The sequence below is a fragment of the Musa acuminata genome, chromosome BXJ1-1 (assembly GCF_036884655.1).
Source record: "Musa acuminata AAA Group cultivar baxijiao chromosome BXJ1-1, Cavendish_Baxijiao_AAA, whole genome shotgun sequence".
Classification (NCBI taxonomy): Eukaryota; Viridiplantae; Streptophyta; class Magnoliopsida; order Zingiberales; family Musaceae; genus Musa; species Musa acuminata.
The window spans coordinates 16,263,715-16,335,351 of NC_088327.1; the positions used below are offsets into that span (position 1 = coordinate 16,263,715).

General features: G+C 38.9%; 6 protein-coding genes across 8 annotated transcripts; 4 read left to right on the top strand and 2 right to left on the bottom strand.

The window, feature by feature from the left end:
- The first annotated feature begins 11,056 nt into the window (after positions 1-11,056).
- LOC135676395 (WD-40 repeat-containing protein MSI3-like) lies at positions 11,057-17,695 on the top strand. Of its 2 annotated transcripts, XR_010514264.1 has the most exons (6): positions 11,057-11,717; positions 12,269-12,421; positions 13,401-13,525; positions 15,584-15,679; positions 17,120-17,397; positions 17,504-17,695. XR_010514264.1 is itself a non-coding variant. In XM_065187524.1 (5 exons), exons 1-5 carry the CDS (start codon positions 11,091-11,093, stop codon positions 17,337-17,339), a joined length of 1,221 nt encoding a protein of 406 aa, XP_065043596.1. In that variant the 5' UTR covers positions 11,057-11,090; the 3' UTR covers positions 17,340-17,695. The 2 variants fall into 2 exon arrangements, 1 of the variants encoding a protein (XP_065043596.1); XM_065187524.1 differs by having other exon boundaries at positions 17,120-17,695.
- Positions 17,696-21,076: 3,381 nt separating this feature from the next.
- LOC135587330 (bZIP transcription factor 27-like) lies at positions 21,077-22,285 on the bottom strand. Its single transcript, XM_065078606.1, has 3 exons — positions 21,760-22,285; positions 21,610-21,687; positions 21,077-21,479 (listed from the first exon to the last, which is right to left on the bottom strand). The coding sequence occupies exons 1-3, from the start codon at positions 22,261-22,263 to the stop codon at positions 21,399-21,401; spliced, it is 663 nt and encodes a 220-aa protein (XP_064934678.1). The 5' UTR covers positions 22,264-22,285; the 3' UTR covers positions 21,077-21,398.
- Positions 22,286-23,324: 1,039 nt separating this feature from the next.
- Positions 23,325-30,871, bottom strand: LOC103998817 (la-related protein 1C). Of its 2 annotated transcripts, none has more exons than XM_009420411.3 (6): positions 30,241-30,871; positions 29,546-30,134; positions 29,301-29,367; positions 29,130-29,220; positions 25,131-25,202; positions 23,325-24,450 (listed from the first exon to the last, which is right to left on the bottom strand). In XM_009420411.3, the coding sequence occupies exons 1-6, from the start codon at positions 30,583-30,585 to the stop codon at positions 24,274-24,276; spliced, it is 1,341 nt and encodes a 446-aa protein (XP_009418686.2). In that variant the 5' UTR covers positions 30,586-30,871; the 3' UTR covers positions 23,325-24,273. The 2 variants fall into 2 exon arrangements, with proteins under 2 accessions (XP_009418686.2, XP_018677758.2); XM_018822213.2 differs by having other exon boundaries at positions 29,301-29,469.
- A 6,214-nt stretch (positions 30,872-37,085) lies between these two features.
- On the top strand, positions 37,086-38,195 carry LOC103998809 (aquaporin PIP2-7-like). The gene is made up of 4 exons (XM_009420399.2): positions 37,086-37,377; positions 37,483-37,778; positions 37,851-37,991; positions 38,076-38,195. The coding sequence occupies exons 1-4, from the start codon at positions 37,086-37,088 to the stop codon at positions 38,193-38,195; spliced, it is 849 nt and encodes a 282-aa protein (XP_009418674.2).
- A 3,065-nt stretch (positions 38,196-41,260) lies between these two features.
- On the top strand, positions 41,261-43,856 carry LOC135679346 (probable aquaporin PIP2-6). The gene is made up of 4 exons (XM_065192999.1): positions 41,261-41,525; positions 41,629-41,924; positions 42,005-42,145; positions 43,662-43,856. The coding sequence occupies exons 1-4, from the start codon at positions 41,261-41,263 to the stop codon at positions 43,854-43,856; spliced, it is 897 nt and encodes a 298-aa protein (XP_065049071.1).
- A 585-nt stretch (positions 43,857-44,441) lies between these two features.
- Positions 44,442-45,111, top strand: LOC135676410 (uncharacterized). The gene has a single exon (XM_065187550.1). The coding sequence runs from the start codon at positions 44,539-44,541 to the stop codon at positions 44,911-44,913; it is 375 nt and encodes a 124-aa protein (XP_065043622.1). The 5' UTR covers positions 44,442-44,538; the 3' UTR covers positions 44,914-45,111.
- Positions 45,112-71,637: the final 26,526 nt, after the last annotated feature.

A 71,637-nucleotide genomic window follows, 5' to 3' on the forward strand; every position in this document is an offset into this window, starting at 1 on the left:
TCCTAACAATTGGTATCAGAGAACGGTTACTCTCTATTTAGTTTAAAACCCAATAGAGATGGCTTTTGCTAGCTATCAAGAGGGTCATTCAATTATATGTCCTCCCATGTTCAATGGGACGAATTACGTGTATTGAAAGACTAGAATGAGGATCTTTCTAATTTCAATGGGTTTTGAGTTATAGAACCTTGTGAAAAATGGCTTTCAAAAGTTTTCTCTTCTAATGAATGATTGGAATGAGTTGGAGAAGAAGACTTTCACTTTAAATGTCAATGCTATGAATGCCTTGTGTGCTTTAGATAAAAACGAGTTTAATTGAGTGTCTATTTGTGAAACGACTTTTGATATTTGGCACATACTCAAAATCACTCACAAAGGCACTAGTAGAATAAAAGAGTCAAAAATAAATCTTTTAGTTTATACTTATGAATTGTTTCGGATGAAGTTAAGTGAAACTATTGTTGACATGTACACCCGTTTTACTGATGTCGTCAATAGTTTAAAAGCTCTTGGTAAATATTTTTTGAACTTTGAACTTGTTAATAAAATCTTGAGATCCCTTCCAAAGAGTTGGGATCCTAAAGTAATGGTCATTCAAGAGGCCAAGGATTTAAATAACTTTCCTCTCGAAGAATTTATCGGGTCAATAATGACCTATGAGATGACTTGCAATGCTCATGAAGAGCTTGAGAACAATCTTCTAACGAATAAGAAGGATATGGCACTAAGAACTCATGAAGACCACTTAAAAGAAAATTCAAGTGATGAGGACTATGATAATGACTTGACACTCTTGATAAGAAAGTTTAAAAAATTTATAAAAAGAAATAAATTTAAAAATGACACTAAAAATAAAATTGAACTCAAGAAAAAATAAGTTATATGCTACGAATGCAAGAAGCCGGGATTTTAAAAGTGAATATCCCCAAGTAAAGAAAAAGCAACCAAAGAAGAAGAAGGCTTTTAAAGCAACTTGGGATGACTCATGTGCATCCAAAAAAGAGGAGCCAACCAACACCGAGCAAGTTGCTCACTACGTACTAATGGCTATTGGAGATAAGAAATGTTTACCATCATAAGCTAGGAACAAGAGATGGTACCTTAATAGTGGATGCTCAAGGCACATGACCAAAGATCCATTTCAATTCTCTAAGCTCACTAGTCTAGACAAAGGGCATGTCACCTTCAGAGATAATAACAAGGGTAAAATCATTGGCAAAGGAACCATAGGTAACAAATCCAACCTTTTGATTAAAGATGTGTTATTGATTGATGGCTTAAAGCACAATCTTTTGAGTATTAGTCAATTATGTGATAAAGGATATGTCATTATTGAACAACCATTTCAATGCTTGCATTATTGAACAACCACACAAAAACACCTCTATGATTGTCCTAAAACAAAATAATATATCCACTATTGACATTGATGATCTTTATAATAAAATATATTTTTTGGTTTTGAATGACGATGCTTCGCTTTGACATAGGAGATTAGGTCATGCTAGCATGCAACTAATCTCTCAAATCTTATCTAAAGAACTTATAAGAGGTATTCCTAACATTAAGTTTGTTAAGGATAATGTGTGTGATGCATGTCAACTAGGAAAACAAATAAAAGATAGTTTCAAACCAAAGAATCAAATAAGCACCTCTAGACCATTGCAATTGATCCATATGGATTTGTTTGGACCAATTGATATATCAAGCTTAGAAGGTAGCAAATACGCCTTTGTCATTGTTAATGATTATAGTAGATACACTTGAACATACTTCTTGGCATGCAAAAGTGATTTCTTTAGGTATTTTTCTAAGTTTTTAAACTTGTTCAAATTGAAAAAGGCTTTATGATTTCATCGAGTGATCATAGTGGTGAATTTTAAAATCATAATTTTTAAAACTTTTGTGAATCCAATAGATACAACCATAATTTCTCTACTCCAAGAAATCCTTAACAAAATGGAGTAATAGAAAGAAAAAAATAAAAATTTACAAGAAATGATAAGAACTATGTTAAACGAACATAGCCCACTCAAATATTTTTGGGCCGAAGCCGTTAATATGATATGTTATATCATGAATAGGGTTCTAGTAAGACCATTACTTTCCAAAACTCCTTATGAATTGTTGAATAACAAAAAACCCAACGTTTCATATTTTAAAGTTTTCGGTTGTAAATGTTTTATCTTCAATGAAAAAGATGCCTTAGGAAAGTTTGATGCAAAATCCGATGATGGGATTTTTCTTAGCTATTGTACTATTTCTAAAGTCTTTCGTATCTTTAATAAAAGAACTTTGGTTATAGAAGAGTCTATTTATGTTATCTTTAATAAAGTTTTCGAATTTAAGAAAAATGAGTTTGATTAATTTAAATGAACCATCTCTTCCAACTAGTAACTTGGATGCACCTTCTTCTAAAACATCCTTACCTAAGGAATGGAAATATGTAGATGCTTATCCTAAGGAGCTAATCATAGGAGACGCATCAAAAGGGGTTCAAACTCATTATTCTCTTAAAATTTTTTGTACCAACGGTGTTTTTCTTTCTCAAATTGAACCTAAATGCATTGATGAGGTCTTGAAAGATGATTCATGGGCTATCGCAATGCAAGAGAAGTTGAACCAATATAAGAGAAATGAGGTATGAAAGCTTGTTCCGAGGCCAAATGACCAATAGTTGTACTAAATGGGTCTTTAGAAATAAGCAAGATGAATTTGGTATCGTGATTAGAAACAAGGCTGGATTAGTAGCCAAGGGTTTTAACTAAGAAGAAGGTATCGATTATGAAGAAACCTTCACTCTTGTGGCACGATTAGAAGCCACAAGGATGCTCCTTGCCTAGTAGTAATAATTTTAAGTTATTTCAAATGAATGTTAAAAGTATTTTTCTTAATGGCTTTATTTCCGAAGAAGTTTATGTTGAACAACCTCCTGGTTTTGAGAATGATAATTTTTCTAATCATGTGTTTAAATTAACTAAAGTTCTCTATGGATTAAAACAAGCCCCAAGGGCTTGGTATGAGAGACTTAGCTCATTTCTTATCCAAAATAATTTCTCTAAAGGCATAGTCGATGCTATATTATTCATTAAAAATTTTAAAAATAACTTTCTTATTGTTCAAATTTATATTGATGATATTATTTTTGGTTCTACAAATGAATCTTTATGTGAATCATTTGTCAAGATTATGAGCCTAAAGTTTGAAATGAGTTGAATGGGGGAACTAGCATTCTTTTTAGGCTTACAAATCAAACAACTTAGTGATGGTATTTTTCTTAGTCAAACAAAATATGTATTATACTTGCTAAAACAGTTTAATATGGATAGTTCAAAGGCTATCAATACTCCTATGAGTACCTCAACTAAGTTAGACATTAACGAAAGTGGAGAAAGTTTGATTAAAAGCTTATAGGGGTATGATAGGTAGTTTACTATATCTCATCGTAACTAGACCGAATATCATGTTTAGTGTAGGACTTTGTACAAAGTTTCAATCTAATCTTAAGCTATCTCATCTTAAAGTAGTTAAAAGAATTTTTAGATATCTTAAAGGAACCACTAATCTAGGATTATAATATCCAAAACTTTGAATTAATTGCTTATGCTGATGCGTTTTTGCTAGATATAGAATAGATAGAAAAAGCACATCCGGAACATGTCAATTCTTAGGTTATGCACTTATCTCTTAGTCTTCCAAGAAACAAAACTCGGTTGTACTATCTACAACCGAAGCCGAATACATAGTGGCTAGTGCATGTTGTGCACAAGTTATATAGATGAAAAATACATTAGAAGATTATAGAATTTATCTTAAGAATATTCTCATAAAATGTGATAACAAAAGTGCAATATGTTTAACAAAAATTCTATTCAACACTCTAGAACTAAATATATTAACATTAGGCATCACTTTATATAAGATTATGTTAATAATCATGATATAATCTTAGAATTCATTAATACGAAATATCAATTGATCGATTTCTTTATAAAATTTTTAAATGAAGAATAATTTGATTTCATTAGAAGGGAGTTAAGGATGTTAAATTGTCCGAATGTATGATTTGATTTATATCTTTTTTGGATTTTCTTTTTTTTTAAAAGGTTTTCATGAAATCCAGATTATCAATCTACTTGGTATCAAATTTATTTTATACAAACCTAATGATTTTTGATATACTTAGTCCCTTCACTCATAGAGTTCATTGATAAATGTATTTTTCACAGATTTCACACTTGTGAATTTTTAATGAGAAATAGATTTGATTTATGAAGTCTTATTCATGGATTTCTTTTTCATATGATGCTCTCTTCCCATGAATTCTTCCTTACTCTTCTCGTGAAAGAAGAATTTTTATGAATTTTGAGTATGAGATGATCACTTGCAAGAATGGGGATTTGATTTTGTATAAATATCTTGATCCTTTTCATGAATCACTTCTCTTTGTTAAAATTTTTGAAGCGTGATTTAATGAAGCTCACTTATTGTTTTGAATTTGATTTGGTTCAAATCATTTCATAAATTTGGTTCTTAATGGATTCATTCCTTATCCTTCTTCTTTTTCTACTTATTTTTATGACAATGGAAGAAAGAAACTTGCACGTCTAAAGAAGAACCAAAAAGCCCTTTGAGTAAAAATGTTAGCTTATCCAAAATAGATTATCATGTACAGCTTTTGCTTACCTTCCTTTATGGTTCGGATAAATTAGTGTGAAACTTGCTTGAATTTTTATCACACTTGTATTGTTGAATTATTTTCCTTTTTTTGATGACAAAGGGGAAGAAATATGGCAAATTAATAACAAAATGAATGTTTGAGACATATGTATAAAATGTATCTTGATATGACAAATTGATGACTAAATGAATGTTTGAGACAAATTTATAAAATGTATCTTGTCGTAAATGCTTGAATGCTTTGCGAATGCTTGAAATATAATTGGAATCGTCAAATACGTCATAATACATCGCAAATACTTGAAACATTTCAAAATGTATTTCATATGTATTGTAGATACTTAAAATGTTTAATGAAGGCTTGATAAACGTCTTTCATTATGATAAGATATCATGAGCTTAACTTGCTATTTACAATTGATATCTTGCCACGAAATGATAAATTGTTATCTTTTATCAAGAATTGTCATTTTGCTAAATTTTATATTTGAAATTCATATCATATTTAAAAATGATGATTGTCCATCATCATTAGACTTGAAAATGGATATCATGCCTTGACATCATTTTTATTGATAAATACATGGTATCATATTGGTAAATCATGATAAGTATCATGATGTGCATGTTGATAAGTTTAAATGAATGTAACTTATCAGTTGGATGCTTGAATTCAAGAATATCTTTTCTCAAGTATGGCATATAGATAGGGGGAGTTAAAGTTAACTCCGTCATTAATTAATTGTCATCATCAAAAGGGGGAGATTGTTAAATCTTTGATGAATCTCAGATTTTGATAATAAAATCAATTGATAAATTATTTACTCTAATCTATATGTTGAGAAAAGTATACAGGATTAACTACGATAGCGGTAAGACATGAAGCAGATGTTGAGTCGACGTCAAGATCGACACTTCATTGGGAGTTTAGGAGTTCGTCGGAAGTCTGAACATTCATCAGAAGTTCTGCCGGAATTGACCAAGAAGTCTAGGAGTTTGCCAAAGAAGCTTGTCGGAACTTGCCAAGAAAATCATCGTAAAGTCCAGGAGCTTGTTAGGAGTCCGTTGGAACATTACCGAAAGATCGTTGAAAGTTCATCGGAAGCTCGCTAGAAGAGCAATTGATATATCGGACAAAGTTTACTTGTTTAAATGTCTTAAATATCATAGTTAGACCTTAAGTTAAGTTAGAATTTGGAGGTAATCCCACTAACTCAGTTAGAGACCAATTAGGCCCTTAACAGGGTTGAATTGGGCCGGTTGAACAGCCCATTCAGCATTTGAAGTAATGGTCGGTGGTGGCACAACCTACAGACCGAATCTCCCAAGTGGTATGGGTGGTGGTACCATCAGCAGTAAATGTTGTCATGTAGTAGTACCGCTCAGACTGAGTGGTGGTACCACCTAGTGTCAATCTGCAAGCGATAGTACCGCTCAATAATGGCAGTGGTACCGCCAAAGCTCGATCTTCAAGGCTCTATCAAGTGGTAGTCCCGCCCAGACTGAGCAGTGGTACCGCCCAGTGTCAATCTACAGTAGTACCACCCAATAATAGTGGTGGTACCGCCAGTACCTAAAAATTCGGGGATGTGACACTTTTTACTCCAATTCTGAAGTCATTGGGGCCTATAAATACCCTACCTTTTTTTGCATGAAAGGGAATGAAAGTGTGAACAAAATCTTGAATTCTTATAGTGTTAAAAGTGCTGTAAAAGAAAAGTCCTCCTCCTTCCTTTCTAGTATTGTGATCATTCAAGAGAGGTGTGAGGCTTGTAAGGGTTATCTCCTAAACCTGTGAAAAGGAGAAAGTATTGTAAAGAGGTGGTTGGTCTTCGTCTATTGAAGGAAGACCATCAGTGGATGCCGGTGACCTTGATAGAAGAGGAATCATAAGTGGATGTAGGTCATACCGACCGAACCACTATAAATTATGGTTTGTATTTCTATTATTTTTATTTACTTACTTTGCAATAGCTTCACTTCCTCCTTACTTGGATTTCACTACCCTTACGAATAAACACGCTTTTAAGTTATCTTTCAAGATCATTTTTTAACATACAAAGATTTTTAAACCGACGTTTTAATCTGTTGTACTAATTTAACTCCCCCCCCCCCCTCCCCACCTCTTAATGTCGACTCAATCCTAACAATAGGTTCATTCTTGATCTTCCAAATCAATAAAAGACTTTGTGCGATAAGGACTTTTAACAACCAACAACTAAATTGGTGGAGGTCCTCCCACTGTTTTAGCTAACCCCCTGTTAGGGCCCCTTTATTTTCTGAGTTTTTGAATAATGTTTATTGAGTCTGTTTAATTTAGTTAGAGTCGGATAGAGGTTTATTTAATATTTATTATTAAGAGTACAAGTCCTAATAGACTCTGGGTGGAACTCTATAAATAGAGATGTATTTTTTTTTTGTAAAAAATCAAATAATATTTAGTCTTTTGACTAACCCTAGGAGGTCGATCCCCTTGAAGTGATCATCCCATTTCCATTATTTCTTCTACGATAAAAACCTAAGGTCTTATTATTTGGTATTAGAGTAGCAATCCTGGGCGTTCTTGCTGTAGTTATCATCATCCAAAAAAAAAAGGGAAAAAGCTGGCAACCACGCACCCCTACTTCCCCTCTCTAACACCACCGCTGTAGGGCAACTCGTCTTTCCACCATTATCGTTGCTCCTCGGCCAGCAACCTTCCACTCTCCACCACTGCCGTTGCTTCTCGGACAAGGCGACTCATCTCTCCACCACCGCCACTGCTCCTTGGCTAGTAACCCACCCTCCTCACGACCCCACCCTACTCGAGCGAGAAGGGTCATGACCACTATTTCCCGACCAGTGAACCACCCCCCTCGTCGCTTCTACCGACGGTTGACACTCCCCCCCAACTGCGCCACCACTATTACCTCTCGACCCCGACAGCAACCTTCCCTCTTAGCGGTGATCAAAACAGGGCAACCCTGCATCTTCTACTATAGCCGCCGGTCACGGAAGTTTCCCGGCCAGTAACCACCGTCGCCGCTGCTCTCGACCAGTGACCAACCCCCTAATTGTCTGAGCAAGAACACACGGGATATTTCTCTTATGATACTGAGAGAGAATGATCCTCTATCAATACTCAATAGCCATCGTAAGATTGGCTGCCACTCCCAATAATCGGTTGTACTAGATTTGGAACTTCCAAATCTATAAGTCTGATATCAAAGAGAGGAGTACTTATACATGACATCCTTGGTATCTCAAGTCTAATGACCAGATATACCATTAGGACTACGGAATCGCTGTCTGATAATAAAGCATCATCAACCATCCAACATTTCATAAGCGGATTAATCAGTGAACTCATTCTCTAATGAGTACCTATATTGTATCCCTAGTGTCCCCATACGAGTAGCTATGAGACCAACTGCATCCATCATATGGACGAGTATACAACACACCAGTCTGTCTGGTTATCTCGATGTCCTTCTCGAGTAACTTATGATCGGGATTATTTAGGGTATATGTTTAAAGGTGAATTGGTCTCATTATCATGATCTCATCATGATCCGAGAATATCACTATATATATATATATATATATATATATATATATATATATATATATAATTAATATAAAATAATAAATATCAAAATATAATAAGCAAAAAAATTGCGTGTCAAGTCACACGTGTCATCACTCACGTGATTGGCTTGTAGGGCACCTAGTAGTACCTTCGTATGTGATTTTAAAAATATGTCAAATATCATGTACTCACAAGTCAAAATACGATTAAACTCATTTTTATCTAAAACACAAAATAAAGCATTAATAGCTTTTGTATTTAACAAAAATAATTTTTTCAAAATAATTTCATTCATTCGTACGTTTAGAGGGTTGTTGAAAATCATATTCGATAATATTCCATAAATCAAAGTTTAAAGAAAGCAAAAAAACTCTCATTCGTATTTTTTAATACGTATAGATTGTCCATTGAATATAGGAGGACAAATGATAGAGTGACCCTCTTGAAAGTCAATAAAAGTCATTTCTCTTAGGTGTTAAACTAAATAAGAAAATTCTAGGTCTGATACTAATTGTTATGATCAAGTCGGCACTAAGAGAGGGGGGTGAATCAGTGCTTCTAGGAAAACGACATCGATTCAAAAATATCATACGATAAAACCGTATCAGAAAGACGTTTAACTTTAAATATTTGCAAGAGTAGTAATGAGTAGGTAAAGCAATTACAAAATAAGTAAACAAGCAGAGAAAGGGAGGCACACTAATTTGATAGTGGTTCAATCATCATAACCTACGTCTACTCCTGATTCCTCTTCACTCGAGGCCATTGGCTTCCACTACTGATCTTCTTTCCAATGGGCGAAGCTCAACTACTCTTATAACTCTTTTTCCCATTTTCACGGGTTCAAGAGTTAACCTTTACAAGCCACTCATCCCTCTCTTAAACTAAAACCAAAACTTAGAGTTAGAGGAGAATTCTCAAGGATTTACCATAAAGTTTTCATACTACTTTTGTTTTACTTATTGTCTTGACCGAGCAGGGATGAATGAGGTATTTATAGACCATAAATAGATTCAAATTTGGAGCCAAAACTATCTCACCCTGGGTTTTAGGGGTATTAGTGATACCACTGCTAGTACTAGACGGTACCATCACTTGTAGACTGACACTAGACGATACCATCATCTAATCTGGGCAATACCACCGCCTGACAGAGCCTCGAAGATTGAGCTTTAGCGATGCCATCGCTTGATAGGATGGTACCACCACTTGGTAGCATTAATTGCCAATGGTACCACCGCCCGGTTTGGCGATACTACTGTCCAAACCACCTAAGAGGTCGAGCCTCAAGCGGTTCCACTGCCCAGTTTATGTTGTTCCACCACCTAGTTTGTGCTGTGCCACCACCTAACGTGGCTCCAAGTGGCTAAATGGACCATTCAACCGGCCCAATTCAATCATATTTTGGGTCCAGTTGGCCCCTAATTGAATTAATAGGATTTCTCCCAAAACTAACTCAAATTAAAGTTCTAACAACGATATTTAACGCTAAAACAATTATGATATAATAATTTAAGTTGTTCGACACGTCAATTATTCAACCGACACCTCGGTGAACTTCCACGAACTTCCGGTGATCTTCCAGCGAACTTCCAACGAGCTTTCGGTGAACTCCCGATGAACTTCTGGCAAGCTTTCGGTGAACTCCCGATAAACTTCTGGCAAGCTTTCACTACATCGTCTAATCCTTCTGTGTATCCCTTGATTCATCCGACCCAATTCTTGATCATTGACTTTGACCTAACATTCGATTCTTCTTTATTTTTATTTTTTTTACACTGTGATTTTGGACATGAATCCATGGGCTATATATTGACATATGTGTTGAGGCAATACTCTTTTGACTAGCTAGATGGGAGCCATCTAGCTCAACCGACGGTTGCTCTGATGGTAATGAGATCCTCACATCCTCTTTTGAAACAAAGGGGGGCTATCGTAGGATTCTTGCTCAGGCAATCAAAGTTTTTGTGGCTAACACGATCATAATTGAAACAAACAAAGGACAGTTTCTCATAAGAAAGAAGTTAAAAAAAATTTATCTTATAGTTAGCCAACTCAAATGCCATGTTTCAGAGGTCGTGAGAGATCCACCTCCACAATATCCCACACGAAATGTTCTCCCTCAAAGGACAAAGAACGTTCATCTAGTTTAAGAAACAATCTACCAAAGATCACTATCATAGCTTACGTATTTTTGAAAACTCATCACCCTCAAAGACGACAAAATTCTTATAAGAGCTCTTCTTGATGCGTTAAAAAATGTCGGATGAGAGATACGAACAACCTTCGTTAGAAACCCTTACATGTCCACCCGAGATGATTCGGACCTAGTTGCTTAAGACCCTCACTGCTTATATGACTTATCAATAGTATTAACAGCAGGCATGAAGGATAGAGCCGAGGCGAGAATTTAGCCTACTCTATGGTACAAGTTTCTCACCCATCGAAGAGAAGTCCACTCTCTACTAGTATTACTTTTCGCATCTACCTTGGTTGCCTACAACTAAAGATGGCTTGGAAGATTTATTTTCTATTGTTGAGACGTGTCAAATCGTAATCTCCTGGATTGATCAAGTTGGACCATAGGATAAGGATCCTCTCCGATTGATACAATTATCTGATTCTGCAGTGATCACATCTCAACCGTTTATTTATCTTTAAGTCACATCTTCACCGTCCATTTATAAGGGGGATTGTGAAATGGACGTTTGAGATGTGAGGAATGGGTCGACGGGTGGTCGAGATGTAACGAGTCGATTTCCCCTGGAGAAGATCCCAACTCAAGGTTAAATACATGGCCATCTCACCCGCCCGCCATTACCACTGAGTTTTGGCGGGCGGGATGGAGAGAGACATGGAGGAAGTGGAGGGAGGAGAAGAAGGTGCGCCTGTGGCGGCGGAGGAGTACCCGGTGTGGAAGAAGAACACCCCTTTCCTCTACGATCTCGTCATCTCCCATGCCCTTGAGTGGCCCTCCCTCACCGTCCAATGGCTCCCCTCCTCTTCCTCTTGCGATAGCGCCGCCACCCATCGTCTCCTCCTCGGCACCCACACCTCCGACGAGGCCCCCAACTTTCTCATGGCAGCCGACGTCCTCTTCCCGTTCCCGTACCCGCCTCCTCCCGAAGCCCCAATCCCTAAGGTTGAGATCTCGCAGACCATTCCCCACCGGGGAGAGGTCAATCGTGCCCGCTTTATGCCGCAGAGACCCTCGATCGTGGCCACCAAGACGTGTGGCGCGGAAGTACGCGTGTTCGACTGTGGGCAGCGGCCGCCGAGGCCAATCGAGGGTACGGATGCTGGGCCGGATCTCGTGCTGAGGGGTCATGCCACGGAAGGTTATGGGGTGTCCTGGAGTCCCCTCAAGGAGGGCTATCTCTTGAGCGGATCGTACGATTTCAAGATTTGTTTGTGGGACGTGGGAATGTCTCCAGGGGAGAAGCTTCTTGACGCAAAGCATGTGTTTGAGGTAATGGGTTAAAGCAATTCCACCACGTTCATAGACTGTTTCACCCTGCTGAATGGACCAAATTATCCTAAAACAAAGGCATTATGATTTGTATTTTCTTTGATTTACTGATAAGAAGAATCTCAGTATTTGAACACCAATTGCTTGAAAATGCAGAAATTGTAGATTAATATTGAAATTTGATCCCAACTCTTGTATGCGCATCTTGCTGATTTTATTCTGTGGGATAGATCTTGTTCAAGTAAGGAATCAATTCGTAACCTAGAAAGATTTGCTGAGAGGTTCAGAGCTCTCTGATTGTGGCTAGTTTTATCATGTTTTCTTATTTTTTTATAAAGATTTTGGAGATGGCCCAGAGGTAAACTGTGTGGCATGCGAGCTCAATTTTTATGATTGAATTAAGAAGGATCTTCTTTCTTTCCATATCCATTTATATAAGCAAAAATATATCAGCATTACATCATACTACATTTCCTCAATTATGACCATTTAATACATTAATATCTAAGGCATCTCTTATGAAAGATCTAAAATCATTCGCTTTGCTGTAGGCTCATACTTCTGCAGTTGAAGATGTTGCTTGGCACTTGAAGAATGAAAACATATTTGGGTCAGTTGGAGATGACCATCTTTTGATGATATGGGACCTGCGGTCATCATCTTTGAAAAAGCCTCAACACTTGGTTACAGCTCATGAAGACGAGGTGAAGCAGCTTTCATGGGAATGTTATGGGGATTATTGTTGTCTAATATTAGCATCTTGATTTCTTTCGCAATATATATAATGAAATCTATGCACCTGCAAGCGTCAATGTACATTTAACTGAACTTCAACATCCCATTTAATTAATTGCTTTGCAACTTGCAGAGACTTGCTTCTGTTGACCCATGGAGTTAAGGACACAACATGTGCAGGCATTTAGGAACTCTAGAAGATGTATCCATGGCATACCTGTAACTGTACAAACACAAAATTAATTTATTTTGTCTTGTTTCCTTAAACTATGTCACTTGCAACTTTGAGAATACAGAAGACATTTTGGAAACCAGTTGGGAGTTTTAAGATCAATGCTAAGAGCTATTAAACTATCTGACTGGGCTTCATTACTTTGATTGTATGGGATTCTTCAAATTAGCTGCTTCAGAATGTTCTGATCCTCCTTCATAATTATCATGTCAGACAGGCCTACTTAGGTGCCCACTATCAGTACCATACCTGCAATATGGTATGAGGCTTGGATTGAGCATCAACTTTGATTTGCATTTGTTAGCAGTTTTTCTCTTATACTATATTCAACACAAGTACAAGCACCAATTTATCATGGTTGAGGTTGTTGTGTTCTTAGCTTTTCAGATACCATCTCTCTGTTTCCAGCTGTTAGATTTTAAGCCAATAACAGAATCATCAAGAAAACATTTATTTTGGAAATACCTTTCTTAGATTTCTAGAAGCAAGATGTCATGATCTTTTGCTTGCATATGTTGCACTGGAACTGTTTGAAGGAAAAGGCCTCATATTGTTAAATTCGAGTTCTAATACAAATTTTTATAACTAGAAGTTCTGGAGCTTCTCTGCTTTGCTATTAATTACATGAAATCACTTTATATAAGTTCATATGGTCTGAGTTATTTGTCATTTGCATAAACACTTAGAATGTGATTATTTTTGTGTTGTTCCCCCAGGTCAATTCTCTATCATTTAATCCATTTAATGAGTGGGCTCTGGTGACAGCATCTTCAGACTCAACCATCAAACTATTTGATCTAAGAAAACTGACAACAAGCTTGCATACCTTCTCCAGTCACACGTATGTATATGACCTTTACCTTCACCAATATTGAACTCATTAGCCCAATGGTTAGTGCTTAATCTGCCATCTAAATCTCTACTAACATATCTATCTTATCTTTGAAATGTTATTTGTTTTTTTAATTAAAATGAATCTTAATTTTAGAAGCCTACTTACCTGATGTGTAAAATTATCATGTATTCAATACACATGCTCCTGGATTATGTTTGGCTGAGGATTATGTTTCATTCACTATGTTCCTGGATTTAGTACACATTGATTTGCTAAAGTCTCTCATATTCAAGGATTTCCCTTTCGTTGACTGTGCTAGTGTCGTGTTTAGAACCAAAAGATAAAATAAAAAAGACAACATCAGTATTGGCCCTATCAAAGTGGAAGGAAAAAACAGTCTGAACTTGAGAAACATAAAGAGGAAACTTATGATAGATTTTAGATTAGATGAAACTGATATTGCACTCATGTAAAATAGGACTCAACAAAATGTCTTAGAAGGATGCTGAAAAGAGCAAAGGAAAAGTATGCTAAATTCACTATCAAGCAAAGAAGCAACATAGACATTGTAAGTTAATAACCTTGCTGGTTAGCTGTTATATTGGGTGCCTTTGTTTGCCAAAGACCAAAATAATGTCAGTAAAAAGTGTAGCTTATTTCCAGACAATTATAAGCCTTTTGGTTTATTATGTTTTATCCACTACACACCTGGTTTTGATAACATATATGCATGCAGAATTCCCAGGCTCAAGGATTTTCCATTTCACCAATGAAGAATGGACAAACATAACACCATATGGACATTAAAATGTAGGAGATGGCACATGGACACAGAAATAAATAAATGAATATATTTTTGTATATCATTGCATATTGCATATTGCATATTAGGATATTTTAAGTTTAACTTGGGTAATAAATGATCGAATGTAACTTATTATATGCATTACGGTCATTCACAAAATCAACATTCATTCAGCAAAATGCTTCAACCATGTACAGAACTTTTGGAAGAAGTATAGATTTCTAACATTGAAGTAAGTCAGAAGTCTTAAATACATGCATGTTGCGTTTTTCGATATATGTAGAATCCTTATGCATGAAACAAGTCAACTGAAGTGTATGTAATATATGTGCTATAATATGTTCAAAGCATTTGACTTGTGTTGCTGTTTGACACAGTCAAGGCAAGAGTTCATATGTATAAAGTATGAATAAAAAATCAAGAAAAAGGGGAAAACATATTTCTTCCAATATAAAGGACACTCCTCATATACAAGAAAAAGAAATCATATCCATTCATGATTTTTAATAACTTTGGCTGATATATCTGTTCTCCCTTCTGTCGATCGTCGGTAGTGGTTGCCATTTTGGTCCATAGTTATACAACTCATGGTACTTGATAGAAATGAACAAGGGCTGAAGGATGAAAATGAGGCTGTTCATTTCTCTTTTATGTCTCACTACATAATTCAGGTAGCTGGATGCGGACTTGGGATTGGTTTGAGTAGCTACAGGAAGGAAGCCGCTAATGCTTTTTGGAACTTGGGCTATTGTTTATTAAAAGAAATTCTAGAATGATATATATCCTTCTCGATAGACTGACAGGTTTACAGCGTCTGCACTTGTATTATTGTCTGTCTTCAAAAACACTACGAGCAATGAAGTATATTTTGATTTTAAGATTGTGGCCTGAGTTCTAATATACTTGGATTACTAGGATAACTCCAAATCTGTCTGATTTTGCATTTTTCCTGTAACTTAAGATCTTTAGATCTTTTCCAGGAATTATTGTCTACAGCAATTGTGTTCAGGCAGTGGGGCACAGGGGTGCAGCAAATAGGTTTTCCTTGTTCTTGTCACCTCTAGCAGATAGCCAGCCTCCTACCTCTTTAGATTGTTGTAGCATTGTACTTCTGTTAACCGAGCAGTTTGTCATTTGTTTTTGTTGTATATTCTAAATTCATGGTCTAAAATCATATAGGTACATGGAATTGTCCTTGTCTAGTTTCTTACAGGGGTCCCATTTGAGGATCATAGAGCTTACTGGGTATGATTTTACAGGGGAGCAGTGCTTCAAGTAGAATGGAGCCCAAGACATGAAACTGTTTTTGCTTCATCTGCTGCTGACAAAAGGCTGATGATTTGGGACCTTTGCAGGTATATATAACTTTGAACCAAATGCATGCAGCATTTCTACCTTGGATTCCTGGTATTTTTTCTTCTATTCTGTACATATTTAAGTTAATACCTTCTGTTAGGCTAGCCTGTGTCGATGTGATACAGGCATGGGACATGCTGCCTTGTGTGGGCATGTTGATAAACTCTGGCTCATGTTGACCTGTGATAGTTGATATACAACTGATGAGCTTCTTAGTGGCAGAACATGCTTGGCAATGTAGAAACAGAAGAAAGGCAAAAAAAAGGCCATACTGAAGCAAAACTCATATCTAGTATCTAAGCTTGTACTGCCAATAGGGTGGAATTTGTCAATTTGCCAGGCAACATAAGATTATACAGTTAGTAATTGCTTAAGTAGTAGATTAAGTGCATAACTAAAGATGGGAGATTTACAACTACGAAAGCAAGGGGCATCTACAATGACAAAAATATGAAACTGGTGTGGGATGAACTTGCATTTGGCTCTTGTATTAAGCATCATTTGATTTCCTTGAAATTTCGAGAACTGACTGTTTGTGTTAGGTAAATGAACAACTCCAAGATTGAATTCAAGTACATATTAGATGGAGGATGGCTGAACAAACAAAAACAAAGCACATTGGACGCTAACACCGATTTCTGACTTCTACTCTGCATATTTGTATGTTTTGTGTCAAATTTTGCAATTCTTCTCATAATTCTGTAAATCATAGGACTTGGTTGAACAACCAAGAGAAGTGAATACTTGCTCTTCAAACTAAATTAATGATCCAACAACTCCATTAACTGAATGAAGTTTTCTCCAGCAAATTTTTTTATATTTGTACAAATTGTATCAGTGCACTTTCATAATACTTGCTGAATTGAGTCTTTGAAGCAACTCTAAGCCTTCACTGATTCTTGTACACTATATAAGTTATATAAATGCATTTACAAGAGCTTGCATGTTAATAGCTACAGTCAGTAAATAGTGTATATATTGGCAACAATAAAAAGTTTATGAAATCAAAGATATACAATGTGGTGAGAGCACTTCATAGGATCCTGAAGTTTATGGTCATGTATCAGAAATTGCTGGTTGGACTGTATCTGTGAATAAATCAGACGTGATATCTGATGCTTGCATATGCGTAATTTGGTTTGATGAGAGATGATGTAAGTTCCAATCATGGTACGTACATACAATCAGCAAATCCTGTATTACGTAGCTTTTATTATAAACTTCATCATCCTCCCGTCTATTCCATCTGAGTACAATTAGCTCTGTTATTCTTTGGGCTAATGTTTCAGCATATTATTATTATCTTGGTGGATTCATAATCTGGCATCATTTGCATTTAAATGTTCCAGATAATAGACTTTACCTGGGCTTTTTGTGATCCCTAGCTTTGATTTCTCATCCAGCTCAATTGTATTTCACTTCTGTAAATAAATGAACAGGATTGGAGATGAACAAACAGTTGAAGATGCTGATGATGGACCACCCGAGCTTCTTTTTGTCCATGGAGGTCACACCGCAAAGATATCAGAATTCTCATGGAACCCTGAGATGCCATGGGTCATTGCCAGTGCGGCAGAAGATAACATTCTTCAAGTCTGGAAGATGGCCGAGAGCATTTATCGAGATGATTATGATACACAAGATGACAATGATCATTAAGCAATATGCTACCTCAATTGTCTAATAGCTTTCTTCTTTTTCTGAAGTTTTGAGTGGGGTGAAGTGAAACACATAACTTGATCTTTTTCAATCGTGATTTGGACAGTCAGGCTCTGATCCTGCAAGTTAAACTTCTGAGCTAGTTTTATTCAACTTCTTGGTAGGTGGGTGCAAAGACAGAGCAGCAGTGGAATTGGCATTGGCAAAGTTGGTTTCCAAGAATGACCCAAATGGAACTCTTGGTGAGCTTTTGGCAACTGTTTTTAGTCTGTTGAGACAAGCTGTGTACTATTACTTAGTTGCTGGTGTGTTTCCAAATTATATGTGCCTATCAATGCATTTTTATTGTTGCAGTATGTAATCTGTTGACACAAGCTGGTTTATGGTTTTTTTTAATAAAATTAAAACTCATAAAGATATTATTCATAGAATAAAAATAGGATGATTAAAATGATAAGAAGGAATAAGAGTTATGTGATGCTATGTTTATGAGAGAAGTTTGTTGGGTATCTTTGATGCTTTTATATATGAATATATCTCTTAAGAAAGAAAAAAAATTATATATATTTTTAATTCTTAAATAAGTATCACTTGGAAAGAAAATAAAATAAGTAGAAATCATTTAAAATGATTATTACCAATGGTCTGAGAGATAATAAATTTTTTAAAAAAATTATCAATAAAGATTAAAATATTCTTAATTAAAGATATGGCCGATCCTAATAATGGCTAAAAAAATCCCAAAGAGGAAACAAAGCATACGATGGACTAATCATGTCTTTGCGCGACCAACATGTCATGTTGTGTACCTCTGACTTCTTTTTGTGTAGAGTGACAAGACTGTCTCTCTCTCTCTCTTTGACGATTCCAAGAATATACTGACCCCAAGAATCAGATCTCCAACTTCTTTGTCATATTTTATGGCTGTCGACTGCTTGGTGTAAATCAAGTGATGTTTGCTTGACGATTCCATTTCTCGTAGTTTATTTTGCCTCGCTGGTTTCTCGATGACTGTGGAACACTCGTTTAATAGATGTTGCCCATCGTCAACACAGTCGGCTTATGTTTTCCTCACCCAAGCGAGCTCGTGTGCACATCGACCGCAGGTGTTTGAGACAGTAAGTATCTCATGAATTATTCCGAGGATTTTTCAGGCACGTCTGACAAAGTTCACAGAAAAGAATAGAACAAATCAAAAAGGAGTTCCGGCGACAGATGTAGTAGCACTTTAATCCATCAGCTTTTACATGTCCGCTCTCGAGCCTCCGTTTCCTCCGATTATTTCCTTTGGGCAATATCCAAAAACGAAGTCCCAGATTTTTTTTTTTTTTCTGGATATTACACATACATAAAGAATTGAGAGATTTTCTTAGAAAATATTTATATTTTAAATATTTTTTAAAAAATATCTTTTCTTTTTATTGTTTAATAATATTTTAAATTTAAAAATACTTAAAATATTCATCAAAATTTTCATCTATTTTAATTAATTTTTACTCTTAAAATATTTTTATTTAATTCAAATATAATATTTTTCTACAATATCGATTTACTAAAATACTATAGATATTATTAAAAAATATTATAAATGACATCATACCATACATCTTTGATTGTCACTCATAGATCATTATCTTATTTATTTTTTAAATAATATCTTTAAATTTAAAAATACTTAAAATTTTCTCATTAAAAATTTTATCTCTTTTTATCAATTAAAATATTTTTAAATTATTTTATAATATTTTTATAAATATTTATAATATTTTATTAATGTACTAAATATATTATAAGTAGCATCATATCATGTCTCTTTGAGTGTCATTATTTATAGGGAAATTTTAGGCCTGTAATTAACGTTATTAAAGTTAAAAATGTATTTAAATATGTTGCTGCCTTAATACCGTCAACCAGGAGTCGTCACGACTCGATCTTGACATGAAGATGCAAAGTTATCTAAGTGACTCTTGTGATGATCAAGTGAGGCGGTTGCTATGGGGAATGAGGTGGTCAAGGTAGATCCGAGGTAGTCTTCATGCGTTCGATGTAGGTTTTGATCGTCTTAGAGATTCTACACAAAGATCGATGCCGAAAGGGATTTTTCGACGTGACTCCTCCGACAATTAAATTATAGCTCATTCTGAAGTAATGGGGATGAGAGGATTCTGGATGAGGGGAGTCTAATCCCTAAGTAGACGCCGAGGATTAGCTCTTACACTTGGGCAATCGGGGGAACCACCCATGATTTTCTTAGAAAATATATATATTTTTAAATATTTTAAAAATAAATATCTTCTTTTTTATTTTTAATAAATTTTTAATTTAAAAATACTTAAAAATATTCCTTAAAAAATTTATCATATTTTTTTAATTAATTTTTAAGTCTTAAAATGGTTTCATTTAATTCATCTATATAATATTTTTAATAATATTTACAATATTGATGTATCAGAAATAGTATATATTATTAAAAATATTATAAGTGACATAATGTTATACTCATAGACTATTACAATATTTTATTTTTTAAATAATATCTTTTATATTAAAAATACTTAAAAAAATATCAAAATTTTTATCTATATTTATCAATTATTTTTTGTTATTTAACTCGTTTATAATATTTTTAATAATATTTATAAATATTTTATTTATACAAAATATTTATAAGTGACATCATATCATACTTCTTTTAGTATCATTATTTATAGATCATAATAAAATAGTTTAGACTTATAATTAATCTGATTGAAGCTAAAAACTCCTTTCAATTATTTATTATCATTATTTATAGATAGATCATAATAAAATATTTTAGACTTATAATTAATCTGATTGAAGCTAAAAAATATTTAAATTATTTATTATATTTGATTTTAAGTAGACTTTTCTGATGACCAAAGCCCTATAACAGGTCAAAAATATTATAATAAACTAAAATATAAAAAAAATAAAAAATAAATAAAAATACTATTTAAGAAAATAAAATAAAATGAGATACCAATTGAAAAATACCCTGTTTATAAAAAAAATCTCCCATAAAGAAAGAATCACATGTATATAATATCCGAAACGAAGTACTCTTTTGTCCTTCTTATCCACAGATAAGGCACATCGAGTCACGCTTCTAAACACCCTGCATGCTTCCTAGATTGTATTGAAGTGGTATCACATATAGGCCGAAAAAGATCACTTTGATCCCAACAAAATCCCTCTTAGAGAGAGTCGAGATTAGAATCCCAAAGCTGAGCATCCACAATACTCGCACACGCGATTTTGATCGGAGCGTCAAAGAACGATTGAAGGGGTGAAAGCAGCGTTTACTACTATTATTCTCTGGAAAGATAGTTTTGGATCATGTACAATGAGTGTGGAAAGAAGCAAAAGGAAGCAATTAGGGTGGTGGGCTTGCTGACCCCGCCGGAAATCACCATCTGATCTTGTCAACTTGGAAAAGACCGTGGAGTAGTAGACCTCACCATCACAACAATGGTGACGGTAAGATCTTATCGCGTGATCAACTTATCTACAAGCACGACATATTTCACCCTTTCTGTCATGGCAGCTGGATTGCACTCGAAGGCGTAAAGAAGAGGGAAGAAGATAGGACAGGAGGTGAAGGTTGCTGGTCTTACTTGTCGTAAAGATCATCCGAGATGCACTGTTATTGATGAAACGAAAGGAGAAGAAGACGCAGGGAGACAGCTAGGATACTACAAGTAGACACGTTGATCCAATGCAAGAAACTCAACTAGCGTCAAGCGCTACCTGCTGTCAAAAGAACAAACACGAAGCATCCATGTCGCAGAAGACCATATGAGAGAAGATAGGTCCATATGTGTACACCGAGAGGGAGAGAGAGAGAGAGAGAGACTTGTTTATTTTGTAGGATTAGATGCAGCAGCTTAGGACTGTCTTGTTCCTCTGCAAGGAGCTTGCCATGCCTTGCAAAAGCAAAACCTGTGACAAGCTCAACTCACTGTCCTGTAAGAAGAGAGCGAGAGAGGGTTGCATCTGCCGCAGCCGCTGAGGTTGAAGCTCCTAGGCTCCCCTCTTTCCTCAAAACGGAGCAGTTGAGGTTCTTTGGAGCTTCCGCTTCTTGGCGGCAGGTGGCTGAGCCGCCATCGTCTGCTTAAGCAACTGCGCAAGCAAAAGGAGGACATGAGCGGGCGAGAAAGTACAATAGGATCCTGCACATAGGAGACTAAGGTAGCCTTCTCTTGCGGACGCAGACTCATGGAAGGTCCCTGTTGTTGGGTCTATGGATTACCTCCTCGTACATGAGCTTTAGCTTCCTGTTCTCTTCCAAAAGATGCTCTACTGCCGTCTCCAGCTCGCTCGTATAAGCCTGTTTAGGAACTCTTAAGAGACTGCAGAATTCAGAGAAGAGCCAAGAGAGAAAGAGAGACGAGGATCATGCCTGTTTCCTGGCTCTGGACCGAGCAGCCGACTCCCGGTTCTTGATCATTCGCTTCTTCCGCCCGTCGACGACGGTGCCGTCGCCGTTCTCGAAGGCCCCGTTCCTGATCATCGCGAACCCAGCGGAGCAGCTGGAGAAGGAGCCGTCGCTGTTGCTGCAGTTGGAATTTGGGCTGAGGCAGTCGAGGAACTGGCCGGGCCCGAGGCTGAGGGTGGCGGGGCGGCGAACGCAGCATGTGGGAGGGATCGGATCCGCCACCCTGAAGGCTCCGGAGAGGAAGTCCTGCAGGGTGACGCCGGCGACGTAGGTGGAGGTGGACGTGGGATTGGAGTCGTGATGGTAGTGGAGCGAGAGGGGAGGCGTGGAGGGCATGTCTTGGTTGAGGCTGCTGAGGCTGATGTCCTTCCACACCTCCACCTCCTCCATCGCCTTCCCTGGGGTCTGAGACGGCGCCATAGACGAGGAGGAGGAAGAGGTCATCGGAGAGGAGACTACTCCACTCATGGCAACACACACAGAGATTGGCTTTGATATATATATATATATATATATATATATATATATATATATATATATATATATATATATATATATATATATATATATATATATATATAGAGAGAGAGAGAGAGAGAGAGAGAGAGAGAGAGAGAGAGAGGCGTAATAGTAAGCAAGCTTCTGGCTTCTTCTTGTGCTTGTTTGTTGTTCCGTCTTGCACAAAGTGGAGCCCTGCGAGGGCAATTAACGTACCGGGGATCACGTGGAGAAGGCGTCCTGCGGCCTCCAGCCTCATGATTTTGCTACGGCCATCGCCTGCCACGGACAGGGAAGCAGCATTCTAAAAATGAGTATGGCCTGGTTAACTTCTTTTGGGTTGGCCGAGGGGGCAGCCGGAGTACGTGGGGTATGACACGTCCGTAGCTCTGCGTGGGGCCGTGGCATGCTTTATACACAGAGCGGGAAGGAGATGAGGACCGTCAAAGGCAAAGACGGGGAGACAGAGGGAATCTGAGGTCGCCGTAGGGTGGCACTCACTACGGGATGTTTGATATCTGATGCAGCGCCATGTGTGTCAAAGACAAAAAGCTCAAACAAACATATTAATTAAAATGGTATCACGGAAATCTGATACAGTAAAGAGTAGCATGCGTGTCTGACAAAAATGGTAATCCTTTTTTTTTACTGTTTTCTTTAAGATTAAAATATGAGAGATGAAATCTTCTAGCGTTCACCGGATTAGAATTTTGATACAGTACAATAATTGAGGTTCTCATTCCCAAATCGAATACCGGTATGTGCAAGGACGCAAATTACACTCTCCCCTTTGGGTGGTGAGATGACAGTACTAAGGACCACTAAAGGGTCACTGTGGGATTATATTGATAAATCCAGCAATTTACCTCATGCTTATTTACATCTCATGGCCTCAGAAGCCTGACATGTGATAAGATGTGACAAGCTTCACATGACCTAATACAATTTTTTTTGTGCCATTATCACAGATCTGTTAGCTGTTGAGCATGCTTGTAACAAATCATCTACGGAAAGAAATCTGGAAGGGTCTATTTGCAAGAGGAATAACTATTATGCGTTGATTTGGACTCAATTTACTCGCACATTCTATTTAAAGTTGCATTCAAATGGTCTAAACTTGCCCCTGAAAGAGTGGTTACCTGTCTCATGAGTGTGATCTTCCATGCCGGTTTGTCTGCTAGGCTTGCTCAGGTCTCTTCCATCAGCGAAAACAAATCCACACGTTTCCAGCAAATCATCTTTGAAGACAAATATTCTGCAACTCCATGGATGATTACACAAACGGTAATATGCATAAGATATACGACAGATCTCAGCCTGTGTCGTGGATAATCTATCTATTCAATCCATCAAATAATTTGAGGCGATTATTTGCAGCTGCAATTAAAGAATAATAGGTATATGTAATGTAACCATGATAGTATTGGAAACTATAACCATGCCCGCAGATTCAGCTATGGGGAGATGAGAACCGCTATGCGCCGCTGATTAAATCCATTTCTTACCCCCCAACAACGGTGGTATGTGACAGCAAAAGGCTGGGGATTCAGAAAGCCCATCCCAAGGAGCCATGCCAATGAGAAACGCCAATCCGAAACCTCCTTTCCACTATATGGTAGTAGCAGTTCAACCTAGAGATAATTGACTGGAAGTTAAATCTCTCAAATTCTTTCTTCGTTTCTGTCATTTTTTTCCCCCTTCTTTATTGGTTGATGCCCATTTGCAGCCAAGGCGAAGACCTCAACTAATGGCTCTCAACAATCAATCCTTTTACATTCTCCGGTTCTGACTCATGCATTCGAATTTCAACGAGTCTCTCCTGGCTAATCTTTTCACAGTTCTGACTGATTGGGACGACTGACCGGTCTCCATCTTCAGTAAGAGAATCCTGCATCTAGTTGTTGAAACTTCCAGATGCTGATCTACTTCAAAGTACCTCATTATGAATCTGACAAGTACTATTGGGGGGTTCCCACAAGTCTAACTCATACTATGATGGGAAGAACCCTCGTCTAGTCCAAAAGTATGCATGTGAGCAATGACTGAATCATAGCCTGGTGTTAGTGGAGATTGGGAACCAGAAGCAAGATCATACTGATTTGGGGTTGGTGGCATCATCCATTTCATCCAATCACCACGTTTCCTTATTTTCTCACCCTGCATCAGAGTGCATCAACAACTGCAGAAGTTAGCATATGGCCCAAATAAATTTACGTAAGTGTAAAACAAATTACTTATTAGTAAGGTATGCAATTTCAAATAATACCGCTCGATACGGGCGGTACGTACCGGTCCGTCAGTTTATCGGTACACGAACCATCCGTTACCAGACGGAATGATATATATATATATATATATATATATAAGGTGACATCACGTCACTTTTTTCGGCGATGTTGTCGAGGCGACGCGATGTCACCTTTTTCGGTGATGTCGCCTTATATATAAGAATATTTATATATAAATATATATATCTTATATATATAAAAATAAGACGACGTCAACTTTTATAAAAATATTATATATATATATATATATACATATATATATATATACATATATATATATATATATATTGAACGATATACCGCTCGGTATACAGTTTCGTACCGTAACGAGCGAACGTCGAAACTCCGTTACGATACAAAATTTCATACCTTGTTTTTTAGTATCCTTTTATTTTGCAGCTGCATAAGAATAACCACAATGGCAGTAACATATTGGAAATTGGCATTGATCAAGACTTGGCAAAGGCACCTACTTATGACTATCCTATGTACAGGAATATAAAGCATATACAAATAAGAAGAAATAAAATGAAAAGTTGTAAGCTGTACCTGCACTTCTACCACTGTTGAACCTCGTACTGCATCCAATATATGTGGCATGTCCCTTGTCAACTGTTTGACCTGCAGGAAACGAAACACAAACAATTCCATTTGTGATTAAAATATGGACGAAATGGAAGAAGATCCAGCAAATGACTAAAGCATATTAACAAAACTATCCAGATCCTATAAATAATGGTTTTCTCCAGCCATCCACAAAACACAGCTAGCACAGCTAGTCAACATAATATGTTGATCATGCCTAATAAGAATCCTGCCCAATATAAATTCATTTATATAAAGTCAAACCAAAACTTCAGTAGATAGCTATCACAGATGAGGACGGTTAGATACCCAAAAGTCAATTTGCACTATTGTCAAAACTAACAGACTGCTAAAACCAGTTCAAAACTTGGTAATAGTCTCACTAAAATAAGAAAATATTCAATGACAGTAAGACAAAATTATCCTTCCATAACCCAGGAAAGAATAATATGGACATGAACAAGCAGAAAGTTAAAAGAACATAGAAAGCTTCAACATAATCCAGGTATTAAATTTTGTAAAGAGCTGTGCAATCCTTCTTGCAGCTGAACAAGACAGGCGGCACCAGCATCCCTTTTGTCAGTATAGACACCGGCCTCACAGCCAAACTTTTTGACAGATCAAATCCAAAATGTAATGAATATAAAAAAGCTTTGATATAATGTGACCCATGATAGGACCTGCACTGCAATTTTTCCCAAGTGTCATAAAAATCCTCCATCCCATAGTTGTTTGAACCAAACTAGATTAGATGATCGGACCAGAAAAATTGAGAAATGAACCATTGGTCAGTCTCATCCACTTATCGATAAAAACTCAAAATAAGCCAGCTATCTGACCAGTTTTTAATTTTTTAATATAGCTAAAATTACTTACAAACCCTTCCCTTAAACCTTCTTACCATTTATTTTAGAGGGAAGTTATGTTAATTTTAAATTAGGATTAAAGTGAGAAAGAAAATACCCTTGCTTATCTGATCATTCCTCTCCTACCTCCTCTTCCTTCGATCCCCTCCACCTCCTTGCTTCATTTGACCACCCTTCTCTCTCCACCCTCTCTATCTCGTTTGTCTCGTCTCCCTTTGGCCATCCATCTCCTTACATCTTCCCTCATACATTGTCTATTTCTCTTTACTCAGCAACTCCTTTACTACCAGCCACTCCTCTTTCTTCAACAAGGTCTTTCTACCAACCACTCCTCTTTCTTCAATAATGTCATTCTTCAGCCGCTCACATTTCCATAGCCATCTACTTTGTTGCTATAGCTTCTTGTTGTATTTCACCATATTAGAGGTTTTAAAAACTTGAATATGATATGGAATGGACTTCTGTGGGGTAGAACTACATGACAGTTTGATAACTAGAAACTATAATTTTGATCTTTAAGTTCATATGTATTTGATATTTGAGTCATGATAATTATGCTGCATGTATTTATTTCATATTGCTAAACAATTTATTTTTGTTTGGACTACTGTAATTATTTTTTAAAAAACTTATCATGTTTTTTTTTTGTGAAGATTTATGCTTATAATATTAGTTGATGTTATTTTTTATTATTCGCATTTATGTTTAAGATTGTTCTATTTTTTTATTAAAATAGATACTTTTAGGTTTTTAAAATAATTTCTAATACTATAAATAATTTTATATATTTTTAAATATTTTTTTAAATAGACATATAGTTTGACCCGTCGACCTACTGATGCAACTAGTGACCCAAGGCTTGACCAGAACACTTTGTAGTTTGGTTACGATAACTATGTTCCATATTGTAATCAAAGCTAGCTGATAGACAAGAGAGAGAAAGTGCGAATAGGCTTACCACCTATACAACTCAGTATTGACAGCAATACCAGGTGACACAGGTGATATGATAATTATGCTGCATGTATTTATTTCATATTGCTGAACAATTTATTTTCGTTTGGACTACTGTAATTATTTAAAAAAAAAAACTATCACGCTTTTTTTTGTTAAAATTTATGTTTATAATATTAGTTGATGTTATTTTTTATTATTTGCATTTATGTTTAATATTGTTCTATTTATTTAATAAAATAGATACTTTTAGGTTTTTAAAATAATTTCTAATACTATAAATAATTTTATATATTTTTAAATAATTTTTTAAATAGACATATAGTTTGACCCGTTGGCGTACTGATGCAACTAGTGACCCAAGGCTTGACTATAATATTTTGTAGTTTGGTTACGATAACTATGTTACATATTGTAATCAAAGCTAGCTGATAAACAAGAGAGAGAGTGCGAATAGGCTTACCACTGATACAACTCAGTGTTGACAACAATACCAGGTGACACACAGTGTGGAACTAGACCAAGCAAAACTATTCAGTGTGGTCAAACAAGCATACAACAGTCAATACAGACCAATCTAACTAAAATTATAATCCTTGGTCGTAGGAATGTCTAGGTTCAATATATTTGTAGTCAATGCTTATATATCTATGTTTTTCAATTAGACATGAATTTTGATAAATGAAACAATGCTTCATTGGGTTAGATGTTACTTAGTAATATTTCTAATCTCTATCATGAATAATTTTCCACCACCTAGTCTATTATTTCTTCATTTCATAGTTTCTACCTCTCACCTTATCATTACCCTTATCCTATTTGTACCTATTTTTCTTACATTAACAGCAATCTCCTTTGCCGCTCTTGCATCACTCTATTTAATAAGCATGTTTTACATCCAAAACCAAACCACAAAACCTTAAACCCTTGCATCTAATATTATTACAAAACTTTGAATTCAAATTGCCACCTAAAAAGGACCTGATGACAATCTCAAAACTCTCTCAAACAAGCAATGGAGGGTAAGAGAGAAGTTTAAGTAGGAGTTGGCTGCACGACAAGAAAAAACACTAGCCCCATGCGTTGTCTTGGTTTTGAGTCGCAACTTAGATAGTTTAGTAGCTAGGAATAAAGAAAATTTTGGTTCCTTAGGATAGGTTAAATAATCTTTAGTACAAGGTAAGCAATACCAAATAATACCGCCCGGTACGGGCGGTACGTATCGGTCCGACGGTATACCAGTACGCGGATCGCCCGTTACCGGACGGAACAAATAATAATATTAAAATTATATATATATATATATATATATATATATATAATTTAAATAAACAAGGTGACGTTGCCGAGGCGATGCGACGTCGGCTTTTAAATAAATAATATATATATATATATATATATATATATATTTATATTTATATATTATTTAATTAAACGAGGCGACGTCACCGAGGCGATGCGACGTTGGCTTTTAAATAAATAAATAAATATATATATAAAATCTTTTATATATATATATATATATAATATACCGAACGGTATATCGAGCGGTATACCGTTCCGTATCATACCGAGCGATCGTCGAAACTCCGGTACAATACGAAATTTCAGACCTTGCTTTAGTAAGAGAAAACTAAATTAGGGACTACTGTGTAAAATAAAGCAAAAATAGAAGGGATATGGTATTAGACTATGTGACTTTGGGCAATGAGCAGCAAGTGTTTCCTATAGTTGCATCAGATGATTTTACTTGGACAATATTGTAAATTATCATATGTTTCTAAAATTATGCAAGAGAAAACTTAGCATACAATTTTTTTGTTATAATTATATGAATACTTACAATATAACAATATGCTTAGCATGAATTACCACACCGGCACTCTGAGCATGGTATCCCACTTTGTCAGCAAAGGACTGCGCTCTTCTTTAGCATTAAATGTGTTACTTAAAGTTATACCAGAACAAAGAATAGAAAATTGAGTCAAAGCATCTGTTCTTTATTTTCTATATAATGCAAAACAGAAATGACGAAAAAGAATGTTTTAGTCTTTCAAATTACTTATCAGCAATAGGGACAAGTGAAAAGTGGTAAGCAAAAACAAACAAGAAAAAGATATCGAAGTAGTTTAAAACAACTCACCCGATTAAAGCTAGCAATTAAGGAGATAGGAACCCAACCTTGATCATCCATATTCCTTCGCAGGAAAAGGTCCTTGCAAAGATTATCAGGACTATAAACGCAAACAAGTTAATACATAGATATTGAATTGCACTAGAAAATCTTAGTTAGCCATAGAGACTCTTGTAACACCTGAAATAGTATTCTATCTGTTTGACCAACATGAAGCGCTGATGATCTGCTGGAGGAAGAAACATTGCTGGGGGATTCATATGGGGCAGTTGATGGGCAATGAAAGGCATGCTTCTAAGTGTGTCAGTAGGTGGAGGTGGCGGCAGATAATAAAGAGCAGAATGAAATTCTGGTATCATGAAGATTATCAAAACTACAAAACCCACATGACAAAGTAAAGAACCTATATCAGAGGCACTGCATACCAGGGTAGCCCACGGGGCTCACGAAAGGCCGAAAATATGGTGGCATGCCAACAAAAGGTGCCGTGGTGGGCGGTGGAGGTGCTCGAATGAATGGTTGTGACTGTCCCCGCTGTTGAGGCAGTGGCATCAACATGTGTGAATCTCTACCACTAAAACCTCGAGGACCACTCCAGTCATAGCCACCCTGCTCCTGATCGCGCCGGCTACCGTGGCGCCTATGGTGGGCATTTCCCCTTTTGTTGCCACCATAACCGCTTCTCTGGTTATTGCTGCCGCTTTGCAGCTGCGGCAAGAACTCATCTCTCCTATGCCGACCCAAATTGCTATTACCGTGGTCGGCAATACCCTGCGGAGAAGATCCCTGAAATGTGTCTACACTGACTGGAGGCATCTCCGAAATAAAATGAGGTTCTTGAGATGCTCCAGGACCATGATTAGCTGCTGAACTGCTGCCAGTGCCACCACGTCTCTTCATTAAATTAGGGCTCGAATTAGGCCCCTGGCGACCAAGAGCATCATGATCCTGGGAAGAAATTGGGTTTGTGCTCTTAGCATTTAGCTTCATCTGGGAAGAAGCGATCATAGATCCCTAATAACACGCGCAAAAGGGTCACTCTACATTAATATTTAATACACAAAAAGAACTTCTCATCTAAGAAATAACAACGATTTGTTCAAAGAGCACGGGATCACACCAGGGCAGCAGCGGCCGATGGTCCATCCGAGAGAGCCATCAACGAGTCCAAAGACGAGGATCTGATAGACACCCTCGACGCGGACTCTGGGAGCGAGGGCCAACAGTCCGCCCCCATCACCGGACCCGCCTCGCTAGCTCCATTGGCCGGCACGCTCCAAGCCGGCGTCCACCCGCGGTCTCCGGCCGCATTGCCGCCGTTCCTGTGCTCCTCGCTCTCCGCCGTCCGCCAGCCGACGGCGGCATCGCATGTCTCCCCGGGCGGCGAGGACCGCTCGGGGGGTTCCGGGGGAGGGTTCCACGCCGCGTCGGAAGAGAACGGGGAGGGATCAGATGCCTGCGACATGATCGGGGACGCCTAGGTTGCACCGGGCGACGCGAGGTGAGGAACGGCGAAGAGAGAGAGAGAGAGAGATGAGGGTTTAAAGGAGGACGGAGGAAACTTCGGAGGGCTTTACTGCGAAAGCCACCGGCAATGCTCGTGCCCTCTCTTTTCTCAAAGATTCTAAGGAGAGAGAGAGAGAGAGAGAGAGAGAGAGAGAGACGAACGGAAGAAGAATCTCGCCGCGCTTCTCTCTCCTCGATTCCTTCGTTTCGTTTGGGCTAAAGGGGAGGGGTTGTTACGCAAGGTACAGCGGTGGCAGGAAAGGCACGGGGAAACGCCTCCTGGGGCGTTTCACTTATTTACCTTCTGCCCCCGTTCTTTTTCGCAAATGGATTGGTTTGGACGGGTTCGGTCGGACTGGGTCGAGCCGATTCGGTGAACATCAGGTTCGACAAGTCCAATTAGTGGATTCAAATTTGGGTCCGAGTGTGGGATCAAATTCGTCAAAATTCATGGTTTTACTGCATCCTATAATTCTACCAAAAGTATTTGAGATCGCTCGGATAGCAAAAATAAGATTATTCAACAATGTGTGATATGGATCATTCAACAAACTCAACTCAATCCACTTGTGCTCAAGTTTGAATTTTAATTAGGTTTGTCCGATTGGGCTATCAAGTTTCCTCTATTTCAAACTGGTCAATCATAGTTATCATCCACTGAAACAAAAAATTTATCCAATGTATACCATATAGTTGTACTCAGACAAGGCTGCTCCAATGTTAAAAAGTGCGTCAGAGAACATATTTAAAACATGCATTTCATATATAAATTAGTGATTGATAATTTTTTTAAATTATATTTGGTTTACATGTTGCATTATCAATACTCAAATGTTAATGTTATCTTATGATCATCTTAATATTTTAACATTTATGTGATGTTAATATATATTAATATTCTTAGAATATCCTATGATATTTAAAATAATGAGATTGTCCAACATGATTTATATTTTCTATAAGTTTACATTTTATTTATTTATTTTTTTTAAAAAATATTTTTATATTTATATTTTATAAGTCTAGGCAATATGAAAGTTTTTATAAGATTATTTATTTATTTATTTACTAATTAATTTAAATAAAAAAATATATATTTATTTTCGAATAAATATTATAAGGGTAAATTTATCACATAATATTTAAGGGACTCTTGAAATATAATCTTACCAAATAATACTTATGTCAATATATTTAAAATATAGTTTTCATTTATTGTTTACCAAATATCATTTCATAGCTGTACATTCACTCACTCAAGCTCCTTCAGGAATGCATATTAAAAATAAAAATATGTTTATCTAATATAATATTTTAGTTTCATTAAATTTCACATTATATATAAGGTAAGGAGGCTGACAATATGTAATTATTGGAAAGTTTTTCAAATACTGAATCACTTTGTGAATGATTCGATCATTAAACATTCAATAATGTGTGAATTCAAGTGGTATGCTTATGAGGTATAGCTCATGCCAAATATAATTTGAATGTTTGATTAAAATTTGCTAACCATCAAGCAAATCATATACTCTTAATGATGTTACATTTGTTCCCGTTATCTCTAACAAGAAATTGAGGTCAGCAATTTTTTATCATTTATGGAAAATGAGCAAAAAAATTGCTAAAACTATATTAAAACATCAAGCAAAAAAGGAAAAATTCAAATTAGCAAGTGTTGTATGCATTGTATTGCTCAAAAATACATTTGAAGAAAAAGGTGAAAGGTAAGATTGGACATAACATTGTAGAAATTTATCTTTTAATTATGCGAGATTAAGTTAAATTAGTCATGACATGGCATCATATTAGACACCATGTAATCTATTCAGATATTTAATGCTTATCCAATGACCTTAGTCATCGATCATTTTGTTATAATTTAAATTCCTTTTTTTTTTTAGTGTTAAGACAATAAAAAATTTGTTCGGGTTGAATCTTAGATTTTGATGATGAAATCAATTATAATTTATTTGATCTAATCTATATGTTAAGAAAAGTGTGTATGATTAACTACGATAGCAGTAAGACATAAAGCAGCTGTTGTGCCGGAGTCAAGATCGACATCACGTTGGGAGTTCGAGAGTTCGTTGGAAGTCCGGACGTTCGTCGGAAGTTCTGCCGGAACCAACCAAGAAGTCTAGGAGCTTACCAAAGAAGCTCATCGGAACTTACTAAGAAGATCATCATAAAGTCCAGGAGCTTACTGGGAGTCCGCCGGAGCATTGCCAAGAGTTCATCGGATGTTCGCCAAAAGTACGTCGGAAGCTAACTAGAAGAGCAATTGACACACTAAAAAAAGAAGTGCTGTGATCATGTCTTAATTATCGTAGTTAGAGCTTAAATTAAGTTAAGATTGAGAGGTAATCCTATTAACTTAATAAGGGGCCAACTGGGCCCTTAACAGGAATGATTTGGGCTGGATTGAACAGCCCAATCAGCCCCTGAAAATATAGCCGGCAGTGGCACTACCTAGAAGACCCAATCTCCTAGGTGGTCTGGGTGGTGGTGTTGAATCTCGTATTTTGATGATGAAATCAATTGATAAGTGTTTATGATCTGATCTGCGTTTTGAGTGACGCATGATGCTTCGATCAGGATGAGACAATTAAAGCAGGAAGAATCATGTTGGGCTGGAGGAAAACATGTCAAAGGATTGGACGTCGGGCCGAAGGATTGGTCGACATATCGACAAAAGGCTTCAGGCCAAGAAGAGGGGATATTGAGCCAAGAATATCGGAGTTGCGCAGTCAACTAGCTAGTTGGGCAATAGGCCGCAAGTGAGGACGATGCGCCGAAGAATCGAACGAAGCGTCGATGGACCAATGACATGCCGGACAACATGATTCATGCTTACTATTAATTGTCTAGATTGAAGTATATTTTTACATGTACAAGATTAACTACGATAGCAAGGCATAAAGCAAAATAAAGTTCCGAAGTCAAGAACACGATTTTGTTGGGAGTTCAAGAGTTCGTCGGAAGTTCGAACGTTCGTCGAAAGTTCTGTAGGAACCAGCCGAGAAGTCTCGGAGCTTGCTAGAGAAGCTCATCGGAACTCACCAAGAAGATCGTCGTAAAGTCCAGGAGCTTGTTGGGAGTCCGCTGGAACATTGCTGAGAGATCATCGGAAGTTCACCAGAAGATCATCATAAGCTCGCTAGAAGAAACTAGACTTACGAACTTGTTTAGCTTAAGTATACCTTAGATTTCAATCGAAAGTATATCTTCTTTGTGAGAGCCTAGTGCATCACGCTAAGACTCTAGTGTATCTCTTAATACAATAACCCCTAGTCAACCTTAGAAGGTCTTTTTTAAGCTCGAGTTAGTAAGTTGTGTACTTACAAATGAAGCCCTCCTATTTTATCAGGTAGATATTGAAAGGGGAATGCAAATATTACTTCCTAGAGTGGTTTCTAGGGAGCCTAGTTCCCCTCTACCCCTCCATCTCCAAAACTAAATGTTCCATTGATCCTTTTTTGTTAGTTCCTATTGAAGGGAGGTGGTCAATTGTCTATGTGCTTCCTAGGGCCAGTGCATGCCTTTATTCCTTCGATAGTACAATTTTGAGGACATGATGAGACCCTTGGTTGCTCTCATGATCAAGAGGATCTAGGGGACTTTCCTTTTCTCCTTCATGTTAGTTGTTTTGAGAAAGTTATCGAGAAGTTTGTCTACAAAAGCAAGATGGTAAATTGAAAATAGAAACTAGAAAATGATTGAGTTATAAAAATGAGGAGCCATAAATGCTTACCCTTGGGCAGTGGACTTAGCTTGGTTTCGACAAGTCACTATTTACTTATCTAGAAAATGGATTTAGACTCGAACAATACATAAAAATTTTAAAGAATCACCCATTCTCGAATCTGACCAACCTTAAAAGAGTTTAATAAACTTTCAAGTGCTCTATGAAAGATTGAAAAACCACCCCTTTTGAAAATAAATAAAGAAAAAATATTCCTCCTAATCCTTTTTGGAACTTGATGCTTTTAAATCTTACATTTACTTTGGGTTGAAATGAAGAATGCTAAACTCTTAAAAGCAAATGTTATAGCATGGGTGCAACAAGGTCAACATCAACAAATGCTGCAAGGTACAACACTAAGAGTTCAACATCGATGCTACCTAAGTAGATGAGATCTCCTAATGTAAGAAAGATTATGACGAAGAAAGCATGGAGGGTGAACTGAAGCCCCTCCTATAATGCATTAGTGTAGTTGTAGTAGTCAGGGTTTGATATATAGGATTACTCAATAGGACAAGCAACTAGGAGCTCGAATGAATTCGGGTGGAATGAAGAAGTGAGAACGACAATGGTTAAGATCTTCAAGACCAAAACAAAAGTTAAAAGGAGCTTGTCTAGACTTTAGTGTCCATTATCGGAGGGGATAATTCTCAAAGGGGAATCCTTCGTTGTAACGACACTTTTGACCTCTTTGGAGCTAAAGGGACTTATAGGAGCTGAGCGAGGTGAAGAAAATAGTGACTAATTCAATTCCAAAGAAGATGAAGGAGAAGTGGAGGAAGATATTTTGGACCTCCAAAAAGAGGGTTTGGCATATCAATGAGTGCTAAAGATTAATGGTTTGGGCTTAAGCAACTTGTAGATTATATAGCTAAGTCCTTTATTTGTCCAATAGTTCAACTACGTGGTGGTGTGCCCATATTCGATTGGTTACGATATATTGATCAATAAGATTACAATCTTCTCAAATCTTTGATGGTTCAATTATAGCACTAACTTGGACCTCCTTGATTAGCGATGAAGAAACTAATCATCATTATCTCAAACTATCAAGAATCAAATCATAAATATTAGGCAATATACTCAAGATAAAGGTGGTTACAAATCCTAGTACATAAAATGATAATGAAAAATCACATATATAGATCAATACTTCAACTTTGATTATTAAGCATCTTCCATTCATAGTCGAGTCTAGCCACAAAGCTTCTAGTATAGTCAAACCTTGAAGCATATGATATTTTTAATGTGATTGAATCTAGTCATGAAGCGTTTGTTATCTCTCAATCCCTAGAATTCTACTACGTGACGTCAAATATCTCTTACATGACTAAATTCAACTTTAAAACATCTAATAATTTTTACATGATTGAATCTGGCCATGTAAAATTTGATACATCTAATGTGATTGAATTTGGTCATAAAATATTTAACTTAATCAATCAAGTTTCTAAGGTATGGTGAATTTTAAAATCGATTAAATTCGCTATGTACTAATTCATCTCTCTCTCCCTTCTCAGTGCCATTAAGAACGTAACAAATTCTCCGTCAAAGACCTAGTAATCTTAAGTTATTTTGGAAGTTAAAATAATATTCATATTTTTTTAAATTTTTTCTATCTCAAAAGAAGTATATTCGAGATTTATTATTATAGATAAGCATATAGAATGTCTAAGAAGTTATCGTCTCACTCTTTTTCACTAAGTCACTCAAATTATATGACAGTAACTCTACTATGGATCATACATAGTACCTATAAGTACTTTGTTCTTTATAGTATTTATCTCTTACATATCCAAACATTTCATTTACAATCAATAAATTATCACAATTTATATATTGACCCTCCACTATATATTAGCCCACTCTAAAATGTATCATATAATATCTTTAAAAAGCTCTCAATCATGAATTTCTTCTTTGGAAACATTCATTATTTTATCTCCATGCCTTTGTCAATGTTGATTAGATAGGCAATACTTATGATAAAACATATATATTTGTGTACACTATTTTGCTTGGAGCTAATATGATTAGTTGGAGTTTCAAAAAATAAAAATATTATAAAATCTACCATCGAAGCTTAATATTGAGCCATCACCACCACTATTGCAAAAATTAACTTGGTTACTAATTCGGTATACAAACTTGACATCACCTTCCAATCCACTCATATATTGTGATAATATTGCTACCACCTACTTATGTTTTAACTCGATATTTCACTCTCGTATGAAATATATCATCAGTGATTTTTTATTTTTTTAGAGATTAAGTTATCAGATCTTAACTACGTGTTTCTCACATACATATTTATGATCAACTGACTCTCTCACAAAGTCTCTTACTCCCATGATATTTTAGTTACGATGGTGCAAGATTGACATTTTTGATAAATACTCAATCTTATATGAGCATGATAGAAGATAATGATAAAAACATCATTTATATTCTTTTAATCCTTAATTAGTCTATGATTTAAGAATATATGTATGATTTGAACTTATGATTATGATTAAGGAAGAACTTTTCCTCAAATTTATATAAATTATATTATTTTAATAAACAAAATCATCCCCTTTCGCAGCAGATTATTTAGATACACCCTTGTCTCGTGCATTATATATCTCGACTGTCATACCGTCTCGTGCATTATATATCTCGACTGTCATATCGGTCACTGGGAAGCCATAGAGAGGACGAACTAGAGAGAGATGTCGAAGGAAGTGACGGCAGAGGGGGAGCACCCGCCGGCGAAGGATTACCATGACCCGCCGCCGGCGCCGTTGCTGGGCCTTGGGGAGCTCAAGCTTTGGTCCTTCTACCGGGCTCTCATCTCCGAGTTCGTCGCCACCCTGCTGTTCCTCTACGTCACCGTGGCCACCGTCATCGGCTACAAGGCTCAGTCTCAGTACGACCAGTGCGGCGGCGTTGGTATCCTTGGGATCGCTTGGGCCTTCGGTGGCATGATCTTTGTCCTCGTCTACTGCACCGCCGACATCTCTGGTCCTTCCACCGCACTAATTCTAGCTTCACTTCTCTCCCTCTCTGTTTCTAAACTCGTCAAAGGTCACTCCTTTAACGCTGCCGTTGGCGTTCGATTGTGATCAGGTGGGCACATAAACCCGGCTGTGACGTTGGGTCTATTCGTGGCGCGGAAGGTGTCGCTGCTGCGCGCGGTGCTGTACATGGTGGCGCAGTGCCTGGGCGCCATATGCGGCGTCCGGATCGTGAAGGCCATCATGAAGCATCAATTCAACGCTTTCGGCGGCGGGGTTAATGTGGTGGCCCCAGGCCACTCCAAGGGCACCGCCCTCGGCACCGAGATCGTCGGCACCTTCGTCCTCGTCTACACCGTCTTCTCCGTCACTGACCCCAAACGCAGCGCCCGCGACTCTCACGTTCCGGTGCGTGTGCATATGCACGATCCATTTCTCCAAAAAGATCGCTGGTCCAAAGCTTTTGCCGCTCCCGTGTAGGTGTTGGCTCCTCTGTCGATCGGGTTTGCGGTGTTCATGGTACACTTGGCGACGATTCCGATCACGGGCACCGGCATTAACCCGGCAAGGAGCTTAGGAGCTGCGGTCATTTTCAATCAGCACAAGCCGTGGCATGATCACGTCAGTCTCTTCATATTAACTTGGTTTCGTTTTGATCTCAGGATTTAGAGGAACATGATCTGGTTTTTGCCTTCCTCTCTGCAGTGGATCTTCTGGGTGGGTCCTTTCGGCAGAGCTCTGGCGGCGGCGGTGTATTACCAGTACGTGTTGAGGGCGTCGGCTATTAAGGATTTGGTCTCCTTCAGGAGCAGCCGCAGCAACTAAAATAGCAGCATATCTTTCTTTCTGTGTTCTGTCGTGAATGTGCTAAGGTGGTCTGAAGACTGAAACATCGATTGCTTAATCGCCTCTCTCTCTCTCTCTCTCTCTCTCTCTCTCTCTCTCTCTCGTTTGTTGTGCTGTGAACTCTTTAATATATTGTGATGGGTTACAAGATGTTACTTTGCATGATTCATATCTGTGTAGGAGACTGTTTATAGATTTAGATGAGAACTGTGCCTTTTAGCTTTGGTTGTGCGCAATTATGGGACAGAACATTCCCCCAACGATGACAATCGACTACAATCTTATCCACCCTTGTCTTCATCGTTGTTGCTGGTAGGGACACAACAGTCAAGCACACTGCTATCTTTCGAGATTGTAGAACGGGACGGAGAGAGGAGGAGAAGAAGAAGAAGAAGAAGAAGAAGAAGAAGAAGACGAAGAAGAAGACGACATGGTTGTAGCGGCGAGCTTTAGGCAACGAGATCACAAGCTTCCTCATTGCTGATGTTTAGCAGGTACATGACATGGAGCCTTTAGGGAATGAGATGATGGAAGGAGATAAAGATGGATCGTCCGCCACCAGACCGGAGACTGTGACACGATCGTGATGGTCTGGTGCTGCTGTGCCTCCGCCATGTCTGTCTCAGAAGGAGAACCTCCATCTGATCTGCTCTTTCCAAGTAACAGGACCTGCTTCGCTTCCCTGCGGGCGACAATTGGCCAAGGAAACAAAATGGTGTGTGGTCATCACGGCCATTCGCAAACGTTTCTGCATCCTTAGGGAAAGAAGCCAACCTCCCATCCACTGTCGTCGTCCTCTCCGCCTTCGCTCGGCTCCTTTTCTCCGTCATTATCGTCGATCCCACATGTAGCTTACCTCGCTCTTCCGCTGTTGCCTCTCGTCACTCCCTGCGTTCTGCCACACTCTATGAGTGGTTGAAGTTTGAGGTACAATCGATAAGTATTCTAAATTACGTTAAAAATGGAAGAATGTGATTACATTGGTTCAGAAAATAAACCTGAAAGCGTGTCAAGTTCAATTTAGAAATGCATAGAATCACTATAAATAAATCAAAAAAATTATGGATTCACTGTTGCCCATTTTGGTGAAAGTTTGAGGTTCAATGAATGCCTACTCCGAAGTCATTGCAAATTGTGCCTAATAGGGCTAAAAAAGAATATAAAATCACCAAACACAGAAAATGCATGAATTTATTGTTGACTTACTATTGGAAATTTTTGATTGAGACTAAAAGTCTATTTAGATCATTTATGATATTTCTTTGGTGGCCAAAAATACTATAACAGGCGAAAAAATTATTATCGAGGAATAATCTGAATATTTTTTAAATTAGAAATACTATTCGAAAAGTAAAATAAAATAAAATGGGAGATATTATCCAAGAAATATCCAAAATGTGGGTTATTTTTTAAGGGAGATCGCCCTTGTTATTACCTACCTATCCATGGTGAAAGTTTGAGGTGCAATCCATTACCTATTTCAAAGTGTTGTACCAATACTATACTTAGTCACATGATCAACCTAAAGACATGCCATATTGGACTTAAAAAGTCCCTAAAATCATCAAATATATAGAAAAATCTATTTATTTATTATTGAGACATCTTTGCTTGTTTGTGGTAAAAGTTTGAGGTTCAATGGATGAGTATTTCAAAGTTATCATATTTGACTTAAAAATTTATAAGATTATTAAGAATACAGAAATCTATTAATTCCCTATTGATGTTTGTTGCTCATCTATGGTGAAATTCTAAATTAATTTGTAAACATGCTAATATTAACTAAATAAGTCTCTAAAATTATTGTAAAAGAAAAATCCTATGAACTTGCTATTAAGTTATTGTAAGTCATTTGTGGTGAAAGCCTAAAGTGCAAATGATATTACTCACCTGAAGTCACAGTGATCCATACACAAACACTGTTACACTTATGAAATTATTAGTCCCTAAAATCAAGTAAAAGCTAGAAAAACTAATTTGCTCACTATTTAGATATCATTGTTAATTTGTAGTGAAAGTTTGAGACACTTATTAGAACGCGATTATACTCGTTTATATAATCAACCTAAAAACATACCAAATTAATCTTAAAAAAAAATAGAAGAACCTCTGTCCATTTGTATGGGGAGTCTAAAGTGCAATTTGCACCTATTTCAAACTTACTTTTTTTTTTCTTCTCATTATGGTGAATCATATTTTCTAATCAAAATCCTTTAATTTGTATAATAATAATAATAATAATAATAATAATAATAATAATAATAAATTGAATTATTTTCCTATTCTCTCTTGAACTCTTGTTTTTGAATATTTGATTTATCAATGAGTGTTTCCATGAGAATAATCACTTAGGTTGTTTCACTAAAAAAATATTAGTTTAATTGTTTGTTGTCACTCTAATTGAATCATTTTATGCACCACAATGGTCGGACATAATATTAAAAAAATAATCAACATAATTTTAGGAGTGACAACATCAACTACAGTTGATCATATTTCCTCGTTTAAAAATCTTAGAAACATGGAGGACAATGATTAATTGAATTATTTTCTTGAGTGTCATCAAACAACTCTAACACCATAAAGAGACGAAACAATATTGTTGAGAATGATGATTCGTTCAGGGTTGTGTGTATATTTAGAATGTGAGGGCATAAAATGCAAAACCATCAACCTAACAATATTCGAATTATTTATTTAAGGATTCTTATTTTGAATTATTTTCATGAGAATAATCATTCGAGACATTTCCTTAGAAATCTTCATTTTAATAGTTTCCTCGACATTAGATCAATTATTTATTGCACAACAATGCTAAGAAGGAAAAACAATTAATCAAATTTTTTATAGTGAATCGTATTTTCTAATCAAAAATCCAAAAAAATATATATATGACAATAATGAATTAAATTGGAAATTTCTCGGTTAAATTTACTTGTACGCCATCACCAAAGAAGACACTCTTCTCATGCACTATAAATCTCTATGATCTTCTCGTTCTCTTTCTTCTCACAGAAACCCATTTCTCCTGCGAGATACGAGAGATGACGGACGAAGTAAGGGTAGTGACGGAGCACCCACCAGCGCCACTCTTCGACGTGGGGGAGCTCAAGCTCTGGTCCTTCTATCGTGCTCTCATCGCTGAGTTCGTTGCCACCCTCCTGTTCCTCTATGTCCTCGTGGCCACCGTCATCGGCCACAAAGCCGAGTCTCTAGGCAACCACTGCGGCGGCGTCGGCCTCCTTGGGATCGCTTGGGCTGTCGGCGGCATGATCTTTCTTCTCGTCTACTGCACCGCCGGCATCTCTGGTCGGTCCTCTCGCTGCACTAATCTTAGCTTCATCTCTCTCTCTCTCTCTCTCTCTCTCTCTCTTCGCATTTGACGCGTTGCTATTGGCATGATTCCGATCAGGTGGACACATCAACCCGGCCGTCACATTTGGTCTTCTCCTAGGTCGAAAGGTGTCGGTGTTGCGGGCGGTGTCGTACATGGTGGCGCAGTGTGCGGGCGCCATATGCGGCGTCGGAATCGCGAGGGCTATAATGAAACACCAGTTCGATGCTTTCGGCGGCGGGACTAACGTGGTGGCCTTATGCTACTCCAACGGTGCTGCGCTTGGCGCTGAGATCATCGGCACCTTCGTGCTCGTCTACACCGTCTTCACTGCCACCGACCCCACGCGCAACGCCCGTGACTCCCACGTTCCGGTACGTGTCCTCCGATCCCACGTGCAGGAGCCCCTCCCTTCGCGACCATGCAGAGAGTAATTTCTTGAGCTTCGATGTAGGTGTTGGCGCCTCTATCGATTGGCTTTGCGGTGTTTTTGGTGCACTTGGCGACGATTCCGATCACAGGCACAGGTATCAACCCGGCAAGGAGCCTCGGAGCTGCTGTCATTTACAACAGACGGAAGGCATGGAATGATCAGGTAAGTTCGTCTTGGACAAATTTCATATAGTATAAATGATAACTAAAAGCTCTTCCTCCATATCATAATCTCTCCATCTATCAAATCGGACATCTTTTGGCTCTACCTTATTTCTCCAAGTCAACTCTTTTTTATGAGGCGTCAAACCAAGAGTTTGACTTTATCTATGAAATATCAAACTTCCTAAATATGAAATGTTATAAAATTTTCAAAACTCCAGTGAGTCGGTCTATCTAATTTACCTCAAATTAATTTTGAACCAATCTCCAAAAAATAAAATAAATGATCGAAATAATAATAATAATATAGAATCTTTTTACTTCAAAATTAATGAGACTTTTTTTACTTGGAAATATCCAAGAGTAGTATTATTATTTTTGTCAACATCAGCTATATCTTCCACATCTTTAAATACCGAAAACATGCTATATCTTTTAGATCTTCAAACACCAAGAACTTGTCTCGATTTGCAATGTCTTTTGTATAAGGAGGTAAAAATATTTTATGATACCAACAAAATTAAAATCATCTACTATAAGAAAATTCATGTTGGAAACTACTTAATCTGAATTTTATTTTTGCCTTCAAACTCAACAAGAATATTATTGAAAAATCTATCTCTTTTTTCATTCTCATCTTTTTTTTTTTATTTGTTAAATTTTTTTTTATGTTTTCGCTTGATTATGAATCATGTTCTTCTTTTGGTTTATTTTCTATTAGTGTAGGAGGATATACACTTTTCATATATATGTTCTAAAATTAATCAGACTTCTCTAGAGATCCACGGAAACAATACATTCGCTTGCTTAAGAGATTAATCGTAGTGCTCTCTTCTTCTCTTTTAGATATCAATGAATATTTCTTTCAATCCTTAAGAAAAAGAGTTCACTGTAATTTTTCATCTTAAATAATCGATTCCATCATATCTACATAATAAGATTATACCAAAAGATTAAAAAAAATAATATCTATGCATTCAGTATAATTTTTTTGAATGGGAGTTTGCCTCTCAATGTCTCATCTATCTTTTTCTATCAATTATCACATCATTATGTCCATTATCTATTTGTTACTATAATCCAATATTTCTATTACCTTGTTGATTATGATATCTCCTCCGAGGGTTAAAAAGATTAAATTATCGTTTTCACCATTGATGTTGAAGATCAAGCTAGCCCTGATTCCATGATGGTGAATTTCTAAGGAGATATGATCAAATTTAACACAATATAGAGAAAAAATGATCTAACAATATATTAGAGATAGTGTTGATAAAAAACTCTTATCCATATCAATAATAATTTATAGTCTTTCTTTCTTCTTGGTTTTACCCTATATCTCTCTTGAACACTCCATGCATTTATATTAGTCATTTGATTTTGCCTAAGACTGTGAGTCCTAATTTAATTAAGATACGTAAATAAATTTTAATCTAATCATAAAACCTAATTTATGATTCCAACCGCTACTTGTGTATCTCAAAAGTCTTAAAACTTGCATTGGTTTCAATCTCAAGAGTTCAAAGGTACCACCACCTTATCTGGCTTCTCCATTCCCTTTGCTGCAGTGGATCTTCTGGGTGGGTCCCTTCATCGGAGCTGCGGCCGCCGCGCTGTACCACGAGTACGTGTTGAAGTCAGCGGCTATCAAGGCCTTCCGCAGGAGCACCGCAACACCTGAAGCATCAGCTCCTCGTCCTCCTCCTCCGTGAACACAAACACTAATGATAGCTTAACTTTAAGCATTTTAATTAGTATTGATATGTCTTTTTTCTCTTTATATTCTCATAAAACAAACACCGAAGAAACAGAAATTTGCTATCACCGATGTGCGTCTCTTTTCATATATACCGTACGATATAATGGACTTTACCTGTAGCCATCATCGGATCATTATTCTCTCCTCCCATCTCTGCTTCTCGACCCAATCCAGGGAGAGGATCGAGGGTGCTGTGGCCTCTCATGGACCTCACACAGGCGGACCCCATCAATGGGTCCGATGGATGACTCACCCCTGAGAAGAGATTCATCACCCCGAGCTCTTAAAGACTGGTCCGGTCCGCCCCGGCCGGTTGTTGTTCTCGAACGTTCTCCCGTGCGACGCTCTTGGTCGGATAACTTATCCCCTCGAGCACAACAACAGATGCACACTCGGCGCTCTCCTTGTTGCTCCTACCCAGTATTGCCCTCTGACTTGTCCGGTAGATTACGGCCCCTCGCGAGACAGCGCACCGCGATCCCCGAGTCGGTTCCCTATCACCAACTACAACACCAGGGGGGGCTCATCTCAACCATTGCGCACCGTAGGAAGCGAAACGATATAACCCCGCTTCCCCCAATGGAAGAGCGGCACGCGAAACTCCGTTGGAAGGAAGCACCCGAGAGCGGAGCGACATGGAGGAAACCCTCGATCTCCACCCGACGCGACCGTCCTCCTCCTGCTCCACCACCGCCTGCCGCGGCCTCTTCACCGCCACCGAGCTCGCCGCAGCGGAGCTGCTCGTCCAACTCAGCGGCAGCAGCGCCTCCTTCTCCGCCGCCGCGACAGCGGAGGATCGCGCCTCGTCGTCGTCCCCCCGGTCCGTGAACGCGCGGCCGCCGCCCGAAACAACGATCCTTCCTGAGAACGAGGAAGAAGAGGAGACGGGGCCGTGGAGGAGGAATCGGCGGTACCGCCCGATCGCCGACCTCTACGCGGTCACGCTTCCCGCCGTGAAGAGGTGCGGCGAGCAGCGGCGTGAAAGGAAGAGAAGGATGAAGGAGAATTAAGTCCATGATGATCGCTACTTTCGGTGGTGTGCAATAGAGGAGAGGGCGTCGAAGAGTTGATGCCGTCTCAGCCCCCAGCGAGTTTGGGGTTTAATCGGCTTTGAATTGGGTTGCTATGTGTATCAGAGACGGACTAATATGTAAATACATGTTGTGGAATGAAGGCAAAAACACCAGCCTTTGGTGATCCGTGGAGCACACGCAGTTTGCAGTGGATGTCAACACACACGTCTCTGTGCTTCCGAAAGAAGAAAACTTATTTCGTTCTATTCTCTAACCATAAGGAGGCACAGAGAGAGAGAGAGAGAGAGAAGAAAGTCTTAAGTGGTTATTAAGAACTTACGATCAGGATTAGACGTTGAGTGTTCTTAACCCTAAAAAAGATTGTTTTGGTAAGTCGGGACTTAATTATCTAGATGAGAAGAGAATAATCTCTGTAAAAGAAATATAATCTATTACAAGATAATATCCTCGATCATTTAACTATATTGATATATCATGATATGCCTCGTCAGAGATGAAATGAAGTTAATGGGATGGATTACGGTTGAGCATGACTTTACCTAATTTTTAGATACGACTGTTTGGACGTACCCTTCCTAGTGACCGTCCCCTTTCTCTATGACGTGCCACGCAGCCAGAAACGACACGGTTGACTTTCTCTGTGTGGAATGTCACTTGTAAGTAAACTTCCGTAAATAAAATTAAAAATTAAGACGGACGATAATTCGACGTAAATGAAGTCCAGTTAGGATAAATCTGTGTCGGTTTAGCCGGAGAGTCGGTCACACCAAGTAGATTTCACGGGAGACTAATAGTTATTCGAGTCCTTTGGAAAGGGATGCCTCTCCATTGAGAAAACGGATGAAGAAGAAGACTTCCCTCCGACGGAAACCTCACGGCTGACAACTCTCAGCCCACTTTTCTCCTCGCTTAAGTCCACCCGCGGGACACCACACCGGATCTAAGTCGGTTCGCTATTACCAACGCCGAGCGAATTATTCCCCGACCATAGAAAAAATAATAAAGCATGGAAACCCGTTTGATCCAATAAAACAGACGGCACGCGAAACCCCCCGTCGCAAGGAAGCCGGGAGCCATGGAAGGAACCCTCCACCTGGCCCCGGTGTACCCGCCCTCCTCTGCCACCGAGGTCGCCGCAGCGGAGCTGCTCGTCCAGCTCAGCGGCAGCAGCGCCTCCTTCTCCGCCGCCGCGGCGGAGGACCGTGCCTCGTCCTCCTCTTCCTCGTCTCCCGGGTCCGGGAACGCGAAACGGCAGCCCCCCGAGATAAAGATCTTCCCGGAGAAGGAGGAGGAGACGGGTCCCTGGCGGAGGACGCGGCGGTACCGCCCGATCGCCCTCCTCTACGCGTCCACGCGGCCCCTCCATGGCCGGGATCGCGACAACAAGAGGCGGACGAAGGATAGCTAACTCCATGCCCTAGGATTTCCGCACCATAGGACTACTTTTCGTGGGAGCCGATTACGGCTTGGGGTTTAGACAAAAGTAGTGTGTAAGCTTTTACATGATCCGTAAAGCATTGTCATGTAAACAAACCAACCACAATAACATTACGGTTTGAGCTGCTCGGTCTAACCTTACTCGACAGACTCGAGTGCACCAAGTCGACGAATGGGATGGAATCGGATCGAGCGTGAGTTCACGACTCCTTTCTCCATGACTCGGAAAGCTCACGCGGTTGACCTTCTCCGTTTCCTATATGTCATTTCGAACGAATCTTTGGATAATATTAGTTTGGCTCGAATCCAATCAAATGCTACAACCTTTGGGCTCGCGCACGACAGATCGCGATGGTCTTACCAAACAAAAAGTTCTGTTGTTCTTCAATTCACTTTTAAAATTTTGAGTTCATGGTTTTTCATTTCTTTCATATAAAATTATTTCATATTAGATTTACCAAAGAGAAAGTTCTGTTGTTTCATACATTAGGTTTATTTTATACTAGATTTACCAAAATAGAAAATTGTTTGGCCTGACGGTCACCCGCGGGACACCGGAAACACGACACATCATGAAAGTAATCCTATTCCGAGTCGGAAATAGAAAATGAAAATGGCTTGGCGTTACGCTCACCCGCGGGACACCGGAAACACGACGCATCATGGAAGTAATCCATCCGATTCCGAGTCGGTTTCCGTTTCCCAAGCCCAGTCGGATTTCCAGTAACGCTTTATAAGTACTTCCACGAAAAAGGAGGGGAACGAAACCATTGTCCGACCTCCCACCCCCCTCGAGCGCAGAGAAGAAAGCCGCGTCCGAGCGACATGGTGATGAACGCGCTAGTCGAAGCCAATCTCGCATCTCCTCCTTCTTCCTTCCTCGGCCATCGCTTCACCCCGGCCGAGCTAGCCGCCGCGGAGCAGCTCGTCCAGCTCAGCGGGAACCTGACCTCGTCGCCCTCCTCCTCCTCCTCCCTTGGATCCGTCGGCACTAAGCGGAAGACCCCGTCGGCGGCGGAGATGGAAGACGAGGTGGAGGAGATGGGTAGGCGGCGGAGGACGAAGTGGCGGTACCGCCTCGTCGCCGATCTCTACGCCGCCACGGAACAGATGGATGGCGGCGGAAAGCGGAACAATTGCCTGCAGCGACGGTAAAAGAGGAGGAGATGGACTTGTAATCGTTCCTAGTTAGCTACCTGAGTAGATTTAGATCATGAGACGCGGTGGCGCTCTGATTCGTCCGCCCTTCTCCCTGCGGCATTAGGCCATGCATGCATGCACTTGGCTAGATGTATGATTCTTCCTGTAACTTGTTCTGCACCTTCCCCATGTGTGCTTGTTAATGTCCTTGCTTAATACAAAAGAAAGCTCACTTCATCTCATCCAAGCACGAACGGCAGCGGCCAAGAAGCCGAGGAAGAAGAAAGGGTGGACGAGGACGAACCGTTTCCGGTGGCGTGATACTGACGATCACTGCTTTCAGGAAACAGTTTTAGGTGTCTGAAAACAAAAACTGTTTCAGCCCCAACAACTACCTTTGCTTTTGCTTTTAGAAACAGAATAAACATTCAGGCAAAGGCTTCCGATCTCTGCTGATTCAAAACCCTCCACAACCCCTACCATCTCAGCAGAGCTGTACAGAGACAAATTGATTGGACTTGGCATGGTAGGAAATGATGGCCAGTTCAAGATTTGCCCAGGGCAAATTAATAGCGGCGTACATCCACAATCCTCAAGTTCATGTCTTGACTCCTTATGTCTGTTTCGGAAACTACACGCCAATAGGTTTTCTCAAGTGGAGAACAGCCAAACCGTGGTCGAGTTGTTCGTAATCTGCTTTAATACATAAAACGCCATCACCCACCATTGCAAGCAGGACGGCATGCGATGCTTCTTAACCACCTTAAATAGAAGACGGAGCTGAGTATCCGGATCTATCCGATCAACTTTAATCGGATTGGAACACTATGATTAAGTTCACAAGGGACATAGGCAGAAAATTAGATTCACAGGTTGGGTATGGATTTGTACAAAATTCACGGGCGGGTGCTCTTTATCTATAGCCAATTTGATGAAAAAAAGATTTAAATTCAATATATACATAATTTAGTAAATGAATTGGTCTTATGAGTCCAGTTTGCAATGAAATCCAGGACACATACTTATGGGTGTGTTTGTTTGGGTACATATTTATATTTTTATATATATTTAAAAAACACTTGAGTGAATATATAATTATTAAATACTTTCAGTGTTTGATAAACAATAAATAAAAATTATATTTTCAATATATATTGATGTAAATATTACTTGGTAAAACTATATCAAAAAGTTCATTATGATAAATTTACCCTTCTAAGAATTTTAATATTAATTCTAAAATGAATACATATTGTTCATTTAAATTGATTAATTAATAAATGTATGTAATATTACAAAAAAAATCCGTGTGATCCAAATATATAATGAATAAAAATATAATCATACAAATAAAATAGGAAATAATATTTAAAAAGAAATAAATACAATTTTATTTCTAAAAATATATCATCAAGTGAGAGGAGTGGACGATGTGAAAATTAAGAGAAGGGAAGAAGATATGAGAATTAGAATTTCTATCATGTAGTGATGATCTTATGATTTTAAAGAATGTCATCAGGTACTTTCAGAATACTACTCTAAGGTAATATCATAGTATTTACAATACAATATCAAAATCAAATATAATTTTAAAAATATCAAATATTATTTGATATTTGAAATATTACATGACGCCTTCAGGACACGTTGGGCCCTTAGCAACAGATTGTGCCCAGTGGCTTGTATCTGTTCGTTGCCACGCCATCCGGCCCAACAGCTATCAAACCCGGCTTCGGACGCGCATCTCGGCTGACCGCCCATAGGAAACATTAATACCTATACGACTCTTGTGGGGACAAAGGTGTCGATTGCAACGGCTGTTGCCATCATCACGGCCGTCAACAGGATCCCTGAGACGCCGTAACCCCCACACCACTCCCCGTTGCCTGAGTCGGTTCCTTTCCGGCCTTTGAATCCCACGACTTATATAACACACGCTACCGCAACACCACCACCACAAGGAATCCAACGGAGAGCGGAGAGGAACGCGATGGAAACCCTTACCCGATCCAGTCGCCTCCTGTTGCCGCCGCTGCCCGATCTCTTCTTCACCACCACCGAGTTGGCGGCCGCGGAGCAGCTCGTGCAACTCAGCGGGAGCAGCGCCGAAACCTCCTCCTCCTCCCCTCGATCCGTCAATAAACGGCCACCGCACGGGGGGTTCTTATTGGAGGCCGAGGAAGAGGAAGGGACGGGCCCCTGGCGGCGGACGCAGCGGTACCGTCCGATCGCTGATCTCTACGCTGCGACGGAACCCATCAGCAGCCGCGGCGGAGGAAAGCAGGGCTAGAGAAGAGATGGAGGAAGAAGGAGATGACTTAATTGTTGTAGCTCTCGCCGCGACCGGAGCAGAGACGGAGAAAGGAGATGTAGCTCTTGGTGTGTTTGTGTTGTCGAGGGTAATCCTGGAGTAATTCTACCCGTGTCTATAAGCCGTATGGGAGTCGGTATAACTCGACGGCAAGCTACGACCAGTACTTCTACCAGTGGCGACGCATCGAGGTTTGTTGCTGATGTCGTTGTAAGAAGTTTTAACCGCTTTCTTTTATCCTTCGAACGTCTCCGCTTTGCATTATTCCCTGTAAATGATAATGGAATGCCTAATAACTCGATGTTTCTTGCTGCATCAATTCATGCTCAAAATGCTGTTATAATTGTGAAAGATGATGATGTGACGAAGATTCTAGAAACGAAATCAATCAATACGTTTATTACTTTGCAGACAGGTGTGGTTCTTAATCTTCTCGGAAATAAAATCACCCACATAGGCATGCAAGTTGAGAGCATGAACAGTTCCCCTTCTTTCACATAGATTATATGATCGTTTATAGTAGGATACGATATATAATAGAATTTTGATGATAGATATTAGTTAATAGAAAAAAAAAGTCTATATTATAGTAGGATTTTTTATAAGATTCCTTAGGGGATATCTTTGATAGGAGGATATCTTCTAATAACTTATCATAGAACCTCTGCTCTCACCTATAAATAAACATGACCTCTATGAGACTAAATGATACATGTTATAAATGATGTAGTTGAGAGATTACGATTTCTCTCTCAATCTCCCTAAACCATCAATAATAGTGGTCATATGAAAAGATAGGAAGAGAGGAGTGTCTAGTTCTCCTTGCAGATCGACGTTATCGTAATATTCGGATTAGGAGGGACAGTGCCATTGCAGATCACACAGAGATCTTTTTCAGATGGTATCGAAAGATATACATTGTAAATTCGATCTAATATTATTTGATTTCAATCCTGACATAAATGTATTTCTGTATTACATATAGCATATCACATATTTTATGTTTATAATTAGTATCATAGCCTAGGTTTTTGAGATCAAATACATTAGATTTGTTATTTTTATTTACGATGCTTGAATGATCAGCATATTTTATCGATCTAAATTCTTATCTATTTTTTCTTTATCACTTACTTGCAGGCGATGTTAAATTCTTTGTAACGCGATCTTTGATGATCGCAAAGCCGATCGCTATGCAACTTCGTTGTCGCACCGCTGTCGATGGTAGTCGTAGCAACCTTGCTGCGTACATCTACTATGGCAGATCTGTTGGTGGCAGCGGTTGTGCCGGGCAGCTCATGCGCATCGCAACAGTAACAGCGGCCACCAGGCAACGAGTCGTACGCTGCGATTGACCATGCATCCTAGCAGCCACGCTGACGACGACTATAGGTCATGCACTGGGCTGGACGCACATCACGGTAATCGTACGCACACGCGACGACTACATAGTAGTGGCCACATGCGGGCAAAGGCTGCGTCTAAGCAACAATCTCGCACGGGCAAAGGCTGCGCCCGGGCGATAATCACATAGGCGGTAACCGCTCATAGGTAATGACCACACTAGCAACGCTCGCCCATGGGTAGAGGTTGTGGCTATGGGCAATTTTGACTAGTTATTAATTGAATTTAGTTTCAATCAAATTTAAAAATGATTAAATATTGGTCAATTTTTGGTTTTGATTGACCTGCATAATTAGGCTGATATTTAGCTCAATTCTCGGCTTGCCCAAATTAAATAAAATTGATTAGTTTAATTTAATATTTTATGTTAAAAAATATAAATTATTATTTCTTTTATAGTATTTTCATATAATTTATTGATTGCATGTGGTAAATAAAATTTGATTATTGTTTTTAGATATTTATTTAGTTATTCACATGTATATATTTAAAATTATGAAATAATATTTATCTTTCACGTAAAGGCCCTTCATGATTTATATTTCATCATGATTGCAGTTATCATATGAGTTTTTCCTTTTGTTGATTAATGTTCAATAATTATTATGATTATTATTTTTATTATTAAACTATTTCAACATAAATTAGATTAAAAATTTTTGATGAATATTATTTGTAGCTAATCTCAATAAGTTTTATCTGACCAGTAGCCATCAAAGTGGCTTGAGATAATAGACTTATGAGATGTGAATTATAATAAAAGTCTTATTATTTTATAAAAAAATTTAAACTATAATTTTATATTATTGTATTGGTCTTATAGCCACCAAAGTGACCTAGACGAATAACTTATAAAATAACATTAAGAAATTAGTCTTAAATGATATCAAGTAAATAATATTCACAATGACACATATAATTATGATATTTAGATAATTCCAAAAGAGAATATACTTTAAATAGTTATCTAATGGGGTAGGATAATACTGTTTTAGATATCCTTATAGTTTAGAGTTGTATACCCAAAGATAACAATACTATTTCACAAGTCTAGTATCTGACCACCATAGATAATCTTGAGTGAATACTAGATACATTAATCAATAGTTCATCATATCTTGGAAACTCGAAGCATTAATGTTATTTTATATTTTTACAATGATACTTCCTTCGATATATTCTCATGCTTCCAGTGTCATTATACTCTTTGGATCAAATTATTCAGAATGGTTAGAGTATGTGCAATTCACATTGGGAGTATTAGATCTTCACTTAGCATTGCTTATTAAAAAGCCCGTAGACTTGATTGATGAAAGTACTGTGGAACAAGTTAATGAAATGAAGACTTAAGAAAGCTTTGATAGGCTTAGTTTAATGTTCATAAGAATGATGATTGTAAACAACAAAAGAACTTCATTATCAATTACAATTAGTGCATGAGAATATTTAAATGTTATTGAAGACATATTTAAATCTATTGATAAGTCATTGGCTAGCACACTGATGAAAGAACTAACTACGGTTTAGTATAATGGTACTCGAGGAATTTAGGATCATATTCTCAATATGGATGATAAAGTTGTAAAACTTAAAGCATTATGCATGAATATTGATGAGTCTTTCTTCGTGTAATTTATTCTTAATTCTTTTCCTTCTTAGTTTGGCTCATTCAAGATTCACTATAATACAAATAAGAATAAGTGAGACTTGGATGAGTTAACTAGTATATGTGTTTAAGAAGAATTGAGATTAAGGTAGGAAAGTTCATATAATATCATGACTACTACTTAAGGAGTTAGCAATAAGAAAAGAAAATTGAAGCATCATTCATCAAAAAAATTTGCTGGGTTTAGAAATGTTAAACAGATTAATGAAAAGAAAACTTCTACAGTAAAGTGTTTCTTTTGTGGCAAAAATGGACATGTGAAGAAGGCCTGCATTAAACATAAAACTTAGTTTAAAAAGAAAGGTATAAACTCTGACCTTTGTATGCTTCGAATCAAACATGACAGAAGTTCTTTCTAATACTTGGTGTATTGATTCTGGTGCTTCAACTCATATTACCAATAATATATAGGGATTTCTTTCTGTCAGCTATAGGTGCCCTGTAAGCCAATCATGTGAGTGATAACACGTGTGACATATCACATACTCTTTATGCTTATTATTTATTTGATAATTTTTCCACTTTATATTGCCTATTGTATGTATTGTGATGTCCATGGATATGTACAATGAGAATCAGATCATGATAAGATTACGATAATGAGACCGATTCATCTTTAAATACAAACCCTAAATAATCTTGGTTTTAGGTCACTCGAGAGTGACATTGAGATGACCGGATAGACTGGTGTGCTATATACCCATCTATATGATGGATGTGACTAGTCTCATAGCTATTTGTGTGGGGACACTAGGGATACCGTGCAGGTGCTCATTGGAGAATGAGTTTACCAATTGATCCACCCATGGAATGCTGATGGTTGATGATACCTCATTGTCAGACAACGATTCCGTCGTCCTAGTGGTGTATCTGGTGCTAAGACTTGAGACACTAAGGATGTCCTATATGAGTGCTCCACTCTTTGATACTTGACTTATAGACCTGAAAGTTCTAGATCTAGCATAGCCGGTCATCGGGAGTGGTAGCCAACCTTACGAGGGTTATTAAGTGTCAATAGAGGATTATCCACTCTCGGTGTCATGAGAAGAATATCCAATGTGTTTTTACTCAGGCAAATCCCTAGCTAGGGTCATTCGATTGAGAGAGAAAAAGTTCTCAAGGAGAATTCGATTATAGCGAGACTCGAGTAGAAACCGTACGGGCTTGAGAACACCATGCCCGGTATATGGTCTTTGGGATATTAGATGAATAAGGGACTATAGATATACAGTAACTGAGAATAAACATGTCCAATGGAGTGGATTCCCTTATATCATCTAGGGACATCGGCGTAGTGGCATAGTACGTCCGTAGTCGATGAGTCGAGTGGATTATCGATATAAGGCTTTGGGCCGTGGACTCGGTCATCGGGCCAAGAAGAGCAGGTATTGTGCCAAGGATATCGGAGTTGCGAAGTCAACTAGCCGATTGGGCAATAGGCCGTAGGAGAGGACAATGTGCCGAAGAATCGGACGAAGCGTCGAGGGACCAATGACATGTCGGACAACTTGGTTAATTGCTTAGGATTAATTGTCTCGATCAAAGTTTTGTTTTACATGTGCAGGATTAACTATGATGGAAGTAAGACATGCATCAGGAGTTATGCCGGAGTCAAGACTATGATCACGTTAGGGGTTCGAGAGTTCGATAGAAGTCTGGACGGTCGTCGGAGGTTTTGCGGGAACAAATCCGAGAAGTCTAGGAGCTTGTTAAAGAAGCTCATCGGAACTCGCCAAGTGAATCGTCGTAAGTCCAGGAGTTTGCTGGAAGTCCACCGGAGCATCGCTGAAGGTTCGTCGGAAGTTCGCCGGAAGCTCGTCGGAAGAAGCGATTGACGCACCGGAGCAAGTTGCAGTAAATGTCTTAAGAAATATCATAGTTAGCATGTAGATTAAGTTAGGAATGGGAGGTGATCCCATTAACTTAATCTGGGAGTAATTGGGCCCTTGATAGACCCAAATTGGGCCGAATGGATCAACCCATTCGGACCAGAATTCCTACTAGGCGATGGCACCGCCCAAGAGATGGTCTCTCAGGAAAGCTGGGCGGTGCAATCGCCCAGGTTAGGCAGTGGCACCACCTGGGCTCAATCTTCGAGCGAGACTGGGCGGTGCAACCACCCTAGTCAGGCGGTGCAACCGCCCTAGTCAAGCGGTGGCACCGCCTGGGCTCAGTCTCCGAGCGAGACTGGGCGGTGCAACCGTCCCTGTTAGGCGGTGGCACCGCCCAGAGGCTCAGTCTCCGAGCTTCTAGGCGGTTGTACCGCCCCAGTTAGGAGGTAGTATCGCCAGGACCCCGGAAATCCGGGAAAAGATACTTTTGAGCTCCAAATTCAAACTAGTTTGGGGCTTATATAAACCCCACCCTTTCGTGCATGAATTGGCAACCAAAAGCACCAAAAATCCAATCTTACTCTATGATTTTTAGAGCTCAAAAGTGTTGTAAAGGCTAGAAGTTCTCCTCCCTCTTTTCTTCCAAGTTTTGATATTTCAAGAGAGGAGAGAAAAGTTTGTAAGGGTTGTCTCTTAAGCCCGTCAAAAGGAGCGAAACTGTAAAAGGGTGGTTGGCCTTCACCTATCGAAGGAAGGCCTCTAGTGGACGTCGGTGACCTCATCAGAGGAGGAAGCCAAAAGTGGATGTAGGTCAAGATTGACCGAACCACTCTAAATCTCGGTTTGCAATTACATTCTGTCCTCTATCTTAACTGCAAACTTCCTCTATATCTTTACTTTAACTGCATCTCGCTTGATCACAAGTTAAAGTGATTTTCGAATCGGCTTTCTTACCAAAATCGTTTTTATCGTACGAACGTGGTTTTAAATCATCGAAAGTTTTCCGCTGCACTAATTCACCCCCCCCTCTTAGTGCTCTTGATCCTAACAATTGGTATCAAAGCCCGGTATTTCTTATTTCGGATTTACACCCGAGAGAAATGGCTCTTTTTGGCTTTCAAGAGGGCTTATCGGTTGTTCGTCCATCGATGTTTAACGGATTGGACTACACTTATTGGAAAACTCGAATGAGAGTTTTCTTGATTTATATAAATTTAGATTTATGGAATATTGTTGAAAACAGTTTTCAACTTCCCTCTAAACCGATGAATGTATGGTTGGATTTGGAGAAGAAGTATTTTTCTTTAAACGCAAAGGCTATGAATGCCTTATTTTGCGCTTTGGACAAAAATGAGTTCAATCGGATTTTTACGTGCGAAACGACTTTTGATATTTGGTGAACACTTGAAATCATGCACAAGGGAACTAGTAGTGTCAAAGACTCGAAAGTTAATATTTTATTGCATGATTTTGAGCTTTTTCGAATGCAACCAAGTGAGACTATAGGCGACGTGTACACCCGTTTCACGAATGTTGTCAATAATCTAAGAGTTCTTGGTAAATCTTTTTTGAATTTTGATCTCGTAAGAAAGATCTTAAGATCCCTTCCGAAAAGCTGCGATCCTAAAATAACCGCAATACAAGAGATAAAAAATTTAAATGATTTTCTATTAGAAGAATTAATCGGGTCATTAATGACCTATGAAATGACCCTTTTGGAACATTTTGAACCCGATGAGCACTTGAATCACCTTCCAAAGAATAGGAAGGATTTGAAACTCCGGACAAATGAATATCACTTGAGCGATGACTCAAGTGATGAGGACAATGATGAACTTGAACTTCGAACATTAAATCTTAATAAGTTTATTGAACAAAAATCTAAAATAAACAATGAACTTGAACAGAAGAAGAGGCCAAAGAAGAGGCAGGCAACCAAGGATGAATCAAGAACTTCCAAAGGTGAAACAGCGAATTGGGCTTTGACGGGCTTCAACTACAAGGTAAGTAACTCAACTCTCTTGAATTATTTTGAAATTACTTGAAGTTTTTCCTGAGTGCTTAATTTAGATAGTAGGAATAGAAAATAAAAAATTATTTTTCAAAAAATTATATCATGTTTTTCCTTTTAGCATCATTAAAAAATTAAAAATTTGATCATGAAAAGTATATTGCTAAGGTTTCATGCATGTTATGTTTTGAAATGTTGAATGATGTATGCAACATTAGGGATGATAATTATATGATATGTGATAATGCTTAGGATTAATCCATGCATGTGTATCTTGATGATTTTATATCATGCATGAGTTTTTGAAGTAAATGTTGATTTGAAACTCTCATTTTAGATTAACATGTTTTTGGTCTAATCGTTTTTATGATGAATTAAGATGACATTCTCGTGACATATTAAGATGACATAGTGCATGTATATCTATGTATGAATTTCAGTCTTTTGATGATAGATGTGATATCATGATGTGTTTGGTCTTGACGGCTTCATGACGAAACTTATGTTTCGATTTTAAATGATGATACATGTTTTCACAAAAGACTTGAATACCCTCACATGAAATCAATTGTATGAAATGAAAATGAATTTTCTATCCTATTGAGATTAATGAATTTATTTTACCAATCTTGTGAATCTCATGAAAATAAACATGATGAATATTTTGAAAATAAATGAGTGTATCATGCATTTGGTCTTAATGATTTCTCTTTAACATACTTTTTGAAATCATACTTGATGATGAATATCAAGATATTAAAAGGATGTTATCATGGAATCATGCTTGATGATTTGTTTTTTACCTTTCGGTCTTAAATGTTGACACTTGTTTTATTAAAGGTAAAGGCATGCTATAAGAAGCAAATCACATGAATAGAAATTTATAAAAACGAAATGCGATCCTCTATCTTATCATCTTTTCAATAAATCTATGCTTGTCATGTATGAATTTATTGAATGTGACTTTGAGGATGATTTCGGATTTCACAAATGCTTGATTCATACTTATGACATGAGACATATTTTAAATATGAATCATGTTCAATGCTTCAATCATGTTACATCTCCCTTAATTTATTTTGTTCTCTTAGATTTATTTACCAAAGAGGAGAATCTTCTGAATGAATGAAATGATTCAAATGAATCACTTATCGATATATCTTTTTGAAATATCCTTTTAATGTGATGTTGATAATTTGAGATGTCTGTTGAAATTCATGACATGAGATAATTGAATCCTTGACTTACTCTTTATATGGCTTGAAAATATATGTTTAGAATCTTGCTTGATGAGTTGTTTTATAAGATTTTGCCTTTACGTCTTGAACCTTCATGCTTATCTTGATTTGGCATATAAAGACTAAGGCTTGCTTAGATGAAAAAGAATCACTTAAAAAATGCCTTTCCCATCTGATCGAGATTAATGATTTCATGATATTTTATGAATCTCGAAATTGATTTTGATGACTTGATTATGAGTTTCAAGTTAACAATTTGACTTGAATGAGTTTTATCTAAATCATAATCTTGATCTTACAAAATTGGAATCACAAATAATATATTTTGGTATTCATGAATTGATACTCACAATATGAAAGTATTGGTATTCATGACTTGAATTTGATTGAAACATTGCATGCTTAAATTAATCATTCTCCTATGTTTCAAAAATTCTTTAAATGCCTTAAGTGATGATTAAAAATTAATTTGCTTTATGATGAATCACGAATCATGACTTGATCTATGATATTGATATATTTTAATCATGATCCTTGGTTGTATAATTCTTTTGCTCTATTAAAAAGATTTGTCAAATAAATCATGTCCTTCTTGAATTTTCTTGCTATCATGACATGATTTTATAATATGGCTTGTATAATGATTACATTTTTTAGCCATTGATTTCTCCCTTCTTTTCGATAATGATAAATGGGGAGTTAGTTTACTAGCATGCATATTTCAAAGGAAGGAAAATTTGCTAGCTCAATCATTTCATTGAAAGAACTTGCTATCATGAACACTACCAATGAATTGCAAATCTTGCAATATAATTGCTCTTACCATGCTTTGTATCAAAAATAGGTTGATATCCTTAAAAGTATCGCATTAAATTTTTTAGTGTATCGCAATGTATCACATGTATTGCAAATTGAAATTTTTGAGACTATTATCATATCATGTTTAACAATTGATATCTTTCATGACATGATTTCTTTGCATTACTGTCTTGTATGTATCATGTGATGATTGAAATATTGATTGATGCAAATTCATAGTTTATGTAAAAGTCTAAATCATTGGTTCCTCTCCTTCTTTTCGGCAATGACATAGGGGGAGAAAGATTGCTAGCTCAAGGCAAATGCTGGCTAGCTTGTACTCTTCCCTTCTTTTTGACAAAAACAAAGGGGAGAAAGCTTTTGCTAGTCAGAACATGCAAAGAAAAGCAAAGTGCAATCTTGCACAAGAAGCAAGTGTTGAATTTCCATGATTGAACTTAAGAATCTTGCTATGCTTTTGTGTTTATATGTTGTGATGAAAAGCTAGCTTGTATGTAGTAAAACTTGCATATCGTAAAAATTGCTAGCTTGTAGTCTAAAGAGAAGCAAATAGTTTCTATCTCAAGAAATGCTAAACTTGCACTTTGCAACGAAAGCAAAATTGCGAGCTCAAACATTGCAAAGGAAGCAAAAATTTGCTAGCTTGCAACTTACATATTTCAAGAAGCAAGAGTTGCCTTCTTGAACATCTCTAATTTTGCTAGCTTGCATAATGTAGAAGTTGCTATCTCAAAAGAAGCAAAAGTGCTACCTTGTATGTTGTAAAACTTACATATCTAAAACTTGATAGCTTGAATGTTCTAAGCATGATGTAATACTTGCTAAATTTTCTAGCTTCAAAACTGCATGATGATAAAACCTGATATTATGTTTTTCATGCAATGAGTTGAACTTATATCACAAACACAAGAATAGTTGTACTTCTCCTTTTTGTTGATGACAAAGGGGGAGAAGTATATTGATGACATGACATGTTATGCATAAGTTTATGCATCAGTTCATGATGACGTGTTGCAAGTATTCATGATGAATATTGCAATGACTTGAATTCAGTTTAAATTCAAGGTTCTATCAATATGATATATTGATAGGGGGAGTTTGTTTAAACTCCAGGAGTTAAGTTTAACTCCGTCATCAATTGGTTGTCATCATCAAAAAGGGGGAGATTGTTGAATCTGATATTTTGATGATGAAACCAATTGATAATTGTGTTTATGTTTTAATCTGCGTTTTGAGTGACGTAGGATGTTCGATCAGGATGAGACAATTAAAGTAGAAAAACCATGTTATGCCGGAGGAACATGTCAGAAGATTGGACGTCGGGCCGGTGGATCGGTCGACGTATCGACAGAAGGCTTCGGGCCGTGGACTCGGGCATCAGGCCAAGAAGAGCGGGTATTGTGCCAAGGATATCGGAGTTGCGGAGTCAACTGGCCAATTGGGCAATAGGTCACAGGAGAGGACGATGCGCCGAAGAATCGGACGAAGCATCGAGGGATCAATGATATACCGGACAACTTCGTTAATTGCTTAGGATTAATTGTCTCGATTGAAGTTTTGTTTTACATGTGCAGGATTAACTACGATGGAAGTAAGACATGCAGCAGGAGTTGCGCAGGAGTCAAGACTATGATCACGTTGGGGGTTCGAGAGTTCGACGGAAGTCCGGATGGTCGTCGGAGGTTATGCGGGAACAAATCCGAGAAGTCCAGGAGCTTGCCAAAGAAGCTCATCGAAACTCACCAAGTGAATCATCATAAGTCTAGGAGTTTGCCGGAAGTCCACTGGAGCATTGCCAAAGGTTCGTCGGATGTTCGCCGGAAGTTCGCCGGAAGCTCGTCGGAAGAAGCGATTGATGCATCTGAGCAAGTTGTAGTAAATGTCTTAAGAAATATCATAGTTAGCATGTAGATTAAGTTAGGAATGGGAGGTGATCCCATTAACTTAATCTGGGGGCAATTGGGCCCTTGATAGACCCAAATTGAGTCGAATGGATCAACCCATTCGGACCAGAATTCCTGCTAGGCGGTGGCACCGCCTGGGCTCAGTCTGTGAGTGAGACTGGGCGGTGCAACCACCCCTGTTAGGTGGTGGCACCGCCTAGAGGCTCAGTCTCCGAGCTGCCAGGCGATTGTACCGCCCCAGTCAGGAGGTAGTACCGCCAAGACCCCGAAAATCCGGGAAAAGACACTTTTGAGCTCCAAATTCAAACCAGTTTGGGGCCTATATTGTTGGGAAATCATTGGGGGCGACATCATATGCGCAGCGGAAGAACAAGAAAACAAAAATCCCCGATTCCCAAAAAGATGTTCGTCGTCGTGCGAAGATTGGTGCGCAAAAATCCGCAAAACACAAAACTGCGTATAGAGATTGTGTTACCTAGGGAGATCGTATATCCCTGTTTTCTTGCAGATCCTTAGGAGAGGGTGAAGGAGGTCAAGCATCCTCCTCTCTAGCGGTGATCCACACAGCAGGGTTGCGACGACGACGCTCCTCAAAACTCCAGGCCTACTCTGAGATGGAGAGGGAGAGGAGAATAGGAAAGGCAAGCAAAGACTCTAGCCTATGAGGCTGTGAATCCCTCCTATTTATAGAGATCCCGTGTCAAACCCTATTGGGTCCTTCCCTAGTGGGTATTGGATCTGCATCCAATAAGACAAGGGCTCCGTCAGATATCTCATATCCGAACCTCTACTCATCGCAATGCCTACCATATGTGTGTGACCCTCTAGGCCCAATATCGAGCTAGCCGTGAGTCATACCTGTCAGAACTCCTTCTGATTGAGTGAATTATTATCTCTGTAATAATTCACTTGACTCATCGACTACGGACGTACTAGGCCACTACGCCGTAGTCCCCAGACGATACAGGGCAATCCAATCCATTGGACCTGTCTGTCCTCAGTTACCATGTACCTATAGTCACTCATCCATCTAATATCCCAGAGACCGTATATCGAGCATGGTGCTGTCAGACCCATACGGTTTCTACTCGAGTCTCGCTCTAATCGGATTCTCCCGGAGAACTCTTTCTCTCTCAACCCGAATGTCCCTGGCCAAGGATTTGTCTGAGGAAGAACACATAGGATATTCCTCTCATTACGTCGAGAGTGGATGATCCTTTATTGACACTCAATAGCCCTCGTAAGGTCGACTACCACTCCCAATGACCAGCTGTACTAGATATGGGGACAACCATACCTATAAGTCTGGTATCAAAGAGTGGAGCACTCATACAGGACATCCTTGGTGTCTCAAGTTTAAGGACCAGATACACCACTAGGACTACGGAATCGCTGTCTGACAATAAGGCATCATCAACCATCCAGCATTTCGTAAGCGGATCAATCAGTGAACTCATTCTCCAATGAGCACCTGTACTGTATCCTTAGTGTCCCTACACGAGCAGCTATGAGACCAGCTGCATCCATCATATGGACGGGTATACAGCACACCAGTCTATCCGGTTATCACGATGTCCCTCTCGAGTAACTTATGACCGGGATTATTTAGGATATGTGTTTAAAGGTGAATCGATCTCATTATCGTGATCTCATCACGATCCGATTCCCATTGCACAAATCCAAGGACATCACAATATATATATGCATTTATGCAATAGTTATAAAGTGATATACGCCAAAATATAATAAGCAAAAAGATTCTGTATCAAGTCACACGTGCCATCACTCACGTGATTGGCTTGTTGGGCACCTATGACTAGCAATCTCCCACTTGACCTAAAGCCAATCACCTATGTGTCTGATCCCCATCAGACCTCTGTGACGCTCAAAGACAATATGAGACAACGGCTTTGTTAGTGGATCTGCAATGTTATCTTCGGATGGAACTCTTTCCACTGCTATATATCCTCGGGTTACGATCTCTCTTATAAATTGGAACCTCCTCAGAACACTTCTGATGAGACCCGGGTTCCCTTATTTGAGTAATCACCCCATAGTTGTCGCAATATAAGGAAGTCGACTTGTCGCTATCTGTATCGACTCCCAAATCTATGATGAACTTCTTCACCCAGACTCCCTCCTTTGCTGCATCCGTTGCAGCAATGTACTCCGCCTCTGTGGTCGAGTCAGCAGTGGTATCTTGCTTGGAACTCTTCCAGCACACTGCTCCTCCATTCAAGGTGTACACATACCCTGAATTCGACTTGCTATCATCGACATCAGACTGAAAACTTGAGTCAGTGAAGCCTTCAACCTTAAGGCTATTACCTCCATATACTAGTAAAAGATCCTTAGTCCTTCTCAAGTACTTAAGGATACACTTTACTGCTTTCCAGTGCTCCAAGCCTGGATCCGCCTGATACCTGCTCGTGACACTCAGAGCATGTGCTATATCAGGCCTAGTACATAGCATGGCATACATGATATACCATATTGCTGAGGCATAAGGTATCATATCCATGTTCGCCCTTTCTTAGAATTTTCAATGCCAAACATTTTGACAATGGTTTCTATGTACCTGGACTGGGACAAGCCAAGCATCCTCTTGGATCTATCTCTATAGATTCTAATCCCCAAGATATAGGATGCTTCCCCTAAGTCCTTTATGGAGAAGTGTCTAGATAACCAAGTCTTTACTGTGGATAGCATTCCTACGTCATTCCCAATGATGAGGATGTCATCCACATATAACACCAAAAAGGTGATAGCGCTCCCACTTACCTTTCTGTATACACAAGGCTCATCTTCGTTCTTAACGAAGTTATAAGATCTGATTGCCTCATCAAATCTTATGTTCCAACTTCGGGAAGCTTGCTTTAGTCCATAAATGGATCTAAGCAACCTACACACCTTATCTGGGCAATTCTTGGACACGAATCCCTCAGGTTGCATCATATACACCTCCTCCTCGAGGTTCCCGTTGAGGAATGCGGTTTTCACATCTATCTGCCAGATCTCATAATCATAGTGTGCTGCAATAGCCAATAGAATTTTGATGGATTTTAGCATTGCTACGGGTGAGAAAATTTCGTCGTAGTCAACACCTTGCCTTTGACGATACCCCTTAGCCTTCTAATCCCTTGCTTTATAGGTCTCTACCTTTCCATCTACTCCGATCTTTTTCTTAAAGATCCACTTGCAACCGATGGGTACAATACCTTCGGGCGCATCAACTAGGTTCCAAACCTTATTGGAGTACATAGAATCCATCTCAGAATTCATGGCTTCTTGCCACTTCCCGGAGTCTATACTCATAATAGCCTCCTCGTAGGTCTAAGGATCAATATCCTCTACATCCTCTGCTCTAATATGTCCCACATATCTCTCAGGAGGATGGGATACTCTATCAGACCTGCGTAAAGTTGATACTTGTGTATTAGGTACCTGAACAGACTCGGGCTGTAGAGTGGTGCTTGAGCTTGGTTCTCCAACCTCGCTCAATTCTATCATTCTCCCACTATCTCCGTCAAGAATGTGTTCCTTCTCAAGGAACACTGCTCTCTTAGCTACAAAGACCTTTTGGTCCTCGAGATGATAGAAATAATACCCACAAGTTTCCTTGGGGTATCCCACAAATTTGCATCGCTCTGTCCTTGATTCTAACTTATCGGGGTTGTGTCTTTTAACATGGGCAGGGCAGCCCCAAATCTTAACAACCTTAAGATCAGGCTTCTTCCCTTTCCATATCTCATATGGTGTAGACACTACCGACTTAGTTGGAACTCTGTTCAGAAGGTAAGCTGCGGTTTCTAGGGCATATCCCCAGAATGAGATGGGTAGGTCAGCGAAACTCATCATGGACCGTACCATATCTAATAATGTACGATTTCTCCTTTCAGAGACACCATTGAGCTGAGGTGTATAAGGAGGTGTCCATTGGGATAATATCCCATGGTCCTTGAGGAACTAAGTAAACTCTGTACTTAAGTACTCACCTCCTCGATCTGATCGAAGAGTTTTGATACTCTTTCCAGTCTGGTTCTCCACCTCATTCTTATACTCTCTGAATTTCTCAAAGGCCTCGGACTTGTACTTCATTAAGTACACATATCCATACCTTGAGAAATCATCAGTAAATGTAATGAAGTAGGAGTAACCTCCAATGGCATGAGTTGACATGGGTCCACATACATCACTATGTATGAGTTCCAACAACTCAGTGGCTCTCTCTCTAGTTCTACTAAATGGAGATTTGGTCAGTTTTCCACGAATGCAAGGCTCACAAGTTGCATATGACACATAGTCGAATGGATCTAGATATCCATCATTTAGCAACTTTTGAATCCTTCTTTCATGGATGTGACCTAGCCTACAATGCCACAGGTATGCACTGTTCAACTCATCTCGTTTCCTTTTGGACACATTTACATTCATGATATGTGGAGTGGTGTCTAACATAAATAAACCATTATGCAATGTTCCTTTCGTGATGATCTTATCATCTAATAATATCGAACAACCATTGTTCTCAAAAACAAATTTATATCCACTAACTATTAAACATGAAATGGAGATAATGTTTTTGATAATAGAAGGAACAAAATAACATGCATCTAATGCAATAAAAGCTCCACTAGGCAGATGTAGGGCGACCTCGCCAACAGCTAATACAGCAACTTTTGCTCCATTACCCATCTTGAGGTCCATCTCGCCTCTCTCTAGTCTCCTAGGCCTTGCCAGAACCTGCAACGAATTGCATATATGATAAGCACTACCGGTATCCAATACCCATGTGTTATCATAAGAGTTTGACAAATGGAGACTGATCATGAATGTATCTGAAGCTTCATCAAGTTTTTGTTTCGCCCTTTCTGCAAGGTACTCTTTGCAGTTTCTCTTCCAGTGCCCATCTTTACCACAGTGGAAGCACTGGCCTTTGTCCTTTGTTGGGTCTTTCTTAGCAACCTTTGCTTTACCTTGTTTGCCCTTGCCCTTTCCCTTCTTAAGGGACCTTTCTGCTTTCCTTTTCTTTCTGGTATCACCTGTAGAGAACTGGCTTCTCTTTCTTAATAGTACTCTCTGCCTCCCTCAACATATTGAGGAGCTCTGGGAGAGTCACCTCAAGCTTGTTCATATTAAAATTCATTATGAATTGTGAAAAGGAATCTGGTAGGGACTGAAGCACAATGTCCACACACAAGTTATCCTCTAAGACCATTCCTAGACCTGTGAGTTTCTCTATCCACTCAATCATCTTTAGGACATGGTTCTGAACCGGTGTCCCCTCAGTCATCCTAGCGCGGAAAAGGCTCTTGGATATCTCATATCGTTGAGTCCTTCCCTGTTCCTCAAACAATTTACGGACATGTAGGAAAATGGATCTGGCATCCATCTTTTCATGTTGTCTCTGTAACTCTGGAGTCATAGAGCTCAACATATAGCACTGAGCAAGAGTGGAGTCATCAATGTACTTCACGTAGCGAGCGATCTCATCCTCGCTTGCCCCTTCTTCGGGCGTAGGCATCACTGTATCAAGGACGTACACGATTTTCTCCGCTGTGAGAACAATTCTCAAGTTACGGAGCCAATCCGTATAATTTGGACCAGTGAGGCGGTTGACATCATGTATGCCACGTAAGGGATTTGAAAGCGACATTTTCTGAAAATAAAGATGTAGCAGAAATAAATAACATGCAGATTTTGCAAGAAATAAACTATCAAGATATGGACTTCTATTTTAATATGCTCCCACTATTTTACTATCGAGTCACGCGACACCCTCAGCACGTAAAACGAAAGTCTCCGGCAGACTTCTAGTGGGGATCAGGATCCAATCAGCGTCTTAGTGTAACCTCGAGGGACTCGACCAATCACACTAAGCCTAAAAGGTAGGCAACTCTTGCCGATCACAACTCCTTGTGATTCCCGTCCTGTTCGGCCTCCGAATCACCATGGCCTCGAGGGACTCGACCAACCATGATGCTCGGTTAAGTCAACACCTTCGTTACAAGATGAGTCTGATTTGATGATATACCCTCGAGGGACTCGACCAAGCATACCATGCCCTCAAGTCACCGGTGACATCTCTATGTCGTAAGCAAGATAGCGAATCACGATATAGGTGAGTCTCGAGGGACTCGACCAACTCAACCTACACCGGGAATCGGTTCCTACTCATAACGATGGAAGGCCACGTGGGTCAATCTAATTGTCTCACGTTTACCGACTTAATATTATCGAGAGATGTTTCTATAATTTGGTCTCCTAATATGACATGTCACACATATACATATTTAATATATATCTACATCGCATGCAAATATATATACATATCTAGTATGTGTATAAGCAATCACATCAGATGATCATGGACCACAACCTAATATGATTAGGCCCGAGCCAGTAGGCCTAATCACTCACATCAAGATCTATGTGTGCAACGGTGCATCTCCATGCCCTGTGATTGTCCATCTCGTCCTCGTCGGTTCCGTCGACATCTTGATGCATCTCCATGCATCACGATCGTCCGTCTCGTGGGTCCCGCTATCGCATCCACGCTCCCGCTACGCCTCCTCATGTGATTACAACTTAATCATAGGCACGCAGGCCCGACAATAAACGAGAAATATAATGGAGGTTCGCAGACCTCAATAATAATAATCATAAGTACACACATCACACGATCTATGATCATCCGTCCACACATCATACATCACATGTATAAATAATCATCATCATGTAGGACTACTAGATAATAATAAAAATAATAATCAACTAAACCTTTTAATTAATTAATATTTTTTTGAAATCAGGGACATGTAGGGAATTTCTCAATTCCTAAGGGTATTTTCGTAATTTGGACAAAAGACAGAAACTGGAATTTCTCAAATTCCGAGGGGCAAAACTGTCTTTTTCCCAGAAAGCCCTAATGCCCTTTCCCCCTTTCGCTGCTGCCGCCGCCGCCACCCTGCCGGCGGCGGCCTGTGCGGCGGGGCGAGGGCACTGCCCTCGCCTGCAGGCGGCACGCCCGCTGGCGGCGATGCCGCTGCGGGTGGGCGCCCCCTTCGGGCGCCGCTGCCTCCGCAGGCGGTGCTGTACCGCCGGGCGGCCGCCCCTGTGGGGGGGGTTTCGCCCGCGGGAGCAGCGGCGGCAGGCGTCGCGCGTCGCTGCCCTGCGGCGGCAGTCGCCGCTTCCTTTCGGCGGCAGGCGCCGCTGCCCTGCGGCGCCTCTGCCCGTGGGTTGCCAGCCCCGCCGGCAGCAAGCCTGCTGCAAGCAGGCCGCCGGCCGGCTGCTGCAGACGCAGCCCCTGCGCTGCCCGCCTTCGGCTGCGCTGCACGCACGCAGATCGAGGGCAGCAACTGTTGGTGCCCTTTCTCGCTTTTGCGTCAACGATTTTAACGTCAATATTCTTCCTAAACATAATACACGCAGTTCAAAACCAATCATTCGCACGAACAATCTGGCTCTGATACCAGGGAAATCATTGGGGGCGACATCATATGCGCAGCGGAAGAACAAGAAAACAAAAATCCCCGATTCCCAAAAAGATGTTCGTCGTCGTGCGAAGATTGGTGCGCAAAAATCCGCAAAACACAAAACTGCGTATAGAGATTGTGTTACCTAGGGAGATCGTATATCCCTGTTTTCTTGCAGATCCTTAGGAGAGGGTGAAGGAGGTCAAGCATCCTCCTCTCTAGCGGTGATCCACACAGCAGGGTTGCGACGACGACGCTCCTCAAAACTCCAGGCCTACTCTGAGATGGAGAGGGAGAGGAGAATAGGAAAGGCAAGCAAAGACTCTAGCCTATGAGGCTGTGAATCCCTCCTATTTATAGAGATCCCGTGTCAAACCCTAATGGGTCCTTCCCTAGTGGGTATTGGATCTGCATCCAATAAGACAAGGGCTCCGTCAGATATCTCATATCCGAACCTCTACTCATCGCAATGCCTACCATATGTGTGTGACCCTCTAGGCCCAATATCGAGCTAGCCGTGAGTCATACCTGTCAGAACTCCTTCTGATTGAGTGAATTATTATCTCTGTAATAATTCACTTGACTCATCGACTACGGACGTACTAGGCCACTACGCCGTAGTCCCCAGACGATACAGGGGAATCCAATCCATTGGACCTGTCTGTCCTCAGTTACCATGTACCTATAGTCACTCATCCATCTAATATCCCAGAGATCGTATATCGAGCATGGTGCTGTCAGACCCATACGGTTTCTACTCGAGTCTCGCTCTAATCGGATTCTCCCGGAGAACTCTTTTTCTCTCAACCCGAATGACCCTGGCCAAGGATTTGTCTGAGCAAGAACACATAGGATATTCCTCTCATGACGCCGAGAGTGGATGATCCTCTATTGACACTCAATAGCCCTCGTAAGGTCGACTACCACTCCCAATGACCAGCTGTACTAGATCTGGGGACAGCCAAACCTATAAGTCTGGTATCAAAGAGTGGAGCACTCATACAGGACAATAAGGCATCATCAACCATCCAGCATTCCGTAAGCGGATCAATAAGTGAACTCATTCTCCAATGAGCACCTGTACTGTATCCTTAGTGTCCCTACACGAGCAGCTATGAGACTAGCTGCATCCATCATATGGGCGGGTATACAGCACACCAGTCTATCCGGTTATCACGATGTCCCTCTCGAGTAACCTATGACCGGGATTATTTAGGATATGTGTTTAAAGGTGAATCGATCTCATTATCGTGATCTCATCACGATCCGATTCCTATTGCACAAATCCAAGGACATCACAATATATATATGCATTTATGCAATAGTTATAAAGTGATATACGCCAAAATATAATAAGCAAAAAGATTCTGTATCAAGTCACACGTGCCATCACTCACGTGATTGGCTTGCTGGGCACCTATGACTAGCATATATAAACCCCACCCTTTCGTGCATGAAAGGGAAACCAAAAGCACCGAAAATCCAATCTTACTCTGTGATTTTTAGAGCTCAAAAGTGTTGTAAAGGCTAGTAGTTCTCCTCCCTCTTTTCTTCCAAGTTTTGATCTTTCAAGAGAGGAGAGAAAAGTTTGTAAGGGTTGTCTCCTAAGCTCGTAAAATGGAGTGAAACTGTAAAAGGGTGGTTGGCTTTCGCCTATTGAAGGAAGACCTCTAGTGGACGTCGGTGACCTCATCGGAGGAGGAAGCCAAAAGTGGATGTAGGTCAAGATTGACTGAACCACTCTAAATCTCAGTTTGCAATTACATTCTGTCCTCTATCTTAACTACAAACTGCCTCTATATCTTTACTTTAACTGCATCTCGCTTGATCACAAGTTAAAGTGATTTCCGAATCGGCTTTCTTACCGAAATCGTTTTTATCGTACGAACGTTGTTTTAAATCGTCGAAAGTTTTCCGCTGCACTAATTCACCCCCCCCCTCTTAGTGCTCTTGATCCTAACGTAAGGGATGTTGTCTCATGACTCCTTAACATGAAACCATGCCAACTAACTATCGGCATATCTCTTATCTTTCTTTTAGTAAGATCTTTTTCAACATGTCTGCTTTATTGTCATCTATGTGAATTTTTTGAAGCTGCAACTGTTTCTCGTCAAGTACTTTTCGAATCCAGTGGTATATGACATCTATATGCTTTGACTTAGAATAAAAATTTGGGTTCTTACACAAATGGATGGCACTTTAGCTGTCATAATTCACCACATAGTTTTTCTATTTCAGCCCCAATTCTTATAAGAATTCTTTTATCCATAACATTTCTTTCCAAACCTCTATAGCAGCAATATTTTTTGCCTCTATAGTAGAGAGAGCAATACACCTTTATAACTTGGATTGTCATGACATAGCCCCCCTTGCAAAAGTAAGTATAAAACCTGATGTGAACTTCCTCGTATCAATATCTCTTGTCATATTTGTATCTGTGTAACCTGTCAACACAAGTGGTCCACCTCCAAAGCTTAAACAAACCTTAGAGCTCCCTTTGAGATATCTAAATATCCACTTCACTGCTGCCCAGTGCTCTTTACCTGGATTTATAAGAAATCTGCTAGTAACACCCAAATGTTTGGCCTCGTACATATCATTGCATACATTAAACTTCTAACTACTAAAGCATAAGGAACCTTTTGCATTTTCTCCTTCTCCCCATCACTTGACGGACTCTGTTTTGACTCTATTTTGAGCACAACTTGAAGTGACCTGTAAGAGGAGAACCAACTAGCTTTGTATTGCTCATATTGAACCTTTCCAATACATTCTCGATATATTTCTCCTATGACAACCAATTCTTTTTATTTTTCCTATCACGAAAAATCTACATGCCTAGTATTTGATTTGCTGACCCCATATCTTTCATTGCAAAAGACTCACTCAGTTTCTTCTTCAACTTGTCAATTGTAGACATATCTTTCCCAAGAATAAGCATATCATCAACATAAAGTAAGAGAATAATAAAATTCTCACCAAACCATTTGATGTACACATAATGATATGAAGTTATTCTTTTATATCTATTTTCTGTTATAAATAAATCAAACTTTCCGTACCATTATCTTGGAGCTTGCTTTATCCCATACAAGCTCTTCCTTAACTTGCAAACAAAGTTTTCTTTACTTTTGACTTTGAAACCTTCTGGTTGCTCCATATAAATTTCCTCCTCCAAATCACAATGAAGGAAAGCTGTCTTCATATTTAATTGCTCAACCTCCATGTCCTGGCTAGTAGCAATATAAAGAACAACACGAATAGAAGACATTTTAATAACAAAAGAAAAAATCTTTTCAAAGTCAATACATTTCTTTTGACCAAAGCCTGTCACAACCAATCTAGCTTTGTACTTTCGTTGAGAACAATATTCTTAAGTCTTTAACCTAAAAACTTACTTGTTCTTCAAGGCCTTCATTCCTTTTGGTAGTTGCACCAAATCATATGTATGGTTCTTTTGTAG

What these genes read in the sequence shown, in the direction of transcription:
- LOC103998817 (XM_018822213.2), bottom strand. Translation starts at nt 30,585, where the DNA reads ATGTCGCAGGCATCTGATCCCTCCCCGTTCTCTTCCGACGCGGCGTGG. An exon ending in CATCGGCCGCTGCTGCCCTG is followed by an intron (nt 30,135 to 30,240) that starts GTGTGATCCCGT and finishes GCGTGTTATTAG; the next exon opens with GGATCTATGATCGCTTCTTC. An exon ending in CAGATAGAATACTATTTCAG is followed by an intron (nt 29,221 to 29,300) that starts GTGTTACAAGAG and finishes TTGCGTTTATAG; the next exon opens with TCCTGATAATCTTTGCAAGG.
- LOC103998809 (XM_009420399.2), top strand. Translation starts at nt 37,086, where the DNA reads ATGTCGAAGGAAGTGACGGCAGAGGGGGAGCACCCGCCGGCGAAGGAT. An exon ending in CCCGCGACTCTCACGTTCCG is followed by an intron (nt 37,779 to 37,850) that starts GTGCGTGTGCAT and finishes GCTCCCGTGTAG; the next exon opens with GTGTTGGCTCCTCTGTCGAT. An exon ending in ACAAGCCGTGGCATGATCAC is followed by an intron (nt 37,992 to 38,075) that starts GTCAGTCTCTTC and finishes TCCTCTCTGCAG; the next exon opens with TGGATCTTCTGGGTGGGTCC.
- LOC135676410 (XM_065187550.1), top strand. Translation starts at nt 44,539, where the DNA reads ATGGAGGAAACCCTCGATCTCCACCCGACGCGACCGTCCTCCTCCTGC.
- LOC135587330 (XM_065078606.1), bottom strand. Translation starts at nt 22,263, where the DNA reads ATGAGTGGAGTAGTCTCCTCTCCGATGACCTCTTCCTCCTCCTCGTCT. An exon ending in GGTCCAGAGCCAGGAAACAG is followed by an intron (nt 21,688 to 21,759) that starts GCATGATCCTCG and finishes GTTCCTAAACAG; the next exon opens with GCTTATACGAGCGAGCTGGA. An exon ending in TAAAGCTCATGTACGAGGAG is followed by an intron (nt 21,480 to 21,609) that starts GTAATCCATAGA and finishes TTGCTTGCGCAG; the next exon opens with TTGCTTAAGCAGACGATGGC.
- LOC135679346 (XM_065192999.1), top strand. Translation starts at nt 41,261, where the DNA reads ATGACGGACGAAGTAAGGGTAGTGACGGAGCACCCACCAGCGCCACTC. An exon ending in CTGCACCGCCGGCATCTCTG is followed by an intron (nt 41,526 to 41,628) that starts GTCGGTCCTCTC and finishes GATTCCGATCAG; the next exon opens with GTGGACACATCAACCCGGCC. An exon ending in CCCGTGACTCCCACGTTCCG is followed by an intron (nt 41,925 to 42,004) that starts GTACGTGTCCTC and finishes GCTTCGATGTAG; the next exon opens with GTGTTGGCGCCTCTATCGAT.
- LOC135676395 (XM_065187524.1), top strand. Translation starts at nt 11,091, where the DNA reads ATGGAGAGAGACATGGAGGAAGTGGAGGGAGGAGAAGAAGGTGCGCCT. An exon ending in ACGCAAAGCATGTGTTTGAG is followed by an intron (nt 11,718 to 12,268) that starts GTAATGGGTTAA and finishes GCTTTGCTGTAG; the next exon opens with GCTCATACTTCTGCAGTTGA. An exon ending in CATACCTTCTCCAGTCACAC is followed by an intron (nt 13,526 to 15,583) that starts GTATGTATATGA and finishes ATGATTTTACAG; the next exon opens with GGGAGCAGTGCTTCAAGTAG.